The 72,089-nt window shown below is 34.4% G+C and overlaps 3 protein-coding genes and 1 long non-coding RNA gene across 4 annotated transcripts in view; all 4 read left to right on the forward strand.

The window, feature by feature from the left end:
* The first annotated feature begins 593 nt into the window (after positions 1–593).
* LOC134714705 (sacsin-like) lies at positions 594–33,282 on the forward strand. Its single transcript, XM_063576207.1, has 9 exons — positions 594–779; positions 9,307–9,438; positions 10,326–10,442; positions 12,832–12,979; positions 13,663–14,817; positions 16,609–17,022; positions 18,917–30,072; positions 30,886–31,170; positions 32,149–33,282. Exons 1-8 carry the CDS (start codon positions 777–779, stop codon positions 31,159–31,161), a joined length of 13,401 nt encoding a protein of 4,466 aa, XP_063432277.1. The 5' UTR covers positions 594–776; the 3' UTR covers positions 31,162–31,170; positions 32,149–33,282.
* LOC134714710 (uncharacterized) lies at positions 2,371–5,080 on the forward strand. Its single transcript, XR_010106563.1, has 3 exons — positions 2,371–2,481; positions 4,570–4,670; positions 4,971–5,080. It is a non-coding gene; the product is annotated as an uncharacterized LOC134714710 (long non-coding RNA).
* Positions 33,283–36,583: 3,301 nt separating the features above from the next.
* On the forward strand, positions 36,584–42,822 carry LOC134716428 (sacsin-like). The gene is made up of 4 exons (XM_063579423.1): positions 36,584–36,799; positions 41,481–41,614; positions 42,191–42,307; positions 42,670–42,822. Exons 2-4 carry the CDS (start codon positions 41,483–41,485, stop codon positions 42,820–42,822), a joined length of 402 nt encoding a protein of 133 aa, XP_063435493.1. The 5' UTR covers positions 36,584–36,799; positions 41,481–41,482.
* A 13,347-nt stretch (positions 42,823–56,169) lies between these two features.
* The window catches only part of LOC134714707 (sacsin-like), an 18,677-nt gene continuing 2,757 nt past the window's right edge, over positions 56,170–72,089 (forward strand). Inside the window, exons 1-4 of the mRNA XM_063576208.1 lie at positions 56,170–57,317; positions 58,138–58,548; positions 59,490–70,504; positions 71,926–72,089. The exon at positions 71,926–72,089 is cut by the window's right edge and continues 138 nt beyond it. Of these exons, the coding sequence (XP_063432278.1) occupies positions 56,174–57,317; positions 58,138–58,548; positions 59,490–70,504; positions 71,926–72,089 (12,734 nt within the window). The 5' untranslated portion in view covers positions 56,170–56,173. The remainder of the gene's footprint in view (positions 57,318–58,137; positions 58,549–59,489; positions 70,505–71,925) is intronic.

Raw genomic sequence — 72,089 nt, forward strand, 5'->3', positions numbered from 1 at the left:
ATCACAGGTACAGACTATTTTCAAAACGTAAACAAATGAAAGTCATAGGACTATTGCTGGTAAAGCAGACACATTAATAAAAGTTAGGGGTGCTCGATCATGAGAATTTATAGGAGAGGTACATAAAAAGGTGTCTGTTAGTTTCACCTATAAATTATGCTGAGTTTCTCTTTTTCTTTCTGAGTAGGGTGTGTGGTATGAGAAAGGGGGGTCTGTCTTTAATCGAGGCTTATGTTTTTCATATTGAAGAATATTAAAGTCACACATAATTCCTTAGTCTAATTTTATTCCGTTCTAAACCTCGGAAATGAATTGTTGTGGCCTTCACATGTGTACAAATCATGCTGACCCTCGGTGTTTACAATATGATAAACTCCTTCAAACAGGCCTGATAATAGGATTATATGTTATTGATTTAATATGATAAAGACCTATTATGTATGCAAATTATGTATTTCAAAATATGCAGAGTGCGACATTTAATGCAATTATAGATTTTTGCTTGACAATATTATAATTATTATATAAATTATATATCTGCTTGTTTAATATATAGTTTGGGTCATTATTCCTTTCAAGTAATAGGTAATACATAACCTACTATCTATATTCTAGTTTCACTTTAAGTTTTCTGAAAATCTAAACTACTTCCGCAATGTAAACAGAAGGCTAAAAGTGTCTAGACAACAACAACAACAAAGGGTGTTTATAGAATTATTTAAATAATGGAAAAGTTGGACGAGTTGCTTTATTAACAACTGTGACTTGGAAAAAAAATGGTAAGTAATATCTGTTTATACATATATAACTATATGCCAATCAATCTGTTTATTTTTTGTTTTTGTTGTTGAAATTTTGTCCTTATTGTTTATTAAGCGTTAGTGTAGCTGTTGGTCCATGTTTAAACATTTGGTACAGTGTGGACATCGATCTATGGTTCTACAAAATTTATCGAAGAACTGAACATCGGATGACCCCTTGTTATGAATGGCACTCAGGCGGTAATATGATACCTGCTAGATAGATGTACACCTTACAATTATTCATTACAATTAATCAATATAAATGACATATTAACCCTCAAACACAATTTTCGGTATAAGACGTGCATCACTATTAGTGAGTTGTTTTACTTGTTTATATGTAATATATGTATTACTCACGACAAAACATTTTCATATTATTTTATGAATGTTCTGAAAAATATGAAGTTCATTGTATTTTATAACAACCGGTTAGGAATGGCCAACTAGACATGTTGCACAATCTACCGAATAAAGACAATTTAACAAGACACAATGGCTGACAAAGGATTTGAGAATAAGAAGGGGCAAAATGGTCTGTTATAGCCTTAGTTTTAAACAGTTAAACAGATTTTTTAAAGACAATTCCAAGAAAAATATTTTGTGATCGAGAGGGGGTGGGGACATACATTCTTTTCCCCAACAACTGAATTCGCTATGATCCATCCATTATTTTTTTAGCGTGAGTCTTGTAACGGTTTAACATGCTATAGGGTCTACTCGATTATTTCAGTTGTTATCGTTTTGTTTGTTTACATGACCGTCATCTGATTATTGCATATATTTATACAGTTATATATGATTGTCGACTTTTTCTTCTACACGTGGTTTGGAAATTGAACATTTGTTAACAAGATCAAAACCACTGCCTTTTATTATTCTCTATGTTTATTTGTACACAATGTGGTATATATATGTATATGTATCTAGCTCAAAAAGTTTTGATTTTGATTTTGCTTTTGCTTTGAATAAATAAACAATGAAATTCGTAGCCCAAACTATTTTTACAAAGATAACATATTCTTTCTTGTCTGTATTTCAAACCATCTTCCAGATTACGAATTTAAAGATCGAACATCTTAGTTTCGAAAATATTTAACTATCACGTGTGCTCAATTTTAATAGATACCCAGCAGGCACACAACGTTGAACCGACGTTGAAAATATGTTGAAATTTGGTTGTAACGTTGATCAACGTAAAATCAACGTTGTATCAACGTCAATTGTATCAACGTTTAAAACACGTTGTTGTATCAACGTTGATTTGTGGTTAGAATTTTCAACGTTGAACTGCCAACGTTGAATCAACATTGAATTTGAGTTGATGCTTTCAATGCTTTAATTGGTTGAAAATATAACGTTGATAAACGGTTTAGTTAAGGTTGGTGACTTTATGTGTCAACCAAAATTTCAATCAAGATGAGATTGATCGACCAAATTTTATGTATATTCCTTTTTGCTTAATTGATAATTTTTATATTGGTTAAATGATGTTTTTGAATAAATTCAACTATTAATGTTTCATATATAAATTAATCTTTTAATTGCGATAAAATTATTATATTATAATTACTCGAAACGGATATCTTTTTCTGATTGGCACATGCGTAGAAGACAGACAATTCGAATTTATTTGCGCCAATTTGGTTACCACATCAGTTGCTCTCGGCAGAGTAAAGTAAGTAAAATTTTCATTTATTGTTTGATTTAATGATATATTATAATTTAAGATATACAATCATTACAATAGTGTAGCGTTTACCGTATTTATATGAGTATAGGCCTGGTTATTTAAGCAGATCAGATATTATTTACAATTATACACATGTGTTTGTAATCTCGGGAACAGCAAGATTGACCTTAACATATATTTGTACATTGATTGGGTGCGGCAACTTATTATGTTAAGACTTGAAGAGGAAGAGCCTGTTTTTATGAACATTGATTTGGTAATTTAAAGCAAAAGCGACTCAGTGGAAAAGAATGTTATCATTGACATTGAAGATACTGGGATGGCGGAGTCATAATATATCATGGAACATCGGTTGAAATTGAAAACAAAATAATCGTCTGGCAAATAATACAAAATAAATATTAAAGTTCACCTATGCGATCTCATATACTAGTTCTTTTACATGTTTTATATGTTTATATAATTAAAAGTCAAGGATTTACAACACATGGCATTCTTGACCTTAATTGCAACACATTCAAAACAAACAAATTCTTTTCTCTGGGTAAGAATAGATGTCACTCACAGCATGTATTCCGAGGATATATCAATGAAGCAATACGGCAGATAAGAAACATGTGTGACCATAACAAATTAGTACACAATAATCTGTCCAATTTCAAAGTGGTATATATGATAACGTCTAAAAAGATGCTTTATCAATTGACCGTATTGAATTATTACAGCACAAAAAAAAATCAAGGAAATAAAAGAAACATTATTTTATTTTTAATGTCTAAACTTAATCCATATGCATGTTAATGAAAATTAAATAAGACGTATCACTAAAGACTGGAATATATTGCAGTTTGAAGAAAAATGTAAACACAGGTTCAAAGTTTAGCAGCCATGCCGAAAGTATCTATTGATGAAAGATCATGAAAAATTAAGATGTAAAATTACATATATTGATATAGTTAATTATACGTGAATAATATTTATTTTGAATTTTATTAAAGTAAAGCATCTTGAGATGACTATCAAAATTATATAAGGACATTATTGTATCTTAGGAGGCGTGTGGGTTAGGATCGCGGTGCTTGCGGCGCATCATCTTATATTCATATGAGTGACTGTCAAGATCTTGGTGCTTGTGTTGCATTATTGTTTCTTAAGATGAGTGACTGTCAAGATATCGGTGCTTGCTGTGCAGTATTGTATCTCAAGATAAGTTACTGTTAAGATCCCGGTGCTTGTGTTGCAGTATTGTATCTCAAGAGGAGTGACTGTCAAGATATCGGTGCTTGTGTTGCATTATTGTTTCTCAAGATTAGTGACTTTCACGATCTCGGTGCTTGTGGTGCATTTTTGTTTCTCAAGATGAGTGACTGTCAAGATCTCGGTGCTTGTGGTGCAGTATTGTATCTCAAGATGAGTGACTGTCAAGATCTCGGTGCTTGTGGTGCAGTATTGTATCTCAAGATGAGTGACTGTCAAGATCTCGGTGCTTGTGGTGCATTATTGTTTCTCAAGATGAGTGACTGTCAAGATCTCGGTGCTTGTGGTGCATGACTGTTTCTCAAGATGAGTGACTGTCAAGATCTCGGTGCTTGTGGTGCAGTATTATATCTCAAGATGAGTGACTGTCAAGATAGCGGTGATTATGGTGCAGTATTGTATCTCAAGATGAGTGACTGTCAAAGTCTCAATGCTTGTGGTCACCCTTGAGAGGGTGAAATTGGTTGATTATATAAGGAATCACTGAAGCATGACTTGAGCCCTCCCACTCTTTTATTCAGTCATTGGACCCCTAATGAAAATTTCAGGATCCGCTACTGATTCCAGAATCATGTTGGATTTTCAGTGAAGACAAACTTCTTCCCGTAATGCTACAATAATTATTATTGGATTAAAGTTTTTCAACCAATTATTGAAAAAATGTAAGATCACAACAATAGTGATCTCCGAGGAAAATTCAAATCGGAAAGTCCCCTATGAAAGGTTTTAGATGTACAAATTTTGTAAGCGTGTTTTTTTAAGGAGGGAATTGACAATTTGAAAATGCTGCAATTCAATAACATATTTTTTTTGTAGATGATGTCTTACCAAAAAATCCATGTCTGTAAAGTACATCTCGTATAAAAAGAATAAATATGCCTATGGTGTCCAAGCTTGACCGATTGAAATAATAAGAGGTGAGTATTGCAATATATACTATTGTTTTTTTCGCATAAATGTGTGTGAAATTTTGTCACAATTTCTTTTAAATGGGCTCTACATCTTTGTCTACTAAAATCTTATGGTTTGTTTTTATTAAATTAATTTATTATTGACTGAACTCAAGTTTTAAAAAAACCTGTCATGTTAGCTATTACTTAATATTCAAAGAAATAACTATATCATTCATATGACACTAGTCTTCTTTATATGGGCTGCATAATGAAATTAACAAAGTTATGTTAAAGATAGTACAATAAGTTTTGTCTCTATTGCAGATGCTGTAGTAACAAGTTTCGAATGTAAACATAAGACCTTAATATGGAACAACAGTACAAGATGTCTAGCAGATGGACTATTTTTTTCTTAAATAAAATTAAATATTCAATTTGTGTTTGTTTGACATTGTAAGAGGCATGTGTGGGTAACTTGTTATTTAACTACTGTGTTATGTCACAAACATATTTTGAGTGTGAACACAATAGTTATTAGCAAAGCAAAATCATGTCTATTAGGAAAAGTAAAGGCAAAATGTATACCAACGACACTACATACTACATGTACACCAACCACCAACATATAGTTGTGGGACAGTTTTATTACACTTAAAATGGCATTGATGGATATAATAAAGGGTAATAATTTCAGCTGTTAAAAAAGCTCAATTCAACCATTGTTTAACATCCTATTCTCCACATTTACCACATTAAGAGTTTACCTGGACACAAGTCCCACCTATATTCAACATACACTGATCACAGTTCAACAAATATTCGACCTGATTTCAACATACACTGACCACAGAACAACCAACATTCGACCTGATTTCAACATACACTTATAACACTTCAACCAACACTCGACCTGATTTCAACATACACTGACCACAGAACAACCAACATTCGACCAGATTTCAACAAACAACAACCAAAATTCAACCAGCAATCGACTTGTTTTCAACAAACCTCGACCAAATTTAGACCGAAATTCAACCTATTTTCAACGTTGAAATCTGACGTTGAAACAACGTTATGTTTTCAACGTCATATCAATTTTCAATCCAACACTACTTTTCAACATGGATTCAACGTTGAAATCTGACGTGTATTCAATGTTGATTCAACGTTGTTGTGCCTGCTGGGTAAAGACTCAAGTTGTTATTATAATTCTTCACTTCTTTAAGTTTTATTCATCGGAGAAAAATCAAGATAATTGTGCACAACATAACTACATGTATGTATCTACAACATTTTCATGATTTTGGTGTAATTCAACAATTTCAACATTTTTTATTGACGGAATTTGACGCCATGACTTTAATATTGACTGAAACATGTATTATATACTATTTCTTAGAGGTTAATCTATTTGTAATATCCTCACTGTTTGACCAACCGTCACAAAACTAATCAAAGAACTGAGGTACTGAACATCGGATGTCCGCAAGTACTTGTTGATGGTCGCACTCATTGAAATATCACATCTCTATACCTGCAAGTGATATTAAAGTACTTAGATATATTTTTATTGAGATTAGTTCGTGCGTGGATGATTGGTATATGACCGGGAATTCAACCTCACGCGTAATAACTATGATATTGTAGTGATACAAAGCAGTATACTTTGGTGTGTTGTTATATATTATATTAATGTTTGTATACAACAGTTACATGTATTATAATTGCCATCCATTTGTATATCATTTTATTCTACTATATTAATAATAGTGCAGTGCAAGTGCATTGGGAACACTCTTCTGTAAAAAAAAAATTCTAATCAATTGGAATTGAGTAAGCATTCAGATTTCCCGCAAAACGTTCTTGAGATATTTTTCTGCATACGTTAACACACATTTTCGATATTGTTGATTTATTATGGATTATATTTCTCACGATAAAACATGAATATTTTTATAATAAAACCAGAGATCATAGTAAAATTGAAAAACAATTAAGGAGTGATTGTTATATTTTTCTGTCTATGCGTAGCAGGTTATTTAATAGTGTGCATATTATTTTTTGTTTGTTATTTCGAATAGACAAAAAAATATAACATACAGTCATTCCTTAAAATTTAAATTCTAAATTCCATTTTAAACTGAGAAAACCATGAAAAAACGTTGATGACTAAATTACATGTATGTCTATGGGCTGATAACAAAATAACGTCAACCTATCAGAAGACGTGTTACATCCAAAATTAAATTATGTGAAAATGGACAAATAATGAAATTGATATATACAAGCGATAATATCAGATTATTACATGACATTTTTCATATCGCATGTATTATCAGCCCTAGGTTCAATATCAGCCCAAGAGCCGCATGGCTCAAGGGCTGATATTGACCGAGGGCTGATAATACATGCGATATGAAAAATGACATGTTATGATCTTTTTATCATATGCTTCAACATTAGAGAAAAATAACAGATTCATATATTGATCCTTTTACGTGGTTCCCGAAAAGAAGTTGAAAGAGTAAAAGGGTCCCGGACTTCGGACCCTAAATTTGATACATTCAATAAGAAATCTTTCTATCATATGACTCAGCAGAGAAAAAAACCACATTTGTATATGGACGGATCGACAAAAAAATAATTCAACAATACACATAATGAACATTGTTTGGAAAAGTCAACTTTTTTAAAGTAACTTTCTAAATTATGTTTCAGAAAAACTTAAAAAATGCATTTATTTAATATTCAAATAATTGTTTTGTACGCTACTTTGTAATGTTTTTCACTGAAAACGTAGCATTAAGGTGTATTTTCCGAAATTTGCCGAGTATCACCGGAATGCCATGTGATAACGTTACGGAAAGGCATGTGATAACAATCGAAGCATGTGATAAACTTTTCATATCAGCCCGCTAAGCACCAATTCCAAAAATATGGAAAATACTTTAATTTAATGCTATTATCATACGGTAAAAATCATATGTTATTTAGTCTAAGTATATGATAAGGAAGGTTATTTTGTGTTCAGTCAAAAGCGAGGTCACATGGGCACAAATGTCTTTGGCAACAATACAACGGAATGCCCTCACGGTCATCAGAAGTAAAAATGACTGGTAACTATATGAAGTACTGTGACATAATTGATTAAATCTGGCACGTGATGTCGCCAGAAATATTATCTAGAAAATTACTAAAGAAATCAATTGTTAGATTTAAAATTTTAACGTGAACTGTTGATAACGTACAAAGCACTGCTGGTCTCATTCAGATATTAGAGTTGAGGTGTAAAAGTCATACGCTGCTGATGTTAAGGCACATCTGCGCATCCAGAAATTTTCATAAAAAGGGGGATGTCACTTACTGCCAACCCACACAGTCATGGTTAACATTCACTAATTACTCAACCGATTTTTTTCCACCCTCTAAATCCCTAGCGCTGCAAAATTTAAATTAAGCTCTGTATAGAATCATATTCAAAACAGTGTGGTCCTGGCCATTGATTGACGACCTAAATTATCCCATTGACTGTGACAGATTAGGTGAACGTTTGTCGGTTACAATCACTGCTCACTTTGTACTTGTTAAGGACACTGAATATGTGGGGTCACCAAAGGTTCTCAACACCTAAATAAAGCAATTCGGAAAACGAATTCTGAATAATACGATGTGTTGATTTATATCAATAATATAAATAAAAAAATAAAGGTTATTCCTGAATAATTTTTCGAATAATTTTATTATTAAAGGCGTTAAGAACCTTTGGTGACCCCACAGTTTAAATTCTATAATAAGTAAGAAGTGAGCAATGGTCGTTACAGACAAACGTTCACCTAATATGCCCCAGTCAATGGGATAATTTAGGTTGTCAATCAATGGCCAGGACCACACTGTTTTGAATATGATTCTATATATAATCAAAGAAGAAGAAGTGAAGATGGAAAGTTGGCTTTATAAAATGATAAATCTTTATCTGTATAGAGGAACGACAGGTCTCTGTCATAGCGAAATGTGGTGATCAAATTTTGAATAAATAAGTTAAAGATCAAGAAATGGGAAATCTATATACTAGATCCATTGTAACTACAGAATAATTGCAATGCTAATCTTAAACTGATAACGCACAGTACTAAGAATATTTACAAATAGATAAAAAAAAAATTAACAGTGCATATTCAATATCCATTGAAACTTACTGCTACAAAATAAACAAAACTAACAAAGCATATTAAATATCCATTGAAACTGGTAGATATATTTCTTTGTTGTCCTTGTTACAGCATTTATCGAACTGTTCTAGACTTGGGACGATCATATAGTTTCACTAAAATAAAATAAATATTTTACATTTGTTGAAGCCCGTACATGTATCTTGACCCCTTTATGTCAATGACCTAGCTCTAGACATGCTCTTTTTATATAACGACATTATATCATAAAACTGATTTGTAAATAAAAACGTTGTAAATTAATCAAAGAAAAGCATTGTCTATTTTTACTCTTTTTGTAATTATTTTTCAATAAAAGTTTATGAAAGATAACCCCAGAATATTTGAGAACCACATACATTTAATACAGTTTCGACTTTGAAGAGAAACAGTTTTTGTCAATGTACTTTACCTTGTCATTGTTGTAATCTGACAAATCTGATTTCCAGATGGCGTCTAGTGAAGAGAGTGAAGACTCTTCCGAAGATGGTCCCCAGTACAATGCTATAAAACAACCACCGCTGATCAATCAACTAAAGAAAATATTAGATGAGTACCCCGACGATGGTCAGATTCTTAAGGTAAGTACAATTTTAGGTACTGTTCCTTTTTATGTTAGATCTTATATTAGATCTGCCAATTTTTCTCCAGTCTAAATTATTATGTATATGATGTTGTCTTGGTTTTTTTTTACAATAACTATACCCGTCTGTTAGTACTGGCAACTCAAAATCTCATTAATTGCATATAAACGTAGGAACAAGTTTTAAGTACAATTTGCCTTCATGCATAACACGAGCTTTCTTCATCTTCAGACTAACACATATTGAATAGGAAAACAAAAAAACATAACAGTTACTGACTAAGTCTGTGCGTTTTGTATCATAGTATTCTAATTTAACTTATTTCGAACACATTATTATGTATCATTGATATGACTACAGATTTATATTTGCCTTTACCTCATGATTTGATCCAATAATTCCTTTTTATTATTGTTGAGTTGCTGTAACATTAACGTAAATACCTATGGGCTATGAATGATGTATTTTTGATATGAAACTTGTGCATTCGTAAAGTAGAGATGAGAAGGCCAGGTGTATCTAAACTGACTTAAAATAAAAGAATAAATAGATATAAGAAGACGTGACCAATGAGACAACTCTCAATCCATGTTACAATTTGTAAAAGTAAACCATTATAGACCAATGAATATATAAAAAAGAAGATGTGGTATGATTTCCAATGAGACAAATATCCACAAAAGATCAAAATGACACAAACATTAACAATTATAGGTCACCGTACGGCCTTCAGCAATGAGCAAAGCCCATACCGCATATAGTCAGCTATAAAAGGCCCCGATAAGACAATGTAAAACTATTCAAACGAGAAAACTAACGGCCTTATTTATGGGAAAAAATGGAGACTGTTGACAGTTTCTTGAAATTATTATTTGATGTTTTAGGAAATTATACAGAATGCAGAGGATGCTGAGGCGTCTCAGATGAAAATTCTGTTTGATGAAAGAATTGTAAACACCGAAGATGGAACTAAAGGGAAAAGATTCAAGAAATACTTCAAGGTTTGTAATACAGCATCTCCACAATTATTGTGGATAATAATCTACATACATAGAATATAATGGAATATTTTTATTTCCCAAATTACAGGGCCCATAAAGGGCATAAAATCAGATACAATTGATTTACATAATTGGTAACAACAGCAATAATAGAGGCATATACATATATAATTGGAATATAAGCATTGGTCAGAATCAAGCTAAAAACCACGTATATATTGTGAATAAAAGAATAATAAAATAAAATAAAAAGTGTTCATGCCTGATCTCCTTAATTCAAAACAGTCACAAATATACATATTATGTGAATGACAATTTAGTTAATGATGTTTTAAGACTCTATTTTTAAATATCGCATTTTAACACATGGCAAGAGTAAAATCTCTTTGTTCTTACTGTGTTATAATCTGGATAATGCACAGCAAAGGTGTGCATTAACTACGTCAGATATACTGCACAGTGCAAATCTATTTGTATCTTAAGGGGCGGTTCCTGGATTTTAAAAGGGGCGTTATTCTATCAAATTAAAAAAAATATCACCAAGTGTAGCGAGACTAAAGTCGTTTTTCCCCTACAAGAAACTTTCCTAGGATCAATGGATTGCGGAAAAACGTCCACATTTCTAAAAAGTTTACGTAAATTGATTGCGTCATGTGTTAAAACAGTTTTTGGCCAATCAAGTCGGCATATGCCATATTATTATGTCTTTTGTGTGTTTTTCTGCATTATGTAGGTCATTAGATTGTACGCGTGTTCATTTCATATTTTCGTATAAAACACATTCATCGTAAAAATTAATAACGTTCTGCAGTTAGTTTCTGTCCAAATAAACTATGATCAAAGTCGAAACGAACATACCGAATTAGCTGTATTTGACATCCTATAATGCAGAAAAACACACAAAAGACATAATAATATACATTATACTGAGGATGGGATTTAGGATATGATGGAATGGAAGTTTTCGCCCTTCCTGTACACAGAAATCCAGGCTTAATTCAGACTTCGTGTGTATTTATCATTATAAACTTTCCTCAAGAGATATCAAGAACTCTCTAATAGATTAATAGCAAAATAATGTTCAGGACGAGAAATAAGTAACACCACATACGATAAGTATGTCCTTTAATAGGGTTGACCCGGTGACCCATACCTGTCAACTGACCCGTTTTCTGCGGGTGTGACCCGAGATTTTCACAATTCTGAGGGATCACCCGGGACACCCGCCGGGTCATTGAAATCACCCGGGAATTCCGAAAATGACCCGATTTCACCCGTATTTCTTAGCCTTGAGATTGATTTCATAAGTAATATTCTTTTGAAATACCGGCAAATTCGTAATTCTTCCATGAACAGGAAGTTCATCTAGCTATGTAAACTGTCAAATTAAGTGACCCATTAAGTGCATGGCTTTACTTGACAGCTTTGGTGTCAAACACACTGTTAATTAACACCAATTACCTTAGCTTTAGGTCGTAAATAAATTGCTCTTCATTTGTTTACAAACATATTTCAAATAGAGTTAGAGTTACTTCCCCTAATTTGTCACCATTCAAAATTATTCCTTATATTTACGTTTTATGGATGAAAAAGATAAAATGATAAAAATATAGAATTCAAATACATTTTGAAAAATAACTTTTCATTATTTTAATACTTTTATACAATTTTTTAAAAAAAGTTGAAAATTATTTTTTACATTTATACTGCCTTTAACTGTATTACTATATTTTATCTTACTCTAATTTCCTACTTAGTTAACAGTACAAGGGCTGTATAGCCAGTCACGGTCGTTATAAACTTCCATTTGTTGTTGTTAACAGTAACCGAAAAAATAAAATTCTAGTATCTCATAATCACTAATGATAAAAAAAAAAAAAAAGTATCTCATAATCACAAAAAGTAAAGAACATAAGACTGTATAAATTTATTAAAATCTTTAAAAGTGCAAGGAAAAAATAATGATAAAGAATAAAATGACTTACATAACCAAGTGAACATGCATTGATGTTTTGGTATCTTCCATATACATGATAAGAAAATGTACCATAAATACTGAAATTCAGCTCGAAAAAGTTCGTACGCGCTATGACCTGAGATTTGATTCTTCAATGCAGGTCATGACCTGCATTTTCATCGTCACAGGTTGACAGGTATGGACTGGTTGACCAGGATTAGGGCTAGGAATTTTAACTGCAACTCAAATATTAGAGTAAGTTGGATACGGATAGAAATTTAGCCTGTCAACAGCATTTTACGTCGCTAATTTAACTAGGGTTTAACTGCTTGTCGGAAAAGTCAATGAGTGACCATATTTCTATTCCCTAGTCACTCTTTGGTTTTTTTTATAATAGAATAAAGCGGTTTAAATATTGTTTACTATTTATAGGGTCCAGCGTTGTGTGTTTATAACAATGCTAATTTTACAAAAGAGGACTGGCAGGGAATACAGATGATTAATAGCAGTGTTAAAGAATTTGATCCTGTAAAGATTGGACGTTTTGGACTGGGATTCAAGTCGGTCTTCCATATAACAGGTAGGAAAAGAATGACAATATTGAAAGTCAAACAAAGGTAAACCATTTGACTGACTGATTCGATCCACAAGAATTTATTCTGATACTGGTAAAAGCGATGGTTAATATATATTTTTAATCTATAATATGAACAGACCTTGAAAATCCAATTCCACGAGTTCGCTCTCTAAATATATCTATATTTATGAAATAAAATATATTTATGCTTATATCGGGTTATATAACCGTCGGCAGTCTTCAGAGGTCATCTCGATGGTTAATAAGATGGCGTCTAGACGAAAATACACACGAAATGTTGATACATATTATCGAGCCCTTGCATTGTAAATTGTATATTTTAGACATTGTATAATTTGGATATACGGTTTTGTATGCTATACATTAATCCTTAATGTGTTTGTAGATAATTCATTACAACATACATGTTACAGTTTCATTAAATTTGTTCAAATGTGTAAAGGTAATCTCGGTTTGTTTCCTGATATTAGTGTATTTTTGGACCTCTTCAGTTTCGTGTATACTTTATGCCTGTATGTGTTAATGTCATTGATTATGCAACTGCTGACTATATTATCGATACTTTAAAAAAATCATTTTCAATAATCTTAATCCGCTCTCGATATATTCCTAAACTGACTTACGGAGGTCGTCTGTTTTTACCAGTTTTCATTTATATTTTTCAGATTATCCTATGATAATAAGTGGTAACACATTGCTAGTTCTTGACCCTCACCAGAAAAATTCTACCCGTGTCTGCATCAATATGAAACTGAACAAACTACATACATGTAAATACACGAAGCTTTTGGACGTTTCTTACTGTTTAAATGCCTTAGATGGGTTGTTTGGATTCTCGCAAGGAACACTAGATTCAGGAGATTTTGATGGCACACTATTTCGTTTTCCTCTTAGGGAGCAGAAAACAAACTTATCAGATAATGTGTATGACAAAGAGAAGATATTAGATCTCTTCAATGCTTTTCAAGCAGAGGCATCCGTGGAACTGTTATTCCTGAAATGTCTTGAGAAAATAGAGCTATGCTTCAAAGATGAAGATGGATTTTATACATCTGATGAACCCTTCTTTACTGTTGGAATTACAGATAACTGTCTCAATCAAGTTCGCGAAAGAAGATCACAATTTCACAGTCATATGAAATCGGTAGGTCTAAATATTGCAGATGAAACAATGATGACGACTTTTAATGTAACGATTGGAACCAAAGCTGAATTAGGCGATATGACGGAACAAAGCTGGTTTGTCCTACATTGCCTGAAAGGAGGAAATGTTTCGAAAGAACTGGCTGATCTTTCAAAAGATGAATCATTATCATACAGTCCATATGTCAGCATAGCTGTTCCGATGGACAAAGATCAGGATTTTAAAGGACATGTTTTTTGTTTGATGCCATTGCCACTGGAAGATGAAAGTTTGACCGGATATCCTGTTCACGTGAATGGATATTTTGCTTTGAGTCAAAACAGACGGCACGTAAAATGGCCCACTGCTGACCAGACACGTAATAAAGCTCACATAGATAAATCAATCAGATGGAACAAACTTCTAGTTGTTGAAGTCTTAGCAGATGTTTATCATGCAGTTATTCAAGGCCTGATTCAAACTTGCAAGAAAAATGGAAATGCCGCGAATCAACTGCAACTTATGTACAAATCAGTACCCGATCATATAAAAATAACTAGTCACTGGGATCTTATAGTTGACCCTTTCTTCGAGGAACTTCTGAAGACACCGTTTTTATACTCTAATAGCTGTGGAGGGAAATGGATATGTCCAGATGAAGCTGTATTTCAAATTTTTGAGGGCGAGGTTTCAGATGGTAATTTTTTTCATAATAATACCTAAATATCGAGTATTTAAAATAATCGATTTTTTTATCATTAATTTGCTACATTTTCTTTTTATATTGTTCATGCTTATTTAGAATATGTTTCTCAATTGGCGAATCAAGCATTTTCGAAAAGGGGCTGATGTTTCTTATTTGTTTTGATGTGCATCGCGTAGAATTGTAGAGAGCATTTCCTTTCTGATCTGTGCATTAGTTTATCCTCCGCGTAAAACTTTTATAGCTCATCTGGCCCAAAGGTTTAAGTGAGTTTTTTTCATCCGTCGTCCGTTGTCGTCGTCCGCTATATTTTACAAAAATCTTCTCCTCTAAAACCAAAGCATTTAAAGCAACGCTGACATGTTGGCTAATTGCTTATCATATGAATATCTATCTGCCCTAATTTTTTTAGACAAACCAGACAATACATCGTTGGTTGCTGCCCCTGAATTTGTAATTTTAAGGAAATTATACAGTTTTTGGTTATTATCTTAAATATCTTAAATATCATTATAGATAGAAATAAACTGTAAACTACGATAACGTTTAGACAATTAAGATCTACAAATAAGTCAGCATGACTTAATTGGTCAATTGACCCCTAAACAAATTTTGTCAACTTTTGTAATCTAACAAAAAAATCTATTCCTCTGAAACTCCTTTTCAATTTTAATCAAACTTAGTCGCAATCATCATTGATATATCCAATTCAAGAAATTTGTCCGATGACCCTTCCAGGCAACCAACATCGCCAAAATGGCTAAAAATAGAACATAGGGATAAAACGCAGTTTGTATGCCCCATTTATTGGCATTATGTTTTCTTGTCTGTGCGTCTGTTTGTCCGTCCGTTTGTTCGTCCATCCGTTTGTCCGTCCGTCTGTCCCGCTTCACGAAAAAGTTTTTGGTGAAGTTGAAGTCCAAGCAACTTGAAATATAGAACACATGATCCTTATGATATGATCTTTCTAATTTTAATGCCAAATTAGAGTTCATATCCCAATTTCACGGTCAACTGAACATAAGAAATGATAATGCGATTTGGGCATTCGTGTACTTTGGACACATTTTTGTTTTGTGAAATCTCTGAAACTAACGCATTAAGTGCAAATTTGAAAATTGATGAAAATGTTCAACAGGTTACATGTAAAATATATCACTTAGATAGAAAGAGAAAAATTGTAAACAGCAATGATGTGCAGCAAAGTAAGATATTCAAATAACTCAAACGACCAAAATAGTCAATTGATTGCCTTTAAAAGTCAATGTTCTAACTATTTTTCGTAAATATTTGTATCTTTTACAAAAGTCTTCTCCTCAGAAACAACTGAGACAATGTAACCAAACTTGGCCATAATCATCATGACTTTGAGGGTATTTTGTTTAAAAGAAATGTCAGATGACCCTGCTTGCCAACCAACATGGCAGAAATAGACCAAAGAAGCCTCTTGTTTGTTCATAATAAAGGAAACAAGTAACTCTACATTCTATTCATTCTAACGTGATATAACAGGGTTACAAAATAAATCTAAGAAAATATGTTACTTATTCAATATGATACACGGTCTTTGGCCGACCAGTGTATCATATTGTTTGTTCTATTCCAAAACTCCTAAATGCCGGTTGCGATTATAAAGTTACGAAATTATGCATCACAGCCGAGCATGTTTATACCTTAATGAATAAAACCGAAAATGAATGTAGTATTTTTAATGCAGAAATCGAAAAATATCCATGTAAATGGCAAAGAAACTCCAACTGACCAAGTTTATATTTCACATTTTAGAAGTTAAACAGACAATATACAATATAATGCAGAAGTACAACATAGCTTTGGTTGATGCTCCTGATCATATTGTTGCTGTTCTGAAAGAGAGAACGAGCAAAGTACAAACATTGTCAAGAGAATTCGTAAGCACCTGCTTAAAATCAGATTCCTCATACGAAAACATTTCAAACCAGGAGAAAATTAACCTTTTAGACTATTTGATTTCTGATGACGACTATTCAAGATTATTAGGATTAAATCTGCTACCTTTGAACAACGACACCTTCTGTAACTTCACCAATAAGAATCAAACGAACAATGTATTTGTATGTAAAGAAGAGGTATTGTTGTTTCCTGGTCAAGAAGAGAAGTTTGTAGAAGTTAAACTGAAAGAGGGAATTTACAACAGATTTTTGACAATGGCTAAGAAAGGTAAGAGATTTTTCCTATTCTTCTCTTTAGCTCACCTTTACTAACGGCGTAGTGAGCTTTTCTCAACTATTTTTAGATCACTTGTCCTAAGACCAAGTAAGCTGTTTTTAAAACTTGGCGTCCGACGTTAATCGTCGTCGATTCCCATTTATTTGGTATTATCTTGAAAACTGTAATAAATAAATATAACATTTTAAAGCACAACGAGCAGTAAGAGAAAAAACTCTAATAAGCCATAGTGGCCAAAATCTTGCTAATAGAGTAATTTGTTTATAATGATAATTTTCATATTTTTTGCTTATCATTTTGAAAACTATAATAGTTAAAATAGTAATGTTAAGAAGAAAAAAAATGACGAACAAGATGAGATCTACAAATATATCAAAATAACTGAAGTTGTAAGTTTTAAAACTCTTATTTGAGTTATTCCCCTTATGATTTATTTTCTTAAAAAAATAACCGTTTTCGAAGATGCAGTTAAGCGTCACATGCTCATTAGAGTCTAATTTTTTTTTTATTATTATTTTGTACTGAAAAGCCCTTAATTTGCCGTCGGAAAAAACACTATCAGTTTATCTTTCAAGATGATATTAACGAGATTTCCAAACAACGAAACTTGACTAATAGTTTATGCTTGATCCATAAAAAAAAATTGTAGCGGTCAACGTATCGCTGTAAATAAAAAAAAACTAGTATCCAGCTTAAGTTCTACACGAAACGTTCATCTAAAACCTAAATTTTTGAAACTATTGACATTGAGTGACAAGCTTTACCAGCATTTTGAATATATTTGAGGATAGAAAGAAAGAAACCTCAGTTAGGAATTTACTACCATTTTTTGGAAACATCATATCGATGTGGTGTATCCATGACAACAATCTGCATTTAGTTGCTACAGAGAATTTGAAAAAAGATGCTGATTTCAGACTATTCATTAAAAGATGGACCTAAGTACACATTTTCATTCCTTTGGATACTGCCTTTTCCAAGTGATGAAATAGAATTCAAATTTCTTTCGCGACATTTTGTCGATATGTGGATACTGTCAGCCAAACAACAAATAGCATATCAAACATACAAAATACAATTATGTTGTTCGTACAAACCCATTTTGAAGATTATATTATCCTTCAACCTTCAAAAGATAAATGTTTTTTTATTTCATCTCAACTAAAATATGATGATACACTTCTGTGCTTAGCTACCTTAGTTTTATGAAACACGTAAGGTGCAAGTTACAGGTACTGTAAAGGTTTTATTAGACTAATTGATGATTGTTTACCATTCGTTGTTATAACAAGAAAAAGAAAAAATCAATTTAAATAATGTTATACATTGATGGGATTTTTTTGGGGTTACACTTTTTGACAGATTGAAGATGAACTCATTTAAATTACTACACACTTCAAGTGAAGTATCGTCTATTTGGGATGGATAAAAACTATGATTTTATCTAATGTTAGTTAGCATACTTAATTTTGTTTTACGAAAAAATTAAATTATATCATAGATATGAAAAAATAAAAAAAAAACTTTATTAGATTATATTTTATAAGAATAAACAGTAATTGTACCTGTTTTGTTAACATATGCAGCAATAAAACAAGAAGGAAACCCCTGGCCTTCTTTTTATTTTAATTTTATGTAAACACGTTTTTGTTTTAAATGTTTTCATTTAGTTTTCTGTTTTAAAAAAAAATAAATAAAAAAATTAGCTATTTTCTTGACAGAATTTGTCTACTTTGCACAACCTGTAGCTTGAACAAAATGTATTAGGCGTAAACATAACAAAAACAACATTTAGGCAGAGTATCAAAACATCATATCTCTTTTGATTAAGACCATACCCAAACTAGCATAATATTGTGTTGTTTATATACTTGTAATTTTTCAGGTCTTTACCAATTAGTTCGTCTTCAGGATCTCTCTCCGAGTGATATCGCCAGCTTACTTCAAGAATCCATAGCAAAATACATAGGAGCGACATCTAACAGATCTTATCAGTGGCGACAGACAGAACCAGTAGGAATGGTCTGGATTAAGAAAGTATGGTCTTACATTCAGCAATATGATTTGAGTCATTTTAGTCATATGCATTTGATTCCTGACACTAGAACACATGAGTTATACAAAATATCTACCATCTTTCTTTTGAAGTCAAATGGATCATGTGATATCCCGCCTGATGTGTGTAATTGTTTGAGGTATTTTGACATTGTTATCCTTGATGAAATTCCTGCTGAAATTGAGGCTCATAAGAACATTCGTAACTTTGTATATCTACCAACCGTAGAAAATGTTTTCAAAACCATAGCAAATGTCCAGACATGTGGAAATACCAGACAGTTTGTAAACAAGTTCAATTCCTCTGTAACAGAAACTGAAAGATTGCAGTTTGTAGTATACATTTCGGACTATTCAAAGATGAGCAATAGTTTGATCAGCCTTCTGTCTGATCTGAATCTGTTTAAAGAGAAGAATTCATGTCGATTTGTGTCGATAAACCAAGTGAAGACGATTGCTGAATCTGATGATCTACCAGTAAGGTACTTCAGGGAAACGCTAGACTGTTCTGACCATTTATATAGAAACCTTGCAAAGCTGTTGCAAGCTGAAATCATTGGCAAAGAAGATGTTATCATTGAAATTCTGAAGAATCTGGAAAAAGAATATGATTCCAATGACAGGAACACAATGGTCGAATATGTTCTAAACAATCTATCACTCTTTCATAAAAAGGAAGAGATGCTGGGTATAGCCAAACACTTAGAATTTGTAAACAACAAAGTTAGTCAGAAGAAAAAAGCATCACAACTGTTTGATCCGGAGGATGAAATTATAAGCCTGGTAATACTAGACGATAAAAGATTACCAGATACCCAGAACTTACCGATTAGTCTGCAACTGCTTCGAAAACTTGGTTTAAAATCATGGCATTGTATTACAGCGGAAGACATCCTTTCTTGTGCAAAACACATACAGGAAAATTCAAAATGTTCAGACGAGAAACAACGATCGGACAAATTATTACATCTTTTACATAAAGCAAGTGGGCTACTCAATAGCAGTGTCGATGGCATGCAACTGTCTGAACAACTTTTAAACATTGAATTTATTGCACCAAGTCCAAGAAAAGATAATTTTCCAAAATCATTGCAATGGTTATCTGAGACGTCAACAACTATGTTTTATCGACCTTGCGATCTGATTAACAGTAAATATACTAGATTGGTAGGAAGTGTTAAACCTATTTTGATCCCTAGTACTACTGACAATTTAGTAGACATATTTGGCTGGAACAAAGAGCCGAGTTCTACTGATGTGATCGATCAGTTACTTGTTATTACAAAAAGTTACGAAGACAGAAATAAACCAGAACTTCTCCCCGTTATAAACGACATCTACAAGTTTTTGTCTTCTCGGTCTGAGCCAACGAATGCTTTTCAACATTTAACTTCTAAGAAATGGATTTGGACAGGACATGGATTTGAATCATCAGATAGAGTTTATTTGCAGACTGATCCGAACGATATTTACCTGCACCCGTATATGTACCCATTACCTACTGAGTTCCACGATCCAGTTCTACTAAAGTTCTTTAGAAAAATGAATTGTATAGAAGATCAAAATACAAGGTTATTAATCAGAGTACAAACAATGATCCGAGATAAATATAAAAGAGGTAGAGAAACAGTACAGAAGGCAAAGACAGATCTTCTTCTTGTTGTTAGCATTTTAAATATCTTGAAAGATGCTAATGAAGCTGATATTGAATCTGTTTTGCTTCCAATTCAACAACGAGATGAGCGCAAAGTTATATTGAAACCTATAAAGGAATGTAGTTATTGTGAGGATGATGATGACATATATGGAGATGAAAGAGATTTTGTGCACCATATGGTACCTCGTGAAGCTATTGCGAAATTCGGTGTTCCTTCTGTAGCCGACACGTTGCTTGAAGATACGGAACAATTGGAAGAATGGGGACAAAGTGAACCTCTGACTCGGAGAATCAAAACTCTACTGGATGCTTATAGAGATGGTCTGTCAGTTCCAAAAGAAATAATTCAAAACGCTGATGATGCTGGGGCAACAGAGGTGCGTTTCTTGTATGATGAACGTGATGGAGAAAAATATGGTCGAAAATTATTGGACAAAAATATGTTTGATTGCCAGGGACCATCACTTTGGGCATATAATAATGCTAGATTTTCCACTGACGATTTGAAAAATATAACAAAACTCAATGGTGCAACAAAAGAAGCAGATACAACAAAGATCGGGAAATTTGGACTCGGATTTTGCTCTGTTTACAACTTAACAGATGTTCCAAGTTTTGTAACAGGAAATCAAATGGTAATATTTGATCCTCACTATGAGTATCTTGGAGATGCATTGAGGCGTAAAAGGCAACCGGGATTGAAAATTGACTTCAAACGGAACAAAAACATTTTAGAAAGGAAATACTCTCAGTTTGAGCCATACAATGGAGTATTCGGTTGTAATTTAAATGTTGAGCAAGACGAAATTTCATTTGATGGAACTTTATTTCGCTTGCCTTTAAGAACAAGAAAACAAGCAGGTGTCAGTGAGATCAGTGACGTACCATATGATCATAGGCAAATGATCAGCTTGATGAAAATATTGATGGAATCAGGAGGAAATCTTTTGTTGTTTACACAAAACGTGTCTAAAGTTGAATTCTATCATCTACCAAGGACAGAACAAAATCCAGCAAATGCTACCCTTTTGTACACTGTACATAGACATATAGAGCCGTCGATTAAAAGACCAATCAGCAAAGTATCTTCAGAGAGTACATTTTCGATACTAAAATCTTTGGCAGAATTTCTTTCAATTAAAAAGAAAGAAAATGCAACAGAAATACCAATAGTCCAAAAGAGTATATTATTTCAAATATCAATTACAACTCATGGCAAGTTATCTGATTTCAAAATAGAGGCAAGTTCTTCAACAACACCGTGGTTTGCAGCATGGGCTACTGGCACTGACAAAAGTAAAGATATGGCATTGAAATCCTCTAAAAAGGGAGTCATACCATTGGCATGTATAGCGTGTCCGCTTACAAAATTGGAAAACGGGACATTTAAGACGCTGAATCTAGAGTATCTACCAGATGGGTTCTACAAAAAAGGTCATATTTTCTGTTTCCTTCCTCTTCCAGTTGAAACCAACTATCCAATTCATATAAATGGATCTTTTGCCGTTACTTCAGATCGTAGGAATATTGTCTATAAAGCTGTTGATGACAAAGATTCTTTTGATAACGATTGGAATGAAGCTTTAATGAATGATGCTGTATGCAATGCGTACATTTTACTTCTGGAAAACCTGCCTCACTATAACATCGATCAAAATGAACCATACTACAAACAGTGGCCCGTGCAGTATGGACCAGATACCAGCATTGGAGACCTGCAGACGTCATTTTATCAGAGAGTATCAGATATAAGAAAAAGAACAAAGGTATTTCGAAGATCTAGCACTATTACTCACATTGGCCCATGTAAATTTCTAGATAATGAAATTATGAAAACTGAGTTTGCAGAAGAAGCTTTTAGTGTCTGTGTAAAGCTACTAGAAGATGACAACACTAAAATGATGAAATTACCAAAGGAAATTCAGGAATGTTTTAAAGCTGCAAGATGCGCAGAAGTGGTTGCGAAAAGAGTAATGAATAGAATAGATTTTTTTTCAAACCTAGTATTTCCACATTTGAAGGATAATGTTTGGAATGAACACACAACAGATATGCTTATGTTGCATGCACTAGACAATGCCTCTGGTAAAATGAGTGATATGTTAAAAGAACACAGATGTATTCCTACAACCCCAAATAGATTGTTTAGACGTCCGTCAGAACTTATAGACAGAAAAGGAGAGCTAAAAGGGCTTTTCAAAGATGAAGATGAGAGATTTGTTATTGATGATGAGAATATGTTCTGCAAGAATAGCCGACTAAAGACGTTGAATAAGTTGGGTATGGCAACAACAACACTTTCTGACGAACTTCTTATTGACAGAGCAGTTTCAATACAGTCACTTGCTGCCATATGTTCACATTGTGGATTAGATCGATGCACACAATTTGTTCAATATTTGAATAGAGAACTACCTTCAATCCAAAAGAAGTCAGACTTATTTAGAAAACTTCAGTCGATACAGTTCCTACCAATTAAGATCAAATCAAATGACTGGCTTTTGTCATGGGGACGTGACAAAGTTTCAAGGGAACAAGATTTGAAAGGAGTTAAATACATATGTAACACTAAAAATCACAACAAGTTTGAACTGCGATTTGAAAAACCACAATTACTGTATATGCACACGATTAGGGAACTCGTGTGCTCAATTCAACCAGTTCTAGATGAGAATTGTTTTTCTACAGATATTGATCGCCAAAATTTTATCAAGTTAGGTGTCCGACCAAAAGTAGCACCAATTCTTGCAATGGAAAATTTGTTAGAGATAAGTCAGAGTGCTTCTTGTAATGAAATTATTTCTGGTAATTTGGAACTTATAAACAGTACAGTGTATACAATTTACAAGTTCATTAATGACCAGTTCTTAAAATACCAGAATGACAGTAGCAAACGCTTCCCAGAAATTGCAGAACGTTACAAAAATGAACGTATATTACTTTTGAATGATATGTTTGTTAAACCAAGCCAAGTAGTAGTTCATAGTACAGAAGATTGCAGTCCTCATTTCTACACATTGAATTCAAACAAACTAAAGTCAATGAATGGACTGATTGATTGTCTGCAAATAGAGGAAAGATGTTCCTCTGAACGAGTGTTGTCAGAACTTTTGTCCTACAAGAGTCGTTTTGGTGAGACAAAAATGGCTGACGCTCATGTAAAATTGTATGTGCGGCTACTTAAGGTATTAGTGGAGGCAATGCAGATAGAAAAATTGACAGCAAGTGCAGTAAAGGATCTTTACATTCCTGATACAACAGGAGTTCTTTATCCCATACATAGAGTTTGTATTGATGGTAATGTCCGTTCAACTGCAAATATGCACTTTACACATGCCAGTATATCACATGAAATATCATTAGCTCTAGGAATCAGTACAAAGCGTCAATTCAAAGTAGAAGAATGTTCGAGAGATCTTTTTTCACAAGACTTTGGTCAGCATGAGGAATTAATAACCAGAATCAAGAGAATTTTGACAGGATATCCATGCGATGCCGGAGTGCTGAAAGAATTACTTCAAAATGCAGACGATGCTAAAGCATCTGAAGTTCACATTGTACTTGATTTTAATAGTTATCCTACTGAAAATTTGTTATCAGAGAAATGGAAACCTCTACAAGGACCAGCCATACTTGTTTACAACGACAGTTATTTCTCAGAGGCGGATCTAAAGGGGATTCAAAATCTAGGAATAGGAAGTAAAGTAGAAGATCCAACAAAGACTGGACAGTATGGGGTTGGATTCAATGCAGTTTACCATCTTACTGATGTACCGTCTTTCTTAACACGTGGAGACGAAGTTGAAACAGGAGAAATACTTTGTGTGCTTGATCCACATTGTCACTATGATGATAAAGCTACAAGTAGAAATCCTGGAAGAAAATATATCAACACAAAAATTTTGAGAGAAGACCACCCGAATGTCTTTAATTGTTATCATGATACTTTGCTCATGACAAAGAAGAAGAAGAAAGGGAAAAGTAAAGCTCAAGGAACTATATTTAGATTACCACTCAGAACAGCGATATTCACTGAAAATTCTCAAATATCGAAGAATGAAATTACCAAAGAGTTTGCTAATGACCTTTTAAGAAATTTTAAGCATGAAATGTCAACTATGCTCCTTTTTGTAAATAGCGTTAAGACCATTAAATTTTCCGAAATATCTGACGGCGAGTTAGTAGAGATGTATTCAGTTCAGATGAATCTATCTAAACCGGATGAAGAAGATCGCCTAAAATTTTATGAAAAGATTGAAAAAAATTCATGCTTACTTCGTGAGAACAAAACTCTTGATTGCCTGATTCCAGACGAAATAAATTACATTGCTGACATAAATGATAGTTTAGGGGAAAAGAATAAATGGCTGATAGTTAGACGATTGGGATTTTCATTGAGCACATCTTGTCCACAGAGTATACAGGATGCGTACCAAAACGGAGATCTAGGTTTACTTCCACGAGGAGGTGTAGCCGTGCCGATACAATCTATAACCACGAACATCATGACTCGTGGACGAATATTCTGCTTTTTGCCACTTCCACTTGAAACAGGACTTCCAATTCACGTGAATGGACATTTTGCGTTAGAGCACGAAGCTAGAAGGAATTTGTGGACAGATGAAGAAAAAGGTTACCGTTCAGCATGGAATAATCATTTGATAAATGACATAATAGCACCATCTTATGCGTTAGCGTTGCTGAAAATGAGGGATGAATTGGATCTCCAAACAGGCAGACCTGATAAAAAACGTCAGCTCAACAGGAAGCTAAATTTATTTCATAGCTATTTACCAAATTTTGGAGAAGCAAAGAGTGATTACATCCGTTTGATTGTTTGTAGTTTTTACCGGTGGATTTTTTTACATGAAATTCCTCTTTTTCCCTTCATGACATCAATATGTCAAGACGATGCCATAGTGCAGTTTGTTCCGTTGGCATGTCGCAAAACGTCATTTCCGTGTGTGTACAATTCTTTGGAAGAGCAAGAATCATTTGAAACAGCTGGCGATATGAGCAGTGGCATATCAGATCGGGTGAAAAACTTAAAAGAAAAATCCAAGAAAAAATCACCAAATGATCATTCGGATTTAGTACATATGTTTAAAAGATTGGGAATCAAACTTCTGAGTTTTCCTAAACACGTATTACGTGGTTTAAAGCAGGCCGAAATTGAAATCAAAGCAATATCACCTACTTTCGTTCTTCTTTTTCTGAAGTCTTACAATTCAGCAGAAGATGGTTCTTGTCAGCTGAAGGCAGTAGACAAAATGGTGAATGAAACAGTATTCCAAAATATGGTTAATGTAAAAAAATGCATCAAATATTGCCAAGGCAGTGATACATTCAACGATGAATTAGAGGACTTGCCGCTTTGTGTGACTGCTGATGGAATTCTTAGAGCATTTAAGCATGAAAGACCTATATATTGGTCGCGCTTCAATAGTATTGTTCCGGAATCCAACCATCGATTTATTCACAACGATCTTTATCCTCTTCTTACACCATCGATATCTATGCATTGTCTAATACATTTTGATTTACAAGCATTTGCCTCAGTTCTGCCAAATACTTTAGCAGCAAGAAAATACAAAACACAAGAAACTGTCGTTTCTTGGAACGCTGAAAATGATGATATTCCAAATAAAAACTGGTTAGAAAATGTCTGGACTTACATTGATTCTGTAACAGTTCAGTCGCACCTTATTGCTTCACCAAAGCCAGATGAATCTGAAAAAATATTAGGTCCACTTCAAGCATGGTGTTTAGTTCCTTGTAGACAGTCGGATAGTACATCAAACGAAGGCCACAGGTTTGATGTTCTGTTTCCAGTTTGCAAAGCTAAAGTTGTTTTAGATTTACAATCTTTTAAGGGACCAATTGAAACTGCCCTTGAGCGTCTTGCATTGCCATGTCTTGATGAGAACTTTATTAGTCAACCAAAAAGCATACTCCACAAACTTGTAGTTTCGTTTGAAAACCCACAAGCTCTATTGTGCTACCTTCATGAATACAGAAATGACCTTAAAGATAGAACCATAAGGTCTAAGGATAGTTTGGGGATACTGGAATTTATTTCTCAAAACTTAGACGAGATTCTAAAAGACGCAAATGAAGACGATTTGCTGAGTAAAATAAAAGAATTGCCGCTTCATGTCACAATAAGTGGTCAGAAAGTTAGCTTAAATACAACTTCCAAGGTGCTGATACTGGATCAGTATGTATCTAAAGATATTGTTACTGATGGATTGAAGGATTGGGCATCAAAAACTGGAACAATATTACTGAAGTCCACACAACATTTGAAAAGTCTTTATATAAGGCTGGGATTCACAACAGAGAAATACGAGGCTATAGATGTGTATTCTAACTTTTTATTACCAAAGTTTGACTGTTTGCCACAAAAATACCATCTAAGTCATGTAAAATTTATTCGTGACAAACTATTGTCGGTATCTCTAGGTCAAACATTTAGCAAGAAGCAAAACAAACTGATAGCAGTTTTGAAACAAACTGCATTTGTACAAGCTACAAACGGGAAATTATTCAAAGCGTCACATTTTAAGAGCCCATTTAATGATGTAATGAAATTGATGTGTAGCCCTGATCAATTTCCAGCTCCACCGTTCTCAGACAAACAATGGGATGAATTCCTCAAGATTGCTGACATTAAATTCAAAGTAACTCCTGAAATGATCGTCGACTTTGCACGCTTAGTAGAAGGTTTAGCACAGAATGGAATCACTGAAGAAGTCCGAAATAAATCAAAGACGCTCGTTGGTCATATCTTGTCTCGTGAAAATGTAGCTAGTGAAGGTGTTTTACGGAACATAAGTACAATAAGATTCTTACTCCCATATAAAGCTGAAGATTGGCAAAACAAAATTTACAAACAGAAAGATAGAGAGCTAATATGTTTCCGTGATTCTGTGCCACAATCTGTAGCTTATTTGGCATGGACTACTTGTTCCATTCTTCCTCAAGAAGCTGACCCTTATCGAGACAGAGCAAACTTAGACAAGAAACAAAAAGAAATACAGAGTCAGTTAGGTATTCACAATGAGCCACCAATTGAAAGAGTAATGGAACATGTACAAAACATATGTGATGCATTATATACAATGGCAGATCTAAACCTTATTGAGGATTCTCGTGTAGGTTACATTCAAGACATGATGAAGAAAATTTACAAATTTCTCAAAAGTAAAATGAATAAACATTCTGAATGTCTGAAGAATCTCAGCAAAACACCAGTGGTTTTTATACAAGATTCAAAGATGTTTGTCACATGTGATAGGACTGTAAAATCTTTCGATAGTAACAACGAAACTGAAATCAGACCATATCTTATGCGAGTTCCAGATGAATATGGGGAATTCTTCAAATTATTTCAGCTTCTTGGTATGACAACTAGTACGTCCGTCTGTAACTACGTGAGAGTACTCGAATGTCTACATTCGGAAGTTGGAGAGGAACATCTAAACATTAACGAGCTCAAGATAGTACGAATGGCTTCTCAACAGCTACTAAAACATCTTTTGGATGTCAGCAATGCTGATACAGAAACGTTGAAGAAGATGGATACTCTGTTCTTGTTAACTCGCCTACAAACACTGCAAAATGCAAAAACGCTTGTTCTTTCTGACAACAAGGACTTCGAAGAAAAAATTGGATCCGAAATCGGAATGCCATATGTTATGGAATTCAGTCAACTTGGCATTTTTATTCAAGGAAGTATATCAGAAAGACTTAAAAAGTTACCTGAAAAGATGCAACCTAACATTTTATCTGATACGATATCTAAAGAACTTTCTGCCGACAATCTAGTAAGAGTACAAGATGGGCGAGGAAATGGGTTAAAAGATTTCTTTACGTCTCATCAGTTTACAGAAGGTGTTGTTAGAATATACGTCCAATACTGCAAGCAGCATCTTCGAGCAAATCAGATAAATATTAATCAGGATCAGGTCGAACAGCTAGTTAATGGTATTAGATGTTTAAGAATAGTACAGGTAGAATCCATTTTACTCAGATTAGTGTTCAAAGGCAAAACAGTAGGACATAGCGAAAAATCATGTTTTTTCAAGATGAAGTGTAATGAAACGAATAATGAGCATGTTCTGTATTGTGCTTTCAAAGAAAAGAGTCTACAACAATGGTTGGTCGACAACTATGATTCAGTAGGGCAAGCCTTAAAAAAATGCACTGACGATCGCTTTGAGGACACCAATGGTCTCTTAATGAAGATCTTAACACGGATTGACAAACCAAGTAGCATATCAAAAGCATTGGACGAAGCGGGTATACTAGAATACAAATTTGCTTGTAATTCACATGATAATTTGTTTCCTCCAGCTGGTACCGTTGTCAATCAAAATCGACATAGTTTTCTTGACAGTAGCTTTACAAATTTCACCATCGGAGAATATGTAGCTCTCTTAATAAGCGAGGAAACTGTAACCAATCGAAAGTTTGTTCCTGCAGTTTACATTTACGCCATTATTGTCAAAAAGTTAGAGAGTGATACGTCAAATACTATTCTGGGAAACACTCTTTGCATGTACGAAGTGGATGTTGGAAATGGCAATATTGAACAAAGGAAAGCTTATGACTTATTCAAGTTTAATCGTAAAAACGCAGATGGTAACCAATTTAACGGACAAGAACCAAGTGCGTCAAAAGAACTTGAAGAGTTTGTAGAGATTTCCGGTACAGAAAAAGATGAGCGACCTCTTGATGATATTTTAAAAGAGGTTAAAGAGCAAGTCAAGGCAGCTTGGACACTACCCGAAGACGAAAGACGAAAGGTTATCAAAAGGTTGTATAAAAAATGGCATCCTGATAAAAACCATGGTAACGAAAAAAAAGCAACAGAAGTATTCAAATATTTACGGAAAATTGTTTTGCAACTGGAAAGAGGAGAAGATATTGACAGTGACAAAACTTCAGATTCGTCAAGCTCGAGATCTAACTTCTATGAAAATTTCAAGAGTTATCATTCAAATGACAGAAGCAGATCAAAATTCTATTCGAATTTTAGACATTATTCAGATGACAATTCCGGCAGGTATGCAGGAAGTCACTCGACGTTTTGGTCAGATTTTGGACGATGGGAATATGATACATGGGAAGATAGTTATTACAGAAGCAGTCAAGGGAATAGGTCAAGAGGAACAAGACAGCAAACAAGAGATGAAAAGGTTCCATCGGTAGCTGAAGCTAGACAGTGGATGCGACAAGCAAAAATGGATTTCACAGCTGCTGACCAATTTTTCCCACACGCAGTATCTGGACAACACTATAATTGGATTTGCATTATGTGCTATCAGGTATTTACAAAACGTTTTCTAAAGAGGTTTCAAATTTAAGAGTGAAGTTTCATCCTTAATGGTTTATCAGTATTATAGTCCCTTATAAAGCACTGTAGTCTTTTAAATTTCTAGTAAAGGTATTGACGGCATTGACGCTCAGATCAAAATAGAAAGCCGAACAAGTATAAGATTGGTGAGCATTGAGGACCCAACATTCCAAAAAGTTGTGCCAAGTAATCTATGCCTTCTATAAATCTGAAAACAAAATAAAATATCGTCTCTCAGATGAATCCCGTGAACAAATTAACATACGCTGCAACAAATAACAAAACAAAGCTACTGTCATTCTCATTAAATAGTGAGCCAATATTTCAATATCAATACCTAGAAGAACATACAATGGAATATCTGGAAAGCAAACATGCGTACTTTATAGATGTAAAACCTGTTGTATAAAATAGTTCAAAAATGGCAAGCAAATTTTATTTGAAATAATCCATAATACCAGTTTTAAATAATAAAGTATTAAAAATAATGCTGGGCGATGATTGAGGCTGAGTATATTGTTGTCAGATCTACACATACCTTCTTGCATTTTTGTTTAGTTTCAAAGATTACCTGATTTCATTAGCGGTTAAGACTAAAATCCTCAACTCAATCAATTAACAATCATCATTAAACAGCACTTGTGTAACAGCAACACATATATAAATTTGAAACTTGTCACATTTACAAAAATGTGTGGGAGAGAATAATTGCGGTAACAGTTTGTCCTTTTCTGCGTGAGGTCAATAAAGGTCATATTGCTTATTATATTCTATCTTTTTGTAGTGTGTTGAAAAGGTATTGAAGGCTATGCACTACACGAAAGATTGCAACAATGTACCTAGTACACACGATTTAAATAAACTTATGTTTGGCCTTAATATGGAACTTCAGACTAAGGTGAAACAATTTATGCTATTGGTTGGACCACGTGATAGAACAATGTACCCAGAGCGCATGAATATTCCGAAAATACCAGCAGACGTTTATACTAAGGAGACGGCAGAATCCGCCCGAGATGTAACAAAGGAAATACTTGAATTTGCTGCAGATTTGTTATAACTTTTAAAGGTAAAATGATGAAATCTTTCAATAATACTAGTACAATGTATACAAACTACCCTTAAGCTGTTTAATATGGTGGTCTGAGACTTACAGAAAGTTAGACATTTGCAAATCGAAACATATCTGCCGGTAAGGTTGAGACATATAATTGATTCATTAAGAAAATGTTGTGAATATATTTTTAAAATTTTACATTTGTCATGACTGTTTTTGCATACTAGTATTGAATCATAGGCATATACTGCTATAGTAACTATTGTACAGGTATATGCACGTGGTAGAACCCAAACAATTATCTTCCGATATCAGCAGCTGTAGCGTGATTGTTGCTGATCAAATATAATCAAATATGATGTGTACGGTACGGTATCTGAAACAAAATACTTTCTGTTATAAATAGATACAGGTTTCATGCCCTTCTGGTATCTTTCGCACCTATTTTTCATGTATCAGCACGAGTTATGTCCCTCTATCAAACTATTGGTGTAATTTTTAACTTACCCGGGGAAAAAACCCAGACACTATCTACTGTCATATGGAATTTGGTCATAATTATACTGATTATCGCAATGTGCACCTTGCTTTTGAAAGTCTCGGAAACTTTGTATTAAAAACTTTGGTATGACTGTAATCTTTGTATCTATATACTATATATACTATATAGTTATAGACCATTGCTATTTTTCTTTTATGTTTTATGCATTAAAGTTACAGAACAGTGGAAGAGCATAAAATTAAGGTTAATTCACGGAAAACTGACTTGTATGAGAAAAGACATTAACATGAATCGGTTTCTATAGGGATGCTTAAAAATCCGTATGCCAACTATAGGTGCTGATATACCATTTTATAACTGAACATCAGAATTGCTTTCCTTTTAAAATACTCGAATCTTTTTTATATTTTAACTTTAAGATATACATGTCTATATAAAAGTTGCATTTTGTTTTGCATTATCTTAACTATTAACAGTTTATTTTGCAGGCTTTTAAAAGGTTTTCACAGATGAAAACAGAAGACAAATGGATTAATTAGACATTGTAAAAACATACTGATACACTTTAAACTTCTGACATTCTGTTCTAGTTTGATTGTGTGATTTGTTTTAATTATTAGCACAAGAGAAGAAGAACACTTATATATGGTAGCTATGATAGAAATGGATTGACTATGTATATTTTGTCTAAAGATTAACCACATAGTATTATGTATTTATAAATAGTTGTAATGTGTAAATTATATTTCAGTTAAATATGTTATTTAATAGATATCTACTTTCTATATAAATAGGAAATTGAGGAAATCAATCGTTCATTGAAAAGACATTAGATTTATCTGATATAGAAAATTGTATAGGAAAGTTTTTGTCATAGGTTAATCTTGAATTACTCCATAAACGTATGATAGATAAATAATGTTTTCTTGATTTAATTATCATAATGAGTAATAGAAGTACATTAAACAGTTACATATTGCATGGAGCTAAGTTTTTTATATCAGCAATTGAAGATTTGTAAAAATAGTTCTATGACATCACATTTCATTTTCAAAGATTCAATTTTCCAAATCTTGTATGTATAGAAATTGTAGAATATTTTGTATTGGAGATTGCATTAAATGTGTGTTTATGTTATAATTACTTCGATCTTATTAATTATGTGTTTATGTTATAACTTCTTACCTAAATCTCATTACATATGTGTTTAGTTTAACTACTTACTGAAATCACATTAAATATGTGTTGAGGTTTTTATAATAACTTACTGAGATCGCATTAGCTATGTGTTTAGGTTATCCAATGAGTTCACAGATTGATATCATAAATAATCACTTGTACAGAGTGGCATAATTTAAGGAACTTATTTTTTTTTACATTTGATTGAAAGTTATGAATAAAATGAAATGTTGGATGTACCAAAAAGAAAAGGATAACCCAACGTCTTTTGAAGGTCGACGTATATGGTAAAAGATAAGACAGGTGTCTTTACAATCATGTGTCATGTGTCAAGCTCTTTAATGTGTCACATGTCAAGCTCTTTAATGACAAATTTAAACCAGAGTTTTTGTATTTATAATGTAATCAAGCATGAAGCACGTTATTCTTGTATGTTATATTACACATTGTAGTTAATTTCGTTTGAAATATGTTTCCTTATTAAAAAAATCTTCATAATAATGTATTTTTTGCATATCCAAAACTGTCACAACTATGGCAATGTTTATTTTTAGAAAGCTTGGATTACTACTCGTCTCCAATATTGAGTAAAGATTCAAGTAACGGGATGCTTAATTTATTTCACTTGTCGATTGTATTTCGATAAACGCTAACTGAAAAGATTTCTTTCATATTCAAAAGAAAAAGCTATTAGCTTAATTATCTATTCTGCTTCTGTTGTGTTGGCTCGCCCCTTACCAATGCTAGGGCGAATAGGTGACAATTTTGTCTATGCTTTTCTAATTTGATGAATTATATATATATATATCAAAAAAGAAGATGTGGTAAGAATGCCAATGAGACTACTCTCCACAAGAGACCAAAACTATAGATCACCGTACGGCCTTCAACAATGAGCAAAGCCCATACCGCATTATCATAGTCAGCTACAAAATGCCCCGAAATGACAAATGTAAAACAATTCAAACGAGAAAATTAACGGCCTTATGTATACAATTTCAGATGCATATTAATATGTGCCCTTTATACTAACATCGCATTAGCTGCTCCTTCCATCTTTTTCTACATCCTAGAGGGGGCCTCGGATGCCTAGTGATCTATGTAGACTAAGTCTATTATAATTAACTTTTATATCACTAGCCTGCCAACATGTGCATTCCACTATTTCATTAGGATGTCAGTTTTCCTGCCGAAGGTAGGTGGTTTTCAGTCACCACTGGCAATCACTCCGGTTCCCTCCACCAATAAAACTGACCGCCACCAAATAGAGCAAAAGCGTTAAAAGTAGTGTAAAACAATAATCAATCACAATTGAAATCCTAGATTCACACCTGAGTATGACCGGAACTATTGGTTAACGTCTTGTTAGATTTATTGCACTCAAAAGACCAGTATTTTGACTATGATTACTTAAATGTAGTTCAATTGACCTTTAAAAGGCATGTGATATGCTCCTGGCACTTGCCATGTCAGTCGTCATATTAGAAGATCATCGTCTTCTCTGAAATTAATGCTATGATCATGATCGTAGTTCCATCAGAAATTTTTTTAGTAAATCGGTTTTTACAAGTTGATAGATCGACGGGTTTGAAAAATCGATATTTCGACTCAACCACTATAATATTTGGTATAAATTTGATTTTAAACTTTTTTAATTCATAGGTTTATTCACGAGGGACGGAAGATACCAAAGGGACAGTCAAACTCATAAATCGAAAATAAACTGACAACGCCATGTCTAAAAATGAAAAAAGACAAACAGACAAGACAATAGTACACATGACACAACTAGAAAACTAAAGAATAAACAACACGAACCCCACCAAAAACTATGGGTGATTCAATTTAAGACATCAAATTGTCAACTTTGTCAACCTGTCGACCTGTCGTCTTGTCGACTGTATACTTTTAAGTGTTCCCACTACAAATAGTGTAAAATATCTTGATTTTGTCCATTTTATTTACGTCAACTGTCGAACTGCCAACTTGTAATGTGTTCTAGAATATATCTGCTTTGCCAAAAAAAAATACAAAAGCGAACATACATCTAATGGAATTATTGAAATATACAATCGTCACTTTAGACACGGACATAGACGAGTGGATAAACATGTATACTGTAAGAAAGAGGCAAAGGGAATATCCCTTCCAAAAATTTGAAAATTAACAGTACGGACATGAAGGAACGGAAAATCGGCTCTGGTTTTCAATTTATAATTTGATTAAATATTTCTCATGTGAAATTTACATATCCAATCTAGAAAAAGGACAATTACTTTGTTTGTGCATGCATTGAGTATATGTCATTCATACTTCCTTACGTAAAACAAATATATCTATTTTAGCTGAGAAAAACTGAATACCGGTACAAGGTACACTTAGTGCACTTTACATATTCATATGAACATTGTACCTGTGGTCTAACTTATCTAAATAAATTGCTTTTTGGTTGAAATATTTGATGACGAGATAAAAAGGTAAAATTAATGATTATGTATTACGTCAATGTTTAGATGTGTTACCTCAAATTACGTATAGTAACATGACCTGTTATATAAATGCAGATCATAAAATGCAATGCAATCCATACTTAATAGACTATGTACTGACTGCCTTTAAAAACGCAACACATATTTTGTTGAGTTTTTTTCATCAAATCATTAAATATTTTCCTATTGTTGCTATTTATGCTTACTAAACTTTCTAACGAAAACACTTCAAAATACCTGCTTTACACCAGACATGTTCATGGCTGCGTCATTCTTATTGCCTAATTAAGATTTCCATTGAATAGCTAGTAAATATAAATTTTTCACGAAGAAGAAAAATAAAAGAAAAAAAAATCATGCATGGGTTTCAAACCTAGCGTAACAATGATAGCGTGACATAAAAAAACATGTAGTTTCAATCGGGGTAGTACTTATAAGTACGTATCTCCCCTCACTCAGAATATCAAATGGTCGTCCCCTTTAGAGCACGCTTTAATTGATTTTTCTGTTTATCATCTTAAAGTCACAGTGAAGCATTGGTACAGTATTGCACATTTCAAATTGAAACTCACAAACAAAATTTAGTGTAGCGTTTTTAAAGTTGTCCGTATACATGGTCCTACATGGTATATTATAAATTGTAGTGCACACAACACTTAGACACGCTGCTCAAGTTTTTGACCTTTTTCAATTGCTTTGCTACATATCTGGATGTGTATTCAATGTGTTTGTTTGCTAAAAGATTACAATCAAGATTACTGGTCTAAATTTAATAAAAACTGTCATAAGTTCAATCTCAATGCACAAATAAACTGTGTTTTATTGTATTATACATCTTTTTTAATTGTCATTTATATTTTTAAAAAGTCAACTCCATATTTGTGTATTAAACTTAATAAATTTCTTACATATTATATCTACATTCAGTGCATATTTTCGGATAATTTAATTCTTCTTACAGCTGAACAATTTGCCAAGATCAGATTTCAAAACTAAAAGATTGTAACTGCACATATTGTATAATTATATATCATTTAATAAATCATTCATTTTGTCATTGTTCAATAAAAATTAACATGCTTTGCTTTCCTGAATCTATTTATGTAACTATACTATTACCGCATCACTATTGACACCATAAATCAATACATAAATAACTCGCAAAGGTCATTTATAATCTTTTTTTTTCCGGTTGTTTGAGGAACGACACATATCGTACGTAAAATTAAACTGATTAGTTTGGTCGAAACTTTGATTGAAATAGATCTACTTTCACTTTCTATTTTCTGAAAATATTTTTCTTGAAAATTACCGGCGGAACGGGTTAGTCGAGGTGACCCGTCACTTAATTAAAGTTCAACATAGTTACTAAACCGTATCAAGGCTGTGCACATTCATACAACATTGGCAATGTTAACTGGGGTGGTGGATTCATTTTTACACACTGACATATTCAGAGGATAAAGTATTGGTATGTTTATATTGATAGTATACACCGTACATGATAGTTTTATTTTTTTAACCTACGTGTTCCAATGATTCATTGCTCAATTACTGAGGGTATCCCAGGGTATCACTATGATCAATTGTGAAATAAATTGTAACTCAATAGTAATATTCGTTATTAACCTGAACTATATAGAGCCGGATTTATTAGGGGAAAGGATACAGGGGTCCGGCTCCATATGAAGCTACATATAAGAACATACAAGATATACCTTTTTACAAGTAACACTCTCATCATAGGCTTGCTGGGCTACACCCTTTTTCATCCCTTTTTGTGATCTAGGGCCCGCATTATCTAAAAGTGGTATCAATATGATAAATCCCAGAAATGGATTTTTTATGAATTTATATTTTGACAAGTTTCAAAAGTTTATTATAGATGTAATACATATAAGGCACAAATTGTGTGCAACAAGAGCAACATAATACTAGTATAGTATACAAATGATAAATTGGTCAAAAATACTACAAAGAAAAAAAAATAACGCAACCTTTTGTAAAGAGGTTATCAGTATTTGACAGAATAAAATGAACAGATTTTATAGGAATGTAAAAGTATTGACCAAAGCAACGCGCTTCTTTAAAAAAATGTGCACACGATCAACACTTTTACAAATCTATAAAGGTACGACACAAGCATGCACATTTTCTAATTACATTTTTATGCTACGACCATGAAATAACTCATTAAAACATATATTTCGTATGTTTTCCTTTGCATTTTGTGACGTTCTCACAGGACAGCCATTTAAAAAAAACGGAAGGGGGTGGGATTCCCAACCAAGGATTAAGGGGGGGGGGGGGCAACCACATGTACCCATTTAAATGATCGTCCAAAAAATGGCGGTTCCAACCCCCGGAACCCCCTGGATCCGCCACTGCAGGAAGCACGTGCTGTCTTGAATGTTGGATAATATTATTCATCATTTCAAAGTACAATGTTCCAATATTATAAAGTGAAAAGAAGTCGATCTAGCATATAACTTGGTAATGAAGTAAAATCACGCCCCCATTGTTTGCCTAATTGATTTATTACTTGTAGTATAAAGTCAAATAATACAATAGACACTATTTGATTTCAGTATGTATCAAATCGTATTGCTTTTTCTTTATACCCCCATTTTATTGTTGATCTATGACAGATGTATTGTATTTTTAAGCAAACGTCGAGCGATATTAACTTTTTTATAGCATGTATATGTTAGGGTTTTAAATAGGTTTTTTTTATTACATCGTGAAAAATAGTCTCAGACAATCTGAAAAACAAGTTTTTTGTCATTTACTTTTTAACCAAAACATATAACAGACTTAAAAAAGAATAACAAGTCTAAACCTTATTAACAATATTATAAGTACTGTATACAGACTTAACAAGCATGTATATATGGACAAATTCTGAAGTTATATTGTTAAGGTCGTCTGACCGTTATTGTACAATGATAATTTAAGGCCATGGTGAAATAATTTCGAATGAAAAAATCAAATGTAAACAAATTCGTCATTTTTTGTGTGCGGCCTTTTTATAACTATGTGTCATTATTCGTCACTAAAGAGCAGGGAAAAAACTAGAAGCTCTAAAGAGCCTGTGTCGCTCACCTTGGTCTATGTGAATATTTAACAAAGAACACAGATGGATTCATGACAAAATTGTGTTTTTATGATGGTGATTTGTTTGTACATCTAACTTTACTGAACATTCTTGCTGCTTACAATTATTTCTATCTATAATGAACTTGGCCCAGTAATTTCAGTGGAAAATGAAAGTAAAAATTTACAAATTTTATGAAAATTGTAAAAAATTGACTATAAAGTAAAAGAGCTAGAACAATAACTTCTTAGGGGGTCGATTGCCCTTTTTGGTCATGTTGGCTTATTTTTAGGTCTTACTTTGCTGTACATTATTGCTGTTAACAGTTAACATTATCTATATCTATAATAATATTCAAGATAGTGACAAAAACGGCAAAATTTCCTTATAATAACCAATTGCGGGGCAGCAAACTAACATCAGATTGGCTGATTCATCTGAAAATTTCAGGGCAGATACATCTTTACCTGATTAACATTTAAAAGTCGGTCAGATTTGCTCTAAATGCTTTGGTTTTTGAGTTATAAGCCAAAAACTACATTTTACCCCTATGTTATATTTTTAGCCTTGGTCCCCATCTTGGTTGATTGGCCGGGTCATGCCACACATTTTTTAAACTCGATACCCCAAAGATGATTGTTGCCAAGTTTGGATTAATTTTGCCCAGTAATTTCATAGGAGAAGATTTTTGTAAAAGTTTACTATGATTTACGAAAAATGGTTAAAAATTGACTATAAAGGGCAACAACTCCTAAAGGGATCAACTGACCATTTCGGTCATGTTGACTTATTTGTAAATCTTACTTTGCTGAACATTATTGCTAAATATTAATAATATTCAAGATAATAACCAAAAACAGCAAAATTTCCCTAAAATGACCAATTCAGGGGCAGCAACCCAACAACGGGTTGTCCTATTCATCTGAAAATTTCAGGGCAAATAGATCTTGACCTGATAAACAATTTAACCCATGTCAGATTTGCTCTTTATGCTTTGGTTTTTGAGTTATAAGCCAAAGACTGCATTTTACCCCTATGTTCTTTTTTAAACCATGGCGGCCATGTTGGTTGGTTGGCCGGGTCACACCGCACATTTTTTAAACTAGATACCCAATGATGATTTTCAGAGGAGAAGATTTTTGTAAAATTAACGACGACAGACGACGACGACGATAGACGACGACGACGACAGACGCCAAGATATGAGAAAAGCTCACTTGGCCCTATGGGTATAAAAAAAATGTATAAAAAAAGTGTAAAAAGTTAGTTTTAAAAGTCCTGACTACTTCCTTATTTTCAATTTGTATTTAAAAAACCGGAAGACCGTTTATTATCTGACGTAAGCGGACAAATTTACTCGAAAATAAAATAAACAACATACACTTTACCTTCCACAAGCTGTGAATAAGCACGTACCCTAACTTACAGTTTTAATAAAGGTAGGAAAAGGTGTTTTTCTTCAGTTTAAGGGTACCCTTGGTTACAAATGCCTTTCTGTGTACATGCATGTATCATTTAATAGTTGAAAGTTGCCTACTTTCAGCAATTTAAACTACCAAAGCAAATCTTGGAAAAAAACATTGTATATTCAACATTAATTGTGAGGATTAAGGGTCGGTGTGATCTGTTTATGGGACGACTATTTGATACTCTGCAGGTGTATGGAAGTGCAGGCGATTTTTAGGCGGATTGACAATTCATTTCATCTGTTCCTACGTGCGTATTTTTTGTCATTTAGAAATTGATTTCACATATTATCATTATACATACTAGTCTTGTGCAAGATTATTTATAATCAGTTCTAACAAGGATATTTTTTATTTTCAAAATTCTCCTGTCCTCCCCTCATACAAGAAATCAAATTACTGTCCTTAACTTTACATTCCAGTATTTTAGAATTGATTCCTTTATTATAAACATTATGTGAGCAATATAGGTTAATTTGATTTTCTGTTGCTCCAATCTTCGAGTTTAAAATAAAATCTCATTTAATTTCATAAAAAAATGTTTGCGGTATTTGTGAAAATTGAAAGTACATGTATGACACATAAATATATAGATATCAAAGTTCAGACACCTGTCAAACTTTTTATAATCTGATTACATTGATAACCAAATGATACATTTTACTACAAACGAATTATCTTTATCTTTAATACCTGTATGTTCCTGTTTAGAGACATACCTTTATAAACATAAATTAATGAAAAAAAGTGTGAACACAGCTCATCATTTAGTTCAGAAGACAATCTTAGTAGGTTCTCGTTATTATCGTGTGTAGTGTCAGTTGAGCACCAGTAAAAGAGGGGTGAAAGATACTAGAGATCACGGACACTCAAACTCATTAGTCGAAAATAAACTGAAAAAGTCCTGGCTTAAAAGGGAACAGACCAATAATAGTACACAAACACAAAATAGAAAACTAAAGACTGTGCAATCATACCCACAAACTGCAGGACCAATCTGTAACTTCCCTAAAGTATCCTAATGATGTCGAATTCAATAACCTACCTCTGGTACCGGCATGACTAAAAGAATTTAAAAACATTAATAACTTTTTTTCTGTTGAACTAATAGGAGAAATATCGGTAATATCGAAATAAAAAAAGAACTAAATTACAGAAATCGCTTAAATTTTACAATTATTTAGTTTATGTACAGCTTATTCGAAAACAACAATAAAAAATATAGGTCACCGATGAGTTAACAAAGATATTTCAATTTTAATGCCTAAAAATTTGGAGCTTTTTCAGTGGTATCAACATTTTAAAAGTCACCTGGGGCCAACACGAATTGATTTTTTGGAATGAATTTTGGATCATATGATAAAGTAACAACTACTTAAGGTAGGGAATAAAATTTCTAATGAAAAATTAAAGTTTATTTTTTTTCGGAAAATCTTATACCCGCGAGCCTCCTTGTTATTTATTCGTGGTATCTAGTATCTCATTTTGGTTTGATTTAAACAAGAGAAAACGAAAGCGGCGGTCTACACGTTTAAAATAGAACAGAATACATGGAGCACATGATAGAAAAGGGTAATTATTTTATTTTACAGAAATGGCGTCAAGTGAAGACAGCGATGACTCAGCTGAAGATGGTCCCGAATACAATGCAATAATTCAACCACCGCTGATCAAACAACTAAAGAAAATACTAGACGAGTACCCGGATGATGGGCAGATTCTTAAGGTAAAGATGTTTGGTAATATTGACAGAGAACTATCTTAAATCGCAAAAACTAAAAATAAATTTGAAATCTAACTCATATGATAACTCATGCATTACTTAATTCTGAGGAGGATCTGGAAATATCGCCCAAACAATTAATTTATTGCACTCCAGAATAAGTCAGTTGAAATACATGAACGCACTAAATGATTCATAGGTCTAATTTAGTCTGAAAATACATAATTTCTGTGTCAATTTGGTATCGTGTGGACAGGTGTCTCATTGGCAATCATACCACATCTTTTTTCAATAAAGACTGAGTTTACCCACATAAAAATGTATATTACGATTACGGTAGGCTTTCAAATATTAAAAGATTATATTCTGGTCAACGCTAGTGAAACAGTATCTCAACAATATGATGAAAGGAAGATAATAAACATATATAATAAAAATGTAAAGTGGATGTCAATTTACGGTCTCAAACGAAAAAGGTTACTGCATCAACAGCCAGACATATTCCACATTTGCTTGAACAATTTATGAACAGTTTCAATTTATTTCGATCTCGTATAAATTTGTTTGCTTTTATTTTAGGAAATCATTCAGAACGCCGAGGATGCGGAGGCGTCTCAGATGAAAATTCTGTTTGATGAAAGAATAGTCAACACTGAAGATGGAACTAAAGAAAAGAAGTTCAAAAAATATTTCAAGGTGAATATATTGATGTGATTTGATCCGATATTACAATTACAGATGAATAATTTAAAAGCCCTCTGAATTCTAATGTCTATTTTATCTTCTGTGAGGTCAGTGTCGAGTAACGTATTATAGCTATTATAAAATGACAAAACATTTAGAGTTGTGAATAACATTGATAGAACAGTTACTGTTTATCAGTGAGATAATCTGTAAAAAGGAACAGTTATGTAACTATGTAAGATGGACTAATCAAGCATGATCAAGACTGACGATAAAATCTTAACCCCCCCCCCCCCTCCATAATTTTTTTTTAAAAAGAATCATTTACCAACAATCAACTGGTTTTGTAAAAAAAAAGTTCTTTTTATTTACAGGGTCCAGCGTTGTGTGTATATAACAATGCCAAATTTACAAAAGATGACTGGAAAGGAATACAGATGATAAATAGCAGTGTTAAAGAGTTTGATCCTGTAAAGATCGGGCGGTTTGGACTGGGATTCAAGTCGGTCTTTCACATAACAGGTTAGAATAAGATTATTAACATGGATAAGCTGGGATTCCTCGTACAAGGTAGAAATCAAATAATAATTTCTGTATTTCGACTTTTGGTGTGCGTTCATCGATTTATGAGAAATCTTGATAATTAGGATTTGGAAGTTTGGTAGTAATAAGTTCTAGTTCTTTATTAGTGTATGCGAACGAAGCTAAATTAAGTGAATCTGTTCTGTTTGAATCAGCCTACTTTCTTTGAATCAGCCTACTCGGCATACTACTTTCTTTGAATCAGCCTACTCGGCATACTACTTTCTCTGAATCAACCTACTCGGCATACTACTTTCTCTGAATCAACCTACTCGGCATACTACTTTCTTTGAATCAACCTACTCGGCATACTACTTTCTTTGAATCAGCCTACTTGGCATACTACTTTCTTTGAATCAGCCTACTTGGCATACTACTTTCTTTGAATCAACCTACTCGGCATACTACTTTCTTTGAATCAGCCTACTTGGCATACTACTTTCTTTGAATCAGCCTACTCGGCATACTACTTTCTTTGAATCAGCCTACTTGGCATACTACTTTCTTTGAATCAGCCTACTTGGCATACTACTTTCTCTGAATCAACCTACTCGGCATACTACTTTCTTTGAATCAACCTACTCGGCATACTACTTTCTTTGAATCAGCCTACTTGGCATACTACTTTCTTTGAATCAGCCTACTCGGCATACTTCTGTCTTTGAATCAGCCTACTTGGCATACTACTTTCTTTGAATCAGCCTACTTGGCATACTACTTTCTTTGAATTAACCTACTCGGCATACTACTTTCTTTGAATCAGCCTACTTTCTTTAAATCAGCCTACTTGGCATACTACTTTCTTTGAATCAGCCTACTTGGCATACTACTTTCTTTGAATCAGCCTACTTGGCATACTACTTTCTCTGAATCAACCTACTCGGCATACTACTTTCTTTGAATCAACCTACTCGGCATACTACTTTCTTTGAATCAGCCTACTTGGCATACTACTTTCTTTGAATCAGCCTACTCGGCATACTACTTTCTTTGAATCAGCCTACTTTCATTGAATCAGTCTACTCGGCATACATCTTTCTTTGAATCAACCTACTCGGCATACTACTTTCTCTGAATCAGCCTACTCGGCATACTACTTTCTTTGAATCAACCTACTCGGCATACTACTTTCTTTGAATCAGCCTACTTTCTTTGAATCAACCTACTCGGCATACTACTTTCTTTGAATCAGCCTACTCGGCATACTACTTTCCTTGAATCAGCCTACTCGGCATACTACTTTCTTTGAATCAGCCTACTCGGCATACTACTTTCTTTGAATCAACCTACTCGGCATACTACTTTCTTTGAATCAGCCTACTTTCATTGAATCAGTCTACTCGGCATACTTCTTTCTTTGAATCAACCTACTCGGCATACTACTTTCTCTGAATCAGCCTACTCGGCATACTACTTTCTTTGAATCAGCCTACTCGGCATACTACTTTCTTTGAATCAGCCTACTCGGCATACTACTTTCTTTGAATCAGCCTACTCGGCATACTACTTTCTTTGAATCAACCTACTCGGCATACTACTTTCTTTGAATCAGCCTACTCGGCATACTACTTTCTTTGAATCAACCTACTCGGCATACTACTTTCTTTGAATCAGCCTACTCGGCATACTACTTTCTTTGAATCCTCGGCATACTACTTTCTTTGAATCAGCCTACTCGGCATACTACTTTCTTTGAATCAACCTACTCGGCATACTACTTTCTTTGAATCAGCCTACTCGGCATACTACTTTCTTTGAATCAGCCTACTCGGCATACTACTTTCTTTGAATCAGCCTACTCGGCATACTACTTTCTTTGAATCAACCTACTCGGCATACTACTTTCTTTGAATCAGCCTTCTCGGCATACTACTTTCTTTGAATCAACCTACTCGGCATACTACTTTCTTTGAATCAGCCTACTTTCTTTAAATCAGCCTACTTGGCATACTACTTTCTTTGAATCAGCCTACTTGGCATACTACTTTCTTTGAATCAGCCTACTTGGCATACTACTTTCTCTGAATCAACCTACTCGGCATACTACTTTCTTTGAATCAACCTACTCGGCATACTACTTTCTTTGAATCAGCCTACTTGGCATACTACTTTCTTTGAATCAGCCTACTCGGCATACTACTTTCTTTGAATCAGCCTACTTTCATTGAATCAGTCTACTCGGCATACATCTTTCTTTGAATCAACCTACTCGGCATACTACTTTCTCTGAATCAGCCTACTCGGCATACTACTTTCTTTGAATCAACCTACTCGGCATACTACTTTCTTTGAATCAGCCTACTTTCTTTGAATCAACCTACTCGGCATACTACTTTCTTTGAATCAGCCTACTCGGCATACTACTTTCCTTGAATCAGCCTACTCGGCATACTACTTTCTTTGAATCAGCCTACTCGGCATACTACTTTCTTTGAATCAACCTACTCGGCATACTACTTTCTTTGAATCAGCCTACTTTCATTGAATCAGTCTACTCGGCATACTTCTTTCTTTGAATCAACCTACTCGGCATACTACTTTCTCTGAATCAGCCTACTCGGCATACTACTTTCTTTGAATCAGCCTACTCGGCATACTACTTTCTTTGAATCAGCCTACTCGGCATACTACTTTCTTTGAATCAGCCTACTCGGCATACTACTTTCTTTGAATCAACCTACTCGGCATACTACTTTCTTTGAATCAGCCTACTCGGCATACTACTTTCTTTGAATCAACCTACTCGGCATACTACTTTCTTTGAATCAGCCTACTCGGCATACTACTTTCTTTGAATCCTCGGCATACTACTTTCTTTGAATCAGCCTACTCGGCATACTACTTTCTTTGAATCAACCTACTCGGCATACTACTTTCTTTGAATCAGCCTACTCGGCATACTACTTTCTTTGAATCAGCCTACTCGGCATACTACTTTCTTTGAATCAGCCTACTCGGCATACTACTTTCTTTGAATCAACCTACTCGGCATACTACTTTCTTTGAATCAGCCTTCTCGGCATACTACTTTCTTTGAATCAACCTACTCGGCATACTACTTTCTTTGAATCAGCCTACTCGGCATACTACTTTCTTTGAATCAACCTACTCGGCATACTACTTTCTTTGAATCAGCCTACTTTCATTGAATCAGTCTACTCGGCATACTTCTTTCTTTGAATCAACCTACTCGGCATACTACTTTCTCTGAATCAGCCTACTCGGCATACTACTTTCTTTGAATCAACCTACTCGGCATACTACTTTCTTTGAATCAGCCTACTCGGCATACTACTTTCTTTGAATCAGCCTACTCGGCATACTACTTTCTTTGAATCAACCTACTCGGCATACTACTTTCTTTGAATCAGCCTACTTTCATTGAATCAGTCTACTCGGCATACTTCTTTCTTTGAATCAACCTACTCGGCATACTACTTTCTCTGAATCAGCCTACTCGGCATACTACTTTCTTTGAATCAACCTACTCGGCATACTACTTTCTTTGAATCAGCCTACTCGGCATACTACTTTCTTTGAATCAGCCTACTCGGCATACTACTTTCTTTGAATCAACCTACTCGGCATACTACTTTCTTTGAATCAGCCTACGTTCATTGAATCAGTCTACTCGGCATACTTCTTTCTTTGAATCAACCTCCTCGGCATACTACTTTCTTTGAATCAACCTACTCGGCATACTACTTTCTTTGAATCAGCCTACTCGGCATACTACTTTCTTTGAATCAGCCTACTCGGCATACTACTTTCTTTGAATCAGCCTACACGGCATACTACTTTCTTTGAATCAGCCTACTCGGCATACTACTTTCTTTGAATCAGCCTACTCGGCATACTTCTTTCTTTGAATCAGCCTACTCGGCATATTACTTTCTTTGAATCAGCCTACTCGGCATACTACTTTCTTTGAATCAGCCTACTCGGCATACTACTTTCTTTGAATCAACCTACTCGGCATACTACTTTCTTCGAATCAGCCTAGGCACTCGGCATACTACTTTCTTTGAATCAACCTACTCGGCATACTACTTTCTTTGAATCAGCCTTCTCGGCATACTACTTTCTTTGAATCAACCTACTCGGCATACTACTTTCTTTGAATCAACCTACTCGGCATACTACTTTCTTTGAATCAACCTACTCGGCATACTACTTTCCTTGAATCAACCTACTCGGCATACTACTTTCTTCGAATCAGCCTACTCGGCATACTACTTTCTTCGAATCAGGCTACTCGGCATACTACTTTCTTTGAATCAGCCTACTCGGCATACTACTTTCTTTGAATCAACCTACCGGCATACTACTTTCTTTGAATCAACCTACTCGGCATACTACTTTCTTTGAATCAGCCTACTCGGCATACTACTTTCTTTGAATCAACCTACTCGGCATACTACTTTCTTTGAATCAACCTACTCGGCATACTACTTTCTTTGAATCAACCTACTCGGCATACTACTTTCTTCGAATCAACCTACTCGGCATACTACTTTCTTCGAATCAGCCTACTCGGCATACTACTTTCTTTGAATCAACCTACTCGGCATACTACTTTCTTTGAATCAACCTACTCGGCATACTACTTTCTTTGAATCAACCTACTCGGCATACTACTTTCTTCGAATCAGCCTACTCGGCATACTACTTTCTTTGAATCAGCCTACTCGGCATACTACTTTCTTTGAATCAGCCTACTCGGCATACTACTTTCTTTGATATCGATGTCTCCGGATAAGATTAATAGGGAATGTAGCATGGCTGTCTTGTAGGGTTTTCGTTACAATTGTAGGTTCAAACCCTTTTAAATGCAATTCTGTATTTAAGATATTAGTATAAATTTTCCTTGGTGACCTCTAGGTTCTTGTTAAAAAATAGATTTGATAGTTTTATTCGCCTGCTCTATTTAAACTCCTATTTACCGAATATTTATGTTTGCGTTATATATAAATGAGCAATAACCTACAATTTAGCCATCTTTCACGGACTATTTCTGTAATATAATGTTCATCTTATTAATTGCAAGATTTGACCCGAAAATATTGGGGGTTGACATTAATTTAGTTCAGCAAAAAATGACTTTGCGGTGCATTACCATGGGTTGGGAGATATAGAATCCTGTTTCCGTAATTACTTTTAAAATGTCTATTAATTGGTTTAATGTTTTTATGCCCAACCTACGATAGTAGAGGTGCATTATGTTTTTTGGGCTATGCGTCCGTCTGTTCGTCCGTCCGTTCGTCGTACCGTTCGTCCGGCCGTTAATCCGTCCGTTCGTCCCACTTCAGGATAAAGTTTTTGGTCAAGGAAGTTTTTGATGAAGTTGAAGTCCAATCAACTTGAAAAACTTAGTACTCATGTTTCTTATGTTATGGTCTTTCTAATTTTAATGCCAAAATTAGAGTTTTAACCCCAATATCATGGTCCACTGAAAATAGAAAATGATAGTGCAAGTTCCAGGTTAAAGTGTTTGATCAAGGTAGTTTTGGATGAAGTTGAAGTCCAATCAACTTGAAACTTAGTATACATGTTCCCTATGATATGCTATTTCTAATTTTAATGCCAAATTAGAGTTTTTACCCCAATTTCATGGTCCACTCAATATAGAAAATGATAGTGCGAGTGGGGCATCCGTGTACTATGGACACATTCTTGTTTTATAATGTTTGGATAAGTCGAATAGAGAATTTTCTTTGGAGTTCAAACCCTGGCCTATTTAATGGAATAAATTTTCCATAGTACTTAGATATGGTGTTACTGAATGCGTACTCGTCTTTTTAAAAATTCAATAACTTTCATGTTAGAACTTTGATATACCTTTTTCAAATACATTTTGAATGAGAATATATTTCAATAAGAAAGGAATTTGTTCTTTTGAATTATCTAAATGCAAAATTAGAATCCATGTAACATTTTTAATTTTTAATTATGGCACCCTCAACGGAGTTGGGGTGACGTATTGTTATTCTACGTTTCTTTTTATGTCACCCTGACTGAGGTCGGGTGACATATTGTTATTGTACGATTCTTTTTATGGCACCCTCAACGGAGTTGGGGTGACATCTTGTTATTCTACGTTTCTTTTTTTTCTTTTTATTTTTATTCTTCCACACATTTTGTCCACGCTATTTCTCGTTATTGGTCAGACCCATGTTGATGGAACTATACCATAATATGAACCGCCATGTGAAGTTGTGCAATAGACATTGGAATGGTAAAAAATGGCCGCCGTTACCATGGAAACAAAAAAAATGTAAAAAAAAATCCAAATTTTAAATCTTTCGTTATAAGAGGCAAAGTCTTGAAAGTTTATGTAAATGTTGGCAGTGGTGCCCCGAGGTACCAACAGTACTTGGAATTTTCAAAATGGCTGCCATTGCCATGGAAACTAGACAAAAGTTTAACATTGACCCTATGGGAAAATGCGTTTTAGCTGCATTTTCTTGAAAAATATAACAACAATTCCACGAAAATCGTAATTAGGAGTGTGTGCAAATGTTCACATGCAATTGCTGTACTGCTAACATGTACTAGAATATTCTAGAATAAAAATATGTATTTTATTTAATGTGCTTTAAAGAGAAAATAGCCACCGAGAGAACGAGAAACACTCAGAGTACAAATAACTGACATTTCTGCACTTGCGTTAAAGTACATATCCGTGAATGACACACCTGCTAAAATATACACATTAGCTGAAATCAATCGATAAACATGTAATTAAATTGTACACGATAAGTTACATGTATTGTATGATACGCGAGCTATTGAAGAATACATTGAACAGTTAATACGCCGCTCCGTCAATATATACACATGTTGTCTGTCCAAGGTCCCCTCTAAAAAGAATATTAATATGCTAAGTCCACGATAATATACTTCAGTATCACGTGACACCACCTTCCTACTGGCGCGCGTGTCTAATTTTAGATTTAAAAGGGATTCCCAAACTATGTATAGAGCTGAAACGTAATTCTACGGAAGAGCAAAAAAAAAAAAGGGGGGGGGGGTGTTTAGACATGTTAATTCCGACATGTATAATAGATATGCCATTTGACTTTTGTACACTCAGAATTGTTGATGCTACTGTGACAATGTGCAGTACGGGGTGCCATCGTCCGCTATTGCTTGCAATAGCAACTCTAGTTATTATTATTATTCCACACTTTTTTGTCCAGACTATTTCTGACAATAGGATGGACCAATTGTTATGGAACTATACCAAAATGTTAATGGCCATATGCAGAAGTGCAGTCGAGGGTTGGCATATCCAACATGGCTGCCGTTGTCATGGTAATAGAAAGAATGTAAAAATGTAATGGAACATTCTAGAACATTAGTGTTACAGTAAATCTACGGCCATTAAATGTTATATAATGGTATACTATTATGAGGAGCTCAATATGAAGCAGCAGTATGACTTTGGAATTTCAAATGTTGCCATGGAAACTGTTCAAAAAAAGCTAAATTTTGAAAATTCTTCAAAAATGTATAAAACGTTACAGCAGATTAATCTAGATGCGGCTTTCAACTTTGGAATTTCAAAATGGCTGCCGTTACCATGGCTACTGTTTAGTGGCAATTGGTGGACCAGGGTGACATCCGCTATTGCTTGCAATGGCAATTCTAGTTATTATTTTTATTCTTCCACACATTTTGTCCACGCTATTTCTCGTAATTGGTCAGACCCATGTTGATGGAACTATACCATAATATGAACCGCCATGTGGAGTTGTGCAAGAGACATTGGAATGGTAAAAAATGGCTGCGTAACCATGGAAACTAAAAAAATGTAAAAAAAAATCCAAATTTTAAATCTTTCGTTATAAGAGGCAAAGTCTTGAAAGTTTATGTAAATGTTGGCAGTGGTGCCCCGAGGTACCAACAGTACTTGGAATTTCCAAAATGGCTGCCATTGCCATGGAAACTGGACAAAAGTTTAGCACTGACCCTATGGGAAAATGCATGTAAGCTGCATTTTCTTTTGAAATATAACAACAATTCCACGGAAATCGTAATTAGGAGTATGTGCATATGGTCACATGCAATGCTGTACTGCTAACATGTACTAGAATATTCTAGAATAAAAAATATGTAATTTATTTAATGTGCTTTATAGCGAAAATCGCCACCGAGAGAACGAGAAACACTCAGAGTACAAATTACTGACATTTCTGCACTTGCGTTAAAGTACATATCCGTGAATGACACACCTGCTAAAATTTACACATTAGCTGAAATCAATCGATAAACATGTAATTAAATTGTACACGATAAGTTTATACATGTATTGTGTGATACGCGAGCTATTGAAGAATAAATTGAACAGTTAATACGCCGCTCCGTCAATATATACACATGTTGTCTGTCCAAGGTCCCCTCTAAAAAGAATATTAATATGCTAAGTCCACGATAATATACTTCAGTATCACGTGACACCACCTTCCTACTCGCGCGCGTGTCTAATTTTAGATTTAAAAGGATTCCCAAACTATGAATAGAACTGAAACGTAGTCTACGGAAAAGAAAAAAAAAAAAGGGGGGGGGGGGGGGGGGGGGGGGGGGTAAGAAATGCTGATTCTGGCATGTATAATAGAGATATGTCATTTGACTTTTGTACACTCATAAGTGTTGATGCTACTGTGACAATGTGCAGTACGGGGTGCCATCCTCAGCTATTGCTAGCAATAGCAAATCTAGTTATGGCACCCTCAACGGAGTTGGGGTGACGTATTGTTATTCTACGTTTCTTTTTTTTTTCTTATTATTTTTCTTCCACCGATTTTGTCCAGCTTATTTCTCGGAATCCAATGGACCAATGTTGGTTAAACTCTACTATAGTAAGGACCACCATAATACGTTGTGCAGTGGACTTTTTGATGTGCATGATGTGCACCGTTACCATGGAAACTAAAAAAATGTAAAAAAAAATCAAATTTCTAAATCTTTCATTGTAAGACCCTACTTGATGAAACTTTATGGAAATGTTCCTTAGTAGGCCCTGATGTACCGACAATATTTAGAAATTCCAAAATGGCTGCCATTGTCATGGAAACAGGGCGAAAGTTTAACATTAGCCCTATGGGAAAATACATAAAAGCTGCATTTTCTTGAAGAATAAAGCATCAATCCCAATGAAACTTTATAGACATGTAACATGGCATGTACCAATGTGGCACCTGTCTTTGGAATTTAAGAAATGGTAGCCGTTACCATGGAAATAGCAAAAATTTCCAAAATTTCCAAATGTTCCAAAATTAATGAAATTGTACAACATAGTTAATACACATCTGTACATGCGGTCTTTGACTTTGGAATTTTCAAAATGGCTGCTGCTCACCTGGCAATGGGGGAAGGGTGCCATCCGCTATTGCTTGCAATGGCAAATCTAGTTTTTATTATTATTATTCCACACTTTTTTGTCCACACTATTTCTGAGAATAGGATGGACCAATTGTTATGGAACTTTACCAAAATGTTAAAGACCATGTGCAGAAGTGCAGTCGAGGGTTGGCATATCCAACATGGCTGCCGTTGTCAAGGAAACAGAAAGAATGTAAAAATGTAATGGAACATTCTAGAACATTGGTGTTAAAGTAAATCTACGACTATTAAATGTTATGTAATGGTATTATATTATGGCCAGCACAATATAAAGCAGCAGTATGACTTTGGAATTTTCAAATGTTGCCATGGAAACTGTGCAAAAAAAGCAAAATTTTGAAAATCCTTCAAATCTGTATGAAACGTTACAGAAATGTTAACTTGTTAATCTAGATGCGGCTTTCAACTTTGGAATTTCCAAAATGGCTGCCGTTACCATGGCTGCTGTTTAGTGGCAATTGGTGGACCAGGGTGACATCCGCTATTGCTTGCAATGGCAATTCTAGTTATGGCACCGGGTGACGTATTGTTATTCTACGTTTCTTTTTTTTTTTTTATTTTTATTATTTTTCTTCCACACATTTTGTCCAGGAGATTTCTGGAAATCCAATGGACCAAAGTTGATAGAACTCTACTATATTGTAGACCCTTAGGTTAAGAGTTGCAGGCACCATGGAATGGTTCAAGGTGGCTGCCGTTTCCATGGAAACGGAACAAATGTGAAAAATTCCAGTTTTTTATTACGGGGAACTGTTTGGATGTGCTTTAACTCAGAATCATTATATTTTAATACAATGTAGGTGTCCACTATATACAGGTGTTGGATGATTTTGGAACTCATTGGAACTACTATGTTGCCATGGAAACTACACCAAAAATTTCGAAATTCTCAAAATGCTCCAAACTTCAGGAAACTGCACAGTAATGATGAGCAACATTGGAAGATGTGGAATTTGGCGTTGGAATTTCCAAAATCGCTGTTGTTACCATGGAAACAATGCAAAAAGGTCAAAACTTTGAATTTTCACAGAACATTCTAGAACATCAATGTTTGATTTATTCTAGAGACATTAAATGGTATATGATTGTGGAGGGAAAAAATTGCAGCGGGGGATTTGACTTTGGAATATTCAAAATGGCCGCCGTTACCATGGAAACAGCAAAAATACGAAAAACTTCAAAATGCTTCAAATTTATTGAAATTTAAAACAAATGTTGCTCAGCTAATGTAGACTTGATTTTTTAGTTTGGAATTTCCAAAATGGCCGCCGTTACCATGGCTACCGCTCACCTGGCAATAGGGGAAGGGTGCCATCCGCTATTGCTTGCAATGGCAAATCTAGTTATGTCACCCGATCGACAATGTCGGGTGACATATTGTTATTCCTCCGTTTCTTTGTTATTATTATTCTTATTCTTCCAATGATTTTTGTCCGGCAGCTTTTTTGGAGACAATGAAACCTGACTCTTGATTATAGTAAACTATAATGAGGAACAAAAAATTTCGGGTTGCAGTGGGTCTGAAGACTATTAAAAATGGCTGCCGTTACCATGGAAACGGAACAAATGTGAAAAATTCCACTTTTTGGTTTTGGTTAATTATTTGGAGATGCTTATACTTAGAATCATTATATTTTGATACATTGTAGGTGCCCACTATATACTTCTTTTGGATGATTTTTGGCACTCATTGGAACTACTATGTTGCCATGGAAACCACACCAAAAATTTCCAAAATATCAAAATGCTCCAAATTTTATGAAACTTCACAGTAATGATGAGCAACATAGGAAGATGCGAAATTTGGCGTTGGAATTTCGAAAAAGTCTACCGTTTCCATGGAAACAATGCAAAAATGGTAAAAGTGCTTCAAAAACCTTAAAAAGTGTCATTTACTCTCTTAAAATGGTAGGTCAAATCCATTGAAACTCTGATGGTATATTCCCTCCCATGAACCAATGTGGTATCTGCCACTAAAGTTTTGGAAAAGTCTTTGTTACCATAGTAACCAACCAAAATGTCAAAAATTTCAAAAATTTCAAAATGCTCAAAAATTGATGAAACCTAATAGGATTGTTGACTGTCAGGTCTGCATGAGATTTTTGAAGTTGGAATTTCCACAATGGCTACCGTTGCCATGGAAACTGCAGAAATGTCAAGTATTTTCAAAATGCTCAAAACTTAATGAAATTTAGTATTATTGTTAACTGGCATGTACAGATGAGACTTTTGACTTTGGCATTTCCAAAATGGCTGCCGTTGCCATGGAAACAGAAGAAATGTGAAACTTTTGACAATCCTCTAAATGAACTCAAAATTTACAAAAAGATATATCGCAATTCATAGATCTGTATTCACTGTTTTATTATTTTGAAATGGCTACCGCTTAGTGGCAATGGGGGAAGGGTGACATCCGCTATTGCTTGCAATGGCAATTCTAGTTGTTTTTATTTTTCTTCCACACTTTTTTGTCCACTCTGGATCTCGGAATTGAATGAACCCAAGTTGATGGAACTATACCATAATGTTAACCACCATGTGAAGATTTGCTTTTTGGGGTTGGCACTTTCAAGATGTCCGCCGTTACCATGGAAACAGAACAAATGTGAAAAAATCCAGTTTTTGGTTTTGGTGAACTGCTTGGATATGCTTTAACTTAGAATCATTATATTTTGATACAATGTAGGTGCCCACTATATACAGGTGTTGGATGATTATGGCACTCACTGGAACTACTATGTTGCCATGGAAACTACTCCAAAAAATTCAAAAATCTCAAAATGTTCCAAACTTCATGAAACTTCACAGTAACGATGAGCAACATTGGAAGATGTGGAATTTGGCGTTGGAATTTCCAAAATCGCTGTTGTTACCATGGAAACAATGCAAAAAGGTCAAAACTTTGAATTTTCACAGAACATTCTAGAACATCAATGTTTAATTTATTCTAGAGACATTAAATGGTATATGATTGTAGAGGGAAAAAATTGCAGCGGGGGTTTGACTTTGGAATATTCAAAATGGCCGACGTTACCATGGAAACAGCAAAAATACAAAAAACTTCAAAATGCTTCAAATTTATTGAAACGACTTGACTTTTGAGTTTGGAATTTCCAAAATGGCCGCCGTTACCATGGCTACCGCTCACCTGGCAATAGGGGAAGGGTGCCATCCGCTATTGCTTGCAATCGCAAATCTAGTTGATGTTTGTTTTTGTTTTTTTTCTTTGACGTATGAATCGACACTGTTCATCATACAATACGTGCATGTTTTAATCACGATGCATGTTGAATGATTAAGGTTAATACAATTCAAACATTATTGTGCAGTGAGTGTTTTATGTCTCGTTTATGGACATTATGTTTTTCGGTCAGTGCGTCCGTTTGTTCGTTCGTCCGGTCGTCAGTCCTTTCGTCCGTTCGTCTGTTCCGGTTGAGGTTAAAGTTTTAAGGTTAAAGTGTAGACTAAGTTTTTGATTTACCGAATTCAACGGATATGCTTCAAAAGATGGTATCAATATCTAGTTTTTACACAAAACTAGCATTTTGGTAGGGTATTTTCCTCTATACATTTGCGGTAGGTGATATATGAATTGAACAGTAACAGGTTTTTTTTCTTTGTTTAAATGTTATTTGTTATTGTTCAGGTGGCGTTGAAAATGTTTTCAAAACATTTTAAAATGGAAAGGATGGTCACGAGTTTGCATGATTTTGCAATATAAAATTGATAACGAAAATTAAATAAACGAATAAAAATAACATACAGATAATATGAACTAGATAATATATAGTTCTTGAAAGCTCAGCTCCATGCAGCCAATATATGTATAAGAATGCAAAAGGGAAAAATAATCGGAACTAATATAAAACCATTACTTTTTTAGATTATCCTATGATAATAAGTGGCAACAGAATGCTAGTGCTTGACCCTCATCAGAAAGATGCCAACCGTGTCTGCATCAATATGAAACTGAACAAACTCCATAAATATAAAAAGCATCTTGATATTTCCTACTGCTTAAATGCTTTAGATGGATTGTTTGATTTTTCTCAGAAGACTCTTGATTCCGGAGAATTCAATGGAACTCTATTCCGATTTCCTCTTCGAGACGTCAAAACCAACTTGTCAGACAACATATATGACATAGCCAAGATATCAGATCTCTTCAATGCATTTAAAGCAGAGGCATCCGTGGAACTCTTATTCCTGAATTGTATTGAAAAAATCGAACTTTATGATAAAGATGGATATAAACTCCATATCTCGGACGAACCCCCCTTTTTTACTGTGAAAATTTCAGAAAGCTGTCTTGATGATGTACGAGCGAAAAGATCTGAATTTCATACTCACATGCAGTCAGTTGGCAGAAAAATTGCAGAGCAAACGTTTTCCACAAACGTTGATGTAAAAATTGAAACTCAAACCGGTTCTGGAAACAAATCGGAACAAAGTTGGTTCGTTTTGCATTGCTTGAAAGGGGGAAGTCTGTCCCAAGAGTTAGCTACACTGTCACTAGACAAAGCACTGTCAAACAGTCCATACGTCAGCATAGCAGTGTCAAAAGACATGGATACAGACTTTAAAGGTCACGTCTTTTGTTTAATGCCATTGCCATTAGAAGATGAAAGTTTGACTGGATATCCTGTTCACGTGAATGGACATTTTGCATTAAGTCAAAACAGACGACACGTGAAATGGCCCTCTGCTGACCAGGTACGAAATAAGGCCCACATTGACAAGTCTATAAGATGGAACAACTGTTTACTCGTAGAAGTTCTAGCAGGTGTTTACCATGAAGTTATTCAGGATCTACTGCAAACCTGCAAGGGCAAGGGAAATACAAAAGAAGACATTGACCGCTTTTACAGATCGATTCCGGACCATAGAAAAATAACTAGTCATTGGGATCTTATTTGCGAACCTTTCTTCCAGACGTTTTTACAAACGGCATGTTTGTTTTCTGACAGTTTTGGAGGGAAGTGGATTCACCCAAAAGATGCTGTTTTTAAGATATTTGACACAAATGTTTCTGAAGGTAAGTGGAACATTGGTGACTATCTAGCATTTGATTTATAAGTACATTTGGATGGAGAGTTGTCTCATTGGCTCTCACACCACATCTTCTTTAATCTACATATATAATTGTATTTTCAGTTGGACAATTTTCAATGTCTCAAAGTTTATTATTTGTTTTTCTTTAGCCATGTCATCTTGCATGTTTATAAGGGCATGTTGCTTTCGTCATTTCCCCTGATTTAAATGAAATATTTTTTTCCGTTGTATCATAAATCAAACTTATTCGTGCAGTGTATATTCACTTGTGTTTAAATATCTTTTAATTGAGTGAATCCATATCAATAGATATTTTACAGTGCGTCTTTCTATGTTGTGATGTTACACTATTGTTGATGAGAAGGGTGGAGGTTTGTTGCCATTAAAACTTTAAAACCCGCTGCAATTGTTTGCACCTGTCCAAAGTCAGGAATCTGATGTTCAGTAGTTGCCTTTTGTTGAAGTGGTTCATAAGTGTTTCTTGTTTCTCATTTTTGTATATGGACTAGACCGTTGGTTTTCCCATTTGAATGGTTTTATACTAGTAATGTTTGGGGCCCTCTATAGTTTGCCTAATAAATCTTTTCAAGTGAAAAACAATAGTATCAAATTCTAAATGAAAGCTCATGTGAAATATAAATGTAACTTTGTATAAATGATCCATCCAGTGCTTTGAAGTTCTCTGCGTCAAAGATGCAAGATTTATTTGTGGGTGTTTGTTAATTGTGTGTGTGTGAAGTTTATTGTTTCATACCGGTATTGACTTTTAAATGTTTTTAATGGTAATTTTTATTATCTTTCAGTTACCCAGGAAAACGTTTGTCGTTTAATGCAAGCATGTCGCATTGAGTTAGTTGATGTTCCTGACCACATTGTCGCTGTACTGAGGCATAGAAAATACTCAGTACAAACATTGTCCAAAGAATTCATTAGAACGTGCATGACATCAGACAATTCTTACAAATCTTTTTCATGTGAAGAAAAATTTAACATTCTGAATTTTCTTGTTTCGGATGGGAATTATTCAAGATTAAGTGGATTGGAATTACTACCACTGGAAAATGGATCCTTCTGTACATTTTATAACAACAAGAACAATCGAGTGTTTATCTGTAAAGATGAAGTAGCATTATTCCCTGGACAGGAAGAGAGGTTTATCAAACAGGACCTGAATGATGAAGTTTACAACCATCTTTACATGATGGCATCCAAAGGTATTTATATCAAATATTCATTGGAGGAACCACATTGTGACTATTCCTTTAAAAGAACTATAAGTATTTTACTCGTAAGGAGACGGAAATCTACTCCATTGCTCCTAATGTATCTTAAAATATTGAATTTTGTTGATGACGCAGAGGTTAATAAAGAAATCTCAACCCCTTGACAGGTCTAATAGATGACTTTGAATTCTATATTTCTGGTTTTATTGTAAGCACACTGTATTATTTTTGGGTCAGGATTGCATTTACGAACACATTATCTTGCCTCAGTCTTTATAAAATGCATGTTATACTTTTTAGAACACCTTTATGCACAATTCGACATTCATTTTTTATAGGGTGGGGGTTGTTTTTTCTTTCAAAGCGTTGTTTACAATTCTAATTGAAAAAAAGTATATATGTTTCTTATCTGTTTAATCAAAAAGTAGTTTGTTTTGATTATTATTATTTGAAACAGACTTTTTTTATTTTCTTTTCTGGACGAAATGATTATTTTTCAAACTATTTAGGATCAAACAAGTTATATTAAATCCGAAACATTACCTCCCCTAGAAACAAATTAAAATAAATTGACATCTAACTGTCAAGCCTATGTTTACTTGAACGCTAAAGATAACAGTTTGGAGTACCTAATATGGGTAGCATGCACATACATAGGTGGATCCAGGGGGTAATTTAGTTGATTATATAGGAAATCACTAAAGCGTGACTGGAGCCCCCCACCCCCTTTACAAAAATTTCTGGATCCGCAACTGACATACATGTTATACATGTTAAACACAATGCGAATTGTCAAATTACATTCTAATACTGTAACATTTATTATTACTAGAAATAGACTGAATTTTGTATTGTCACAATGTGACATTCACTCTGTCATTTAGAGTATTTAATTTGCACCTACCTTCATTTCATTTAATTTTATTTTATAGGACTTTACCAAGCAGTTATCCTTCAAAACCAGTCAGCTAGTGAGATAGCAAGCTTAATCCAAACAACTATAACAAAGTACATTGGGTCAACATCTAATAGAGAAATTCAATGGCGTTCATCAGCTCCAGTTGGAATGGATTGGCTAGAGAAAGTGTGGTCTTATATTCAGCGGTATGACTTGAGTTATTTTAGCAACCTGCATTTGATGCCAGATACACGAACAAATGAGATGCTCAAAGTATGTGCTGGTTTTATTTTGAAGACAAAAGGACACAATGGTATACCGTCTAGTGTATGCGATTGCTTAAGGTACCTAGACATTATTGTTCTTGAGCAAATACCCTCAATAATCGAAGAACACAAGAACATTCGTAATTTTGTGTACTTGCCTACTAAAGAAGATGTTTTTCGAATGTTAATCAAAATTCAAGCAGGTGAAAATGTTAATCAGCTGGTGAAGAAGTTTAATACTACAATCACTGCAGAAGAAAGGTCACAATTTGTTACATACATATCTGGATACTCTATAACTGACAACCAGCTAATCAATCTGCTGTCAGCAATGAATCTCTTTACTGAGAAGAATTCACATCGTCATGTATCGGCAAGTCAAGTAAGAATTATTGCTGATACTGATCAGCTCCCAGTTCTGTATTTCAAAGAAACCCTGGACTGCTCTGACCAAAAATATAAAGATCTTGCCACAAAACTACACGCTAAAATCATTACCAATGAAGATGTGATTATTGACATTCTGAGTAACTTAAATGGTCAGTACCACACTGCTGATATCAACAAAATGATGGGATATGTTCTAAACAACCTTCCATACTTTCATATGAAAGAGCAAATGATTCGTATTACCAGGGAAATTCCGTTTGTATTTACTAGCGGCAGACAGATGAAAAAAGCTTCCGATTTGTTTGACCCCGAGGATGATACTTTGAAAATGATTGTACTTGATAATGATAGATTTCCAAACGTACATAATTTGCCAGTTGAACTTAAATTGCTAAGGAAACTTGGTTTGAAATCACTACAGGATATTACTGGAGAAGACATACTTAGTTGTGCAAGGTATTTACAAACCTCAAATAGATGTACAGAAAACAAACGTTCTGAAGAACTGTTAAAAGTGCTAGTCAATAAAAGTGGACTTCTCAGCAGCTTTGTGAGTGGGCGAAAACTATCAGACCATCTCTCAAATTTACGTTTTATTAGACCAAGTGAACGTAAAGATAATTTCCCAAAATCACTGCCATGGTATACCGACACAGCTGATTCTTTCTTTTGCCGACCATGCGATTTATCTTCACCAAAGTTCACAAATAATATTGGTAGTGTGAATCCAGTTGTTTCATCCAGTTCATCGTCTCTAATAGCGAGTGCTGGTTGGATAAGAGAACCAGTTGTAACAGATGTGATAGACCAACTACTGATTGTTACTGAGAAATACGAAGATAAATATAAGCCAGAACTTCTTCCTGTAATAAGCGACATCTATCATTTTATGGCAAATCATTACAACAGTCAGGATTTCCAACGATTGTCAAACAAGAAATGGATTTGGACAGGAACTGGATTTGAGGAACCAAAAAAGGTTTACCTTCAAACCAAATCATCAGATCTCGTTTTACGACCATATTTATATCCACTACCAGATGAATTTCGGGGTTCACATTTGTTGCAGTTCTTCAGAAAAATACGATGTCTGGAGCGTCAAAATACAAACTTACTAATTAAAGTTGAAAAAATGATACAGACAGAATACTGTGGTGGTGGCAAATCAGAAGAAAGGGCAAAGGCTGACCTTCAGCTTGTTGTTAATATCTTGAACTCTATTAAGGATGAAAAAAATGTAGAAGGAGTTCTTCTTCCAATCAAACAAGATGACGAGACACTGCTTATATTGAAACCAGCTAGTGAGTGTAACTATTGCAAAGATGATGACGAACTTTTTGGAGATGAACAATGTTTCGTACATCATGATGTGTCTCCTGAAACTGCCGAAAAACTGGGTGTTCCATCAGTGACAGACACTCTACTTGAAGATGCTGAACGACTGGATGAATGGGGCCAGAGTGAACCATTGACACGTAGAATTAAAAACTTGCTTGAATCTTACAAAGATGGATTGTCAGTCCCTAAGGAAATAATTCAAAACGCTGACGACGCAGGTGCAACGAAAGTCTGTTTCATGTATGATGAACGTGGGAAAGAAAATTACGGCAAAAAATTATTGGATAAAAACATGTTAGAATGCCAAGGACCATCACTTTGGGCTTATAACAATGCAACATTTACAAATGAAGATTTGCTAAGTATTACAAAAGTTAGTGGTGCAACCAAAGAAGTAGACACAACAAAAATTGGAAAGTTCGGACTCGGGTTCTGCTCCGTCTACAACCTGACAGAGGTTCCAAGTTTCATTACAGGAGATCAAATGGTGATATTTGACCCGCACTATGACTATCTGGCAGATGCATTGAAGCGCAAGAAACAACCTGGGTTAAAAATAGATTTGAACAAGAATAGAAAAATTTTAATCAGGAAACATTCACAGTTTGAACCATTTAATGGGGTATTTGGTTGCAATCTTAATGACACCCAAAAGGAAATTACATTCAAAGGGACATTATTTCGGTTACCATTGAGGACAAGACAGCAAGCCGTTTCGAGTGAGATCAGTAACATACCATACGACAATGAGCAAATGCTAAGTTTAATGAAAATTTTTGTCGAGGCTGCTGGAAATCTTTTGATGTTTACCCAAAATGTTGTTGAAGTGGAATTTTTCCATCTTCCAATGAATGAAAGGGACCCTAGACTAGCAGTCAAATTGCACAGCGTGCGCAAAGACTTAGTACGTACAATTGGAAGACCATTACATCAAGCACAATCTTTAGAAACATTCTCAATTCTAAAAGATATGACCTTGCAATTTGAAAATTTAAAGAAAAGCAAAACAAAAAAAAATACATCCATCAATATAGATTTTACTATTTTGATACGCGTTTCTGTGGAAGCAAATAACAAGCTGTTGGACTTTAAAATAACAAACTGTTCTTCCACAACATTATGGGTCGTAACATGGGCATCCGGAACAAGAACAAGTAAGGATCTGGCTTTAAAGGCGTCGGCTAAAGGGGTGTTGCCAATAGCAAGTGTAGCCAGTCCAATTACAAAAGTCGAAGAAGGAATGTACAGAACTTGTTCTTTGGAAGACCTGCCGTTTGGATTTTACCGCAATAGTCATGTATTTTGCTACTTGCCTCTTCCAGTCGAAACCGATTTTCCAGTGCATATAAATGGCTCTTTCGCTGTGACATCAGACCGTAGGCGTCTCTCCTGTAAAACACTTGATGACAAAGACTCGTTTGACAGTGATTGGAATGAAGCTCTTATGAGTGATGCTGTCTGTAATGCTTATATCCTGTTCTTAGAAAACTTGATTCATTTAGGCATTGATGACAACGAACCATACTTTAAGCAATGGCCCGTTCAATATGGAAAGGATGGAAACTTCGGAAAACTTCAAACTGCATTTTATCAACAAATTACAGACAAACAAAGGAATGCAAAAGTATTTAGAAGGGATGACAATATAACAAGCATAAAAAATTGTCTGTTTCTGGATTCTGCATTAATGGAAGCAAAGTTTAGCGAAGAGGCATTCAGTGTTTGCGTGAAATTTTTGGAAAATAAAAATACGAAAATGATGAAGATATCGAAAGAAATACGTAACAGTTTCAAAGATGCTGGCTGCGAAAATATGGTAAAACAAAAAACGCTGAATGACATTGCGTTCTATTCAAAGTTGGTGTTCACACATTTGAGGGACCACGTTTGGAGTGATAATGTAATGGATACGCTGATGTCACACGCAATAGACCATGCTTCAGATAAAATGTGCAACTTACTTAAAGAAAATAAATGTATTCCAACAGCTCCGAATAGACTTCTTAGACATCCATCAGAACTGGTAAACAGAAAGGGATTGCTGAACGGCTTGTTTAAAGAAGAGGATGAACGCTTTGTTATTCTAGACGATACAAATACTTACAGTAGACCTAACCGATTGGCGACATTGGTGAGACTTGGAATGACATCAAACAAACTATCTGAAAGTCTTCTTATTGATAGAGCAAAATCAATACAAAATCTGGCTGCAACCTGTGCACATTGTGCATTAGATCGTTGTGTACAGTTTGTGAGATACCTTAATAAAGAAATTGATAGTATTGAATCAAACCAAATCTTGTTATCTGAACTTAAGTCTATACAATTTTTACCAGTAAGGAACAAATCAAAAGATTGGGAATGGTCATGGGGAGGAGACTGCATCATGAAAAAGACAAAAGACAACAAAATTTCTTACAGCTGTAATAATATAAATCACACACAGCATGTCTCGGTATATTTTGAATGTCCACAAAGGCTTTATTCCAGTACGGTATTAGAACTTGTTTGTTCAATACACCCTGTGATGGACAGGAATTGCCTACCAAGGGATATTTATTCCCCGTTTTTTGGAAAACTAGGGATCAGGAATGATGTTCCATTATTATTGTCTCTTGAAAACTTGCTAGTAATCAGCAATGATGTTTGTCAAAATGACAAGTGTTTGGCGGACTCTCAAATAGTTACTACTACCGTTGCTGCAATTTATAAATTTCTGAATGAAGTATTTGTCAAGCAAATGCATTCCGATGACAAGACCGATAGTTTAAAAAGCACAACTGAACGCTTTAGAAACGAAAGTATACTTTTACTGAATGGTATATTTGTCAAACCTTGCCGGGTTGTAGTTCAGATTCCAGAAGACTGCAGTCCTCATTTCTATGGATTGAACTCCGCATATAACTTGAAAGCATTGAAAGGTCTTTTAAAACTGTTGCAGATTGACGACAGATGCTCAGCCACACAAGTACTATCTGAACTTGAAACATACAAAACAACATATAATTCAAAAGAAATGAATGAAGAGGATGTCAAACTTTATGTCCGCTTGTTGAAAGTGTTGGTGAGTTCTATGAAGTTCGATGATTGGAAGGCAGATAAAGTAAAGGGCGTGTTTATTCCAGACATAAATGGCATTTTACATCCCATTCAGAATGTTTGTCTAGATGAAAGTACTGTTCAGTCTACAGAAACAATGCACTTTACACACGATAGTATATCTTATGACATAGCAATAGCTCTTGGAATAAACACTAAACGACAACATAAAGTAGACGAATGCTCAAAGGACCTATATTCAAAGGAATTTGGACAACATGAAGAACTTTTAACTAAAATAACGAGAATTCTAGAATGGTATCCGTTTGGTGTTGGCATTTTGAAAGAATTGTTACAGAACGCAGACGACGCTAATGCATCTGAGGTACACATTGTGCTTGATTTCAATGACTATCAAACAGATAATTTGTTTGATGAAATGTGGACTCCTTTACAAGGTCCAGCACTACTTGTGTATAATGACAGTTACTTCAAAGAAGCAGACGTAAAAGGCATCCAGAATCTTGGTATTGGAAGCAAGGCAGACGACTCAACAAAGACGGGACAGTATGGAGTTGGCTTTAATGCAGTTTATCACCTAACTGATGTACCATCGTTTTTATCAAGAGGTCGAGAAGTAGAGACTGGAGAAGTCTTGTGTGTATTTGACCCCCATTGTTATTATGTTCCGGGCGCTTCGGTCGGAAATCCTGGGAGAAAATACGTAAAAACTGATATGTTAAAGGAAGACCATCCAAATGTTTTTTGCTGTTATCACGATGATCTGTTGATGACCGATCAAGGAACAATTTTTAGATTTCCCCTAAGAACAGACAAATTTGCCAAAAAGTCAAAAATATCAACCTGCATTGTTACTGAGATTGCTGTACGAAATCTTGTTGAAAATTTTAAGAAGGAAATGATGGAAATGTTACTGTTTGTTAATAATGTAAAAGGAATCAAATTGTCTGAAATTTCAGGAGGACAACTTAAAGAAATTTATTCAGTTGAGTTGCGTGTGTCATCTACTGACGACTCCAAGCGAAAAGAATTTTACAATGCAATTAAGGTAGCTTCAAAAACGATAAATGAAACAAAAAACCTAGACAGCATTTCGTCTACTGAAATAAAATATCAAGCACAAGTGAAAGATAACTGCGCAAAAGTAACCAATTGGTTAATTGTCCGGCGAGTCGGCTTCACCAAAGGTGAAAAATGTCCAGAAGTTATAAGAAATGCATATCAAAAGGGAGATTTGGGATTATTACCTAGAGGTGGTGTGGCACTACCTATACACGAAAAAGATGAGGAACAATCCATGGAAAATGGACGCGTTTTCTGTTTCCTACCACTTCCTCTTGAATCCGGTCTTCCTTTTCATTTCAATGGACATTTTGCTCTTGATCATGATAACCGGCGCAACCTTTATACAGATGATCAAGAAGGATACCAAATTGTATGGAATAATCATTTGTTGGAGAACATCATTGCGCCATCCTACGCAACCAGTTTGCTTGAAATGAAGAAGTTGTTGGGCCTTCAAACTGACAGTCCGGTCAAGAAAGCTGAGTTACAAAAACAGTTATCATTATTTTATGGATATTTTCCAGATATTGGAAAAGCGAAAATTGATTACTTTAAATTTCTTGTATGCAGCATCTACCAGTGGATTTACACTTCTGAAATGTCCGTTTTTGCGTCTGCAAAGATGATCAGTAAATCGAAAGCGCATATTAATTTCTATCCACTATGTAGCAGCAATATGACATATCCTTCAGTGTTCAACACCATAAAAAAACAGATTTCCCCTACTGCTGTTGAAACAGTCGGCTCCGTCAGCAGCAAAATATCGAAAACAGTGGACAGTTTGAATAATGAAATCCGTAAGACGAAGGACGATCAGCATCATACTTTAGTTCACATATTCAAGGAACTTGGAATAAAGCTGCTTGATGTTCCAAAACAAGTACTACGAAGTATAAAAGAGGCTAAAATTGAAGCTTGCGAAATGAATCCAGATTTTCTCATGTCTTTTCTAAAATCCCACAACACGTCAGGAATAGACAAATGTACATTAGGTGGAGTGAATTGTATCATTGAAGAAACAACATTCAAAACAATATCTCATTTAGAAAGTTGCATATCATACTGTAAGAATAGCAAAACGTTTGGACAACAACTTGATGGATTGCCACTTTGCTTAACTGAAGACGGGATCATCAGAACATTCAAACGCGAAAGTCCAGTATTTTGTACGAAGCATAGTCGAGTTCTTGAAGAAAGTGCCAATATGTTTTTACATACTGACCTGATTGAACTGTTCAGCATAGCAAATGAAGGTTTAACGGAATTTGATTTAGAGTCGTTTGCTGAATTTCTACCCGCTACCTTAGATCCTGCGATATATAGGACGCAAAATATACCGGTAAAACGAAACGCTAACCATGATTCGGTTGTAAATATGACATGGCTTAGTAAAGTATGGGATTTTATAAACGACAAAATTAGTCAAAAGTTTGATCTATCCGTTTTAGTTGATTCTCTTAGTAACGCAGATGTGGACGCTATTCTAAAAATGATGCACCCTGTAATGCCATGGTGTCTTATTCCATGTACACGAGCAGTAAAACCCTTTGTAGATGATGGCTTGGAATCTGTTCTTTTTCCGGTCGCAAAAATTAGATATATTTTAGATCTGTCCACATTTTCATGTTCGATAGAGAAGGCTTTAAAACAGCTCCGATTGCCATGTCTTGATCAGTCATTCAAAGTCAACAGATTTATACCTAAGGCTTTGCTTGTTTCAAACAATGATCCATGCGCTCTCATTAAGTTCTTATATGAATACAGAGATGAAATCAGAAATAGAAATATAACACCAGATGAGTGTTCCTGTATACTAGAATATTTTTCGGAACACATCGACAGTATTTCAGAAAACGTTAACGCTGAAGCGTTACTGAGCAAATTAAAACAAGTTCCTATTCATGTTAACGTCAATGGACATAACATTAGCTTAGATTCGAATGCAAGTGTTTTAGTATTGGATAATCATGTCTCTAGTGAGATGGTGTTATGTGGTGTGGAGGAATGGGCTGAAGCCTCAGGTACCATCTTGCTGAAAACAACGCATCATTTGACTAAAATTTATGCTGAAATTGGTTATACAGCTGAGAAATTAGACGCAATTGACGTGTACACGAACCATTTATTGCCAAAGTTTAACTGCTTGCCAAAAGAAAATCATCTAGAACACTTAGTTTTTATTCGAGAAAAACTTTTAGCAAGATCATCATCTTTTACCTTAAAGCAAGAACAATTAATTGCTGTTCTAAAGAATGCATCGTTTGTTCCAGATATTGACGATGTATTATATAAGGCATCTCATTTTAAGGATCCTTTTAATGATTTGATGAAAGAAATGTGTGATCTACATGATTTCCCAAAGATGCCTTTCAATGACAAAGCATGGCAACACTTTCTTGTTATTGCTGGAATTCAAACAAAGGTCACATCGCAAATGGTATTACGATTTGCTATGAGCATTGAAGAAGATGGAAAGAAAGCTATTACTGAAGAGATTTCATGCAAATCTAAAATGCTGACAAAACACATTCTTTTGAGGACGAATATTGAAAACGATATATTAAATGATATCAGTCACATCAAATTTATTGTTCCGTACACAGTTGAAAACTGGAAAAATAAGATTTTTCCACAGAAGACCGACTTTTTGATTTGTTACCGTGAATCTGTGTCTTCATTTAGAGCTCATTTATGTTGGACAACCTGCAACATTATTCCAGATTGGGCAAATCCGTACCTCAACAATAACTGTCAACAAAAAAGCGTCATATTCTCACAACTTGGTATCTTGAACGAACCTCCGTTTAAAAGAGTCATTAGTCATGTTCAAAATGTTTGTGGTGAACTGAAAGTTTTGTCCGAAAAGAACAGTATACAGGATGCGGACTTCGTCGGTATTAAAAATATGATGATAAAAATATATGACTGGCTGAACGAAAATCAAGATAAAGACATTGATCTTTTGAAGAAAAGCCTTTATCATACACCTCTCATCTTTATTTATGAACGGAAGATGTTGGTTACATGTGAAAGAACAGTAAAAAGTTTGGATAAAAAGAGAGAGAAGGAAATTGTACCTTACTTACTGGAAACTCCAGAAGATTATGGAAAGTACTTTAAACTCTTTCAAATTATTGGTATGAGTTCAACTACAGATGTGTGCACTTATGTCAGAGTATTGGCACACCTTAAACTGGATGTTAAGGATCAAAAGCTTGATCCTAACCGGCTTAAAATTGTTAAGCGTTCAATAGAAGAAATTTTATTTTTTCCAGCTAAAGGAGACGAAAATGTAAGAAATGCACTTGAGAAAATGGAAACTTTGTACTTGTTGACCAGAAAAGGAACATTAATAAATGCATCTGAACTTGTCTTTTCTGACAATGAAGATTTCGAAGAAAAGATAGGTAACGACATAGGTAAACCATATATGATGGGACTTGACGAACTTGACGTTTTAACTCAAGGCAATATCGTTTCGTCGTTCAAACAACTTCCAAAGAAAATGCAGCCATGTATACTCTCAGATATGATTACTTCCGAGATAAATGAGGGAACATTTACTAAAGTTAATGATCGAAGAGGGCAGTTAATAAGAGAATTCTTCGCATCTGTACAATTTCAAGAGGCTATTGTGCGGATATATGTACACTGCAGAAAAGATTCGTCAGCGGATGTAGGGAAAGAGGAAGATGATATCAAAGTCATGATCAATGGACTCGAGAGCATTAAAATAGTACAAGTTGAATCAATCAAACGGAAGTTGACATATAAAGACAAAACAGTTGGACAAGACCAAATAGAAGTTTACTGTAAAGCACAAGACAACTACGGACATCACACTTTATTCTGTGCTTTTTATGATCACACTGTCCAGCAATGGTTGATCGAAAGTTTTACCATGGTTGGAGATGCGCTGTCACAATGTACAAAAAAATTGTTTTGTGACAATAAAGGTTTTCTTATGACTGTTCTAAGTTGTATTGAAAAACCAAATGGCATATCAAAAGCCTTAGATAAAGTAGGGGTCAAACAGTATTCAATATCAAAGAAAAGTAAAAAGTCAGCATTCCCACCAGCTGGTGTCACTGTTCATGAAGAATGGCATTGCTTTCTTGACAATAGTTTTTCTGACTTTGATGTTGAAGATTATGTAGCTCTATTGTTGAGCGAAGAGCAAATGGAAGGCGATAGATTTATTCCAGCTGTTTATATTTATGCCATTATCGTTGAAAAATTGGAAAATGGAGCAACCATACCAATTATTGGCAATATTCTTCAGTATTATTTGGTTGATGTAGGAAATGGGCGAAAGGAAAAGAAACGGGCTTATGACTGTTTTAAATTCAATTGTAGTATTCCTGAAAAGTCCAATGAACTTGTCGTGTTCCTTGATATTTCAGAAACTCAAAAAGATGAAAGACCATTTGACGATATATTGAAAGATGTTGAAGAACAAATTAAAGCAGCTTGGACTCTTCCGGAAGATGAAAGAAAAAAGATAATAAAACGATTATTCAAGAAATGGCATCCAGATAAAAACCATGGTAACGAAACAATTGCTACAGAAGTTTTCAAATTTATAAAGAATGTAGTTTTAAAAATGGAAAACGGAGAAAATGTTGATACTAATACTAATTCAAACTTCAAGCAACCTCCAAGAAATTCTACATTTTGGGAACATTTCAGGACGTGGGAACATGATACAAGCGAAGATAGAAACCACGGTGAGCAGAGGAGCCAATCCTCTGATAGCTCTAGCTTCGGACCAAGAACTGGCAGACAGCAGCACAGACAGGAAGTTCCATCAGCAGCTGAGGCAAGGCAGTGGATGAGACAAGCAAAATTAGACTTTACCGCCGCTAAGCGATTTTTTCCGAATGCAGAAACAGGGCCACATTTCAATTGGATTTGCATTATGTGTTATCAGGTAAATCATTATATGTTTTATTACAAAGTGGACTATACTTTCCTTTAAAGTTTTTAACATAATTACATGCTAACAAGAATGGTTCTTTAAAAAAAACCATATTACATGCTTACAAGAATGGTTCATTTTATTGGTGTTTTTTTTTACATATAACATGAAAATACGGCTGGTTCATTTTATTTTTATACCTATCACAACCACATCAATTAGTTTCGTCATCATTTTCGTTCGAATAGCTTCAAATTGGTTGACATATTTTTATTGTGTTTAAAAAGTATTTTACGGTCATTTTTTAACAATAAAATATGTTTTAAAACAAATTGTATCAACCCATTTGAATGCAAGCAGACGTTTATACTCTATACTCATCGTAAATTCTAAAGAAGATTTATGATTTATCACCTAACCATACCATATAATGAGGTCACTGCATGGCATTCAACAATGAGCGAAACTCATACCTAATAGTTAGTTTTAACCCCAAGGCCCCCCCTTCCGCCTCGAACCTAGAGTAACCGCACAACATGTTTAAATCAGTTTCAAAAAGCTGCAATCATCAGATCGGCATTTAGAACACAAACGTTTAAACAAAAAATTAAATACCCACACAGGGAACAAAGTGACGTGCCATATAATGTATTGGTAAAAACAGTTATAAATCAGGTCAATATCTCTAAAACAACTTTCTTTGTTTTAATTTTTATCTTTTTGTATGATTGAATTCTTGCACATTTTTATTCTGTCTTTTTTCTTATATCGTGAGCTTTTTTCAAGAAGCAGTATTTAAAATTAACTTCGCATTAAAAAATACTTTAATTGAAGGACATTCATTGATATATAGATATACACAACTGATAGATAATTAAACAGGTTTACTACACAAGGGTCAAATTGAAATGGCATTTGTATAGACATGTATTAAAAAATGACAATATATCAGCGTATTAATAAAAAAATATATATTAAAATATATATATTTCTTCTTGTAACCCCACCCACCATTGATACGTCACTGTTTAAAGACAGTCACCATTAAAAAGAATAAACTACATCTATTTCCTGTGACTGAGGGAAATATGTGTTCACCCAAGAAAAATCATATTTTACGAGGGCATTTCTTCATAAGTTGGGGCCCACTGACTGACTTAAGAGGGGGGCCGCTACAGTTACCCTTCGGTGATTCCCTATATAAGCAACCAATTTTTTTTCACAAAGGGGGACGGGCTCCCTGCCCCCCCCCCCCCTAAATCCGACTCTGCTAGTTCATCAGTGTATCAATTCCTTATTTCTGTCTCGCAATCTACACTACAATAGAGTATTTAATGTTTAACAAGTATTTAGTTCAAACGGTCACTTTCTTCAGTAATTGTATCTTGTATTTAATTTAATAAAGTAATCTATGTTATATTTCTTTACACAAGTCTGTTGAGAAAGTTTTAAAAGGTCTACATTTCAACAAGGACTGCAACAATGTGCCAAGTACAAATGATTTGCTGCATTTATCTGCTAGCTTGGACCAAAGCATAAAAGAAATGGTGAAAACTCTTGTAGACGTTATAGGTCCACGTGAGAGAACCATGTACCC

This window comes from Mytilus trossulus, chromosome 4, assembly GCF_036588685.1.
Source record: "Mytilus trossulus isolate FHL-02 chromosome 4, PNRI_Mtr1.1.1.hap1, whole genome shotgun sequence".
NCBI lineage: Eukaryota > Metazoa > Mollusca > Bivalvia > Mytilida > Mytilidae > Mytilus > Mytilus trossulus.

Coding starts and splice junctions, on each gene's coding strand:
- LOC134714705 (XM_063576207.1), top strand. Junction 14,818..16,608: donor TGAGGGCGAGGTTTCAGATG/GTAATTTTTTTC, acceptor TTCACATTTTAG/AAGTTAAACAGACAATATAC. Junction 30,073..30,885: donor TTTGCATTATGTGCTATCAG/GTATTTACAAAA, acceptor ATCTTTTTGTAG/TGTGTTGAAAAGGTATTGAA.
- LOC134716428 (XM_063579423.1), top strand. CDS start 41,483: ATGGCGTCAAGTGAAGACAGCGATGACTCAGCTGAAGATGGTCCCGAA. Junction 41,615..42,190: donor ATGATGGGCAGATTCTTAAG/GTAAAGATGTTT, acceptor CTTTTATTTTAG/GAAATCATTCAGAACGCCGA. Junction 42,308..42,669: donor AGTTCAAAAAATATTTCAAG/GTGAATATATTG, acceptor TTTTATTTACAG/GGTCCAGCGTTGTGTGTATA.